General features: G+C 49.8%; 1 protein-coding gene across 1 annotated transcript; it reads left to right on the forward strand.

Moving 5' to 3' along the window:
• The first annotated feature begins 10,903 nt into the window (after nt 1-10,903).
• Nucleotides 10,904-39,837, forward strand: LOC138503011 (zinc finger protein 84-like). Its single transcript, XM_069622443.1, has 2 exons — nt 10,904-11,037; nt 37,349-39,837. The coding sequence occupies exon 2, from the start codon at nt 38,012-38,014 to the stop codon at nt 39,731-39,733; it is 1,722 nt and encodes a 573-aa protein (XP_069478544.1). The 5' UTR covers nt 10,904-11,037; nt 37,349-38,011; the 3' UTR covers nt 39,734-39,837.
• The last annotated feature ends 28,313 nt before the right edge of the window (nt 39,838-68,150 follow it).

Genomic DNA, 68,150 nt, shown 5'->3' on the forward strand with positions numbered 1-68,150 from the left:
ACAGAGATTAGAGCCAGCACAGCCTGGAGTTCCACCCCTGCATGACACAGAGGCAGTGGACACATATATCCAATATGAACAGAGATTAGAACCAGCACAGTGTGGATTTTCACCCCTGCATGACACAGAGGCAGTGGCCACATGAACCTAGATTAGAAACAGCCCAGGTTGGCTTTCAACCTCTGCATGACACAGAGACAGTGGCCACAGGTATCAAATATGAACAGAGATTAGAACCAGCACAGGCTGGCCTTCCGCCCTGCATGACACAGAGGCAGTGGCCACATGAACAGAGATTAGAGCCAGGACAGTCTGGCTATCCACCCCTGCATGACATGGAGGCAGTGGTCACATGTATCCAATATGAACATAATTAGAACCAGCACAGTGTGGATTTTCACCCCTGCATGACACAGAGACAGTGGTCACATGTACCCAATATGAACAGAGATTAGAACCAGCACAGTCTGGCTTTCCACCCCTGCATGTCACAGAGGCGGTGGCCCCATGTATCCACAAGGCCTTCTGGGACCTGGGGCCGCATTACCACCAACTCTCTCTTCCTAAATACCTTCCTTCTCGGGCTCTTCGCTCATCTGCCTCCAACTCCCTCAGGGTCAGCCGCTTCTCCAAGCAACGAGTTGGTGGTCGATCCCTCTCTTTGGCAGGGGCCTCCCTCTGGAACAGCCTTCCTGCCTCCCTGAAACTTGAGGAGAACCATCTCCGGTTCCGGAAACACCACAAAACCTTCCTCTTTGCTTCTGCTTTCTCTGCCTCTCTCCCCTGTTGACATCCCCGGCCGAATCTGCACTGGTTACCTGGACACCCTTCTGACCTTGGGGCCCGGTCCCACCCTTTGCACTCCTGCCCTGCCTCACTGGAAACCCCTGCACTTAGGGACTGTTTTCTGTATCCCTACAGTCCCCCCACCAGCACCTGTCTGCTCTACCTTGCACTTGCCTCCTTCAGGCCGCTTTGACCTATCATATTTATTCCTCTAATCCATGTACTGCACTTCCCTCTCTCCCTTCCCCCAGGCACTTTTCCCTCCTATCTGCCCTTGCACTTGCGTGATCTGAATGACACTTGGCCTTGTAGGATCGTTTGTCTGTCTTTCCACTGTTCCCCCCCTCCCTGTCGTGCTTTGAAACACTTGTGCATAGGCGCGTTATAAATACCATATCATGTATCCAATATGAACAGAGATTAGAACCAGCACAGGCTGGCCTTCCACCCCTGCATGACAAAGAGTCAGTGGCCACATGTATCCAATATGAACAGAGATTAGAACCAGTGCAGGCATGTTTTCCACCACTGCATGGCATAGAGGTAGTGGTCAGCTGTATCTAAGGCGACCAGAGACTAGAACCAGTGCAGGCATAGAGGTGGTGGTCACCTGTTTCCAAGATGACCATAGACTAGAAACAGTGCAGGCATGCCTTCCACACTGCATGGCGTAGTGGTGGTGGTCACCTGTTTCCAAGATGACCAGAGACTAGAAACAGTGCAGGCATGCCTTCCACACTGCATGGCGTAGAGGTGGTGGTCACCTGTTTCCAAGATGACCAGAGACTAGAAACAGTGCAGGCATGCCTTCCACACTGCATGGCGTAGATTTGGTGGTCACCTGTTTCCAAGATGACCATAGACTAGAAACAGTGCAGGCATACCTTCCACACTGCATGGCGTAGAGGTGGTGGTCACCTGTTATCAAGATGACCATAGACTAGAAACAGTGCAGGCATGTCTTCCAAACTACATGGCACAGACGTCATCGTCACATGTATCGACGGCACATGTAGCCCCGGCAGTGATTTCCTTCATTTCTAAAGGCCATCCAATGCCAATTTTTGGAACGCTTGGCAGCGGAGAGCTGCTACTACCACATGCTGTTGGTTTGGACAGAAATTTTGTTTATTTTTGTCTGTTTTCACCGGGTGAATGGTGATTCATGGAGAGGCCTGCTAAGCCAGTAGGACAGTCTCTAGGCACACCTGGATCAATTTTTGGGACTCCAACCCACAAGAGGGGGAAGACATTGGGTGACATCTACCCCTGGCAAAATCCCTGACTCTTCACAGGGTTAAGCTGGTGGAAGCCTGAGTTGCGGCCCTTGGTGTCTTACACAAGGGTGCTTGTGCGCTATAGGCAATGGACAGTGGTGGACCAGCAGCACCCTAACAGCAACCAGATCAAGGTCAGCCTCAAACCCCTGTTCAACCTCCAGTGCAGCCTCCTGTGGCAGCTATCCAACCTTCTGTACAGCCTCCAGTGGCACCTGTCCAACGTCCAGCCTTACCTCCTGGCGCAGCTGTTCAACCCCCAGCGCAGCCCCCCACGATGGCGGCACCACAACTACCAGGTGCAAGACCCCCAGGTGCATTACCACCAATGCCTGAGTTTGATACCTCGGGGGCACCTTTGAGGCTGGGGCCACGCTGGAAGATGTGGATGGACAGGCTGGAGATGTATTTTCGTGCCACAATGTAATGATGACAGCAAGTTGCCCACCTTGCTGTACTGTGCAGGACCAGCGTTGCATGAGGTATTCCTCTCACTTCAGCCACGTGATGTCTCTTACGCTGTGGCAAAGGACGCTCTCCATGATTACTTCTTACCCCTTACCAATGCGTACTATGAAAGATTTATCATGGGGGCAGCACGCCAAACAGACGATGAGACACTCAACACATTCTCTGGACGGCTGAGAAGGCTGGCAGTGCCATGTGCATGGGTGGACCCTGACACAATGATCAGGAATCAGATAATCCAGGACTGCACGTCTAGCAAACTAAGAAGACAAGTCCTGAGGGAGCCTGGCATCACCTTGCCACGCATCTTGGAGCTAGGGAGGTGCCAGGAGGTTTCCAATCTGCGAGCGTCACAAATGGAGGCGGTGGTACGCCCCAGCAAGACAGAAGAGATCTGTGCAGTTGGACGCGGCAGAGGAGCCAGACGTGGGGGAATGAGTCAGCGAGAGAGTGGGTCGGCCCCTGCCAACTCGTGCTCCAAGTGCGGGTATGACATTCCACACCCAGCAGAATGCCCGGCAATCAGAAAAACATGATCCAGACCACTACGCTAGGATGTGCAGGGCCACTGCCCCTATAGTGGTTTCCAGAGGCCCGGTTCAGGCTGGCTTCTTCCGGCAGCAACACCCCTCAAACGTTGCTCAGCTTGATCCCGCGGAGGACAATCCGGCTCTTGATGAGGAAGAGGAGGATGAAGAAGAAAATGTGTTCTTCGTATCCAGCGTTGGCGTATCGAAGGTGAAAAAAAGAAGGCAGCCTCGATGTCTAGTGATGGTAAATGAGTCTTCAGTCCCGGTACTGGTAGACAGGGGGGCTTCAGTCAACGTCATGGCTCGTGAACACTATGACGCCATGGTGTGCCCGCCCACCCTGACCAAGCCGAAGGCTCGCATCCACACCTTTGGAGGAGAAGACCCAATACAGCTGGACGGTGCATTCGTTGCGGATGTTGAACATGGTGGGTCAGCCATAATGGCCCGATTCTATGTGACACCGGTCAGCAGCAACAGCTTGCTGAGCTGTGTGGCGGCACAGGCGTTGGGTATCATCACGTTTGCATACTCTGTGTCCGTGGATGACATTCAAACTCTCCTGGAGAAACACACAGCTCTGTTTGATGGAATTGGACATATGGTTGGAGACCCAGTCAAACTACACATAGATGACTCGGTGCAGCCCATTGCCCTCAAGCATCGACGGGTCCCATTTCACCTAAGAGATCTGGTGGATAAGGAACTCGACAACCTAGTCAAATTGGACATCATAGAGAAGGTCGAGGGCCCGACACTGTGGGTGTCCCAACCAGACTCTGTTCGCATTTGCGTCAACATGCACCTCCCCAACAAGGCCATTAAGAGGGAGCGACACCGCACGCCTACAATTGATGATATCATCACTGAACTGCAGGTTGCCCGGTTCTTTTCGAAGCTGGACCTGCGGGCAGGGTACCATCAGGTGGTACTACACCCCGAGTCAAGGTACATTATGTTTGCCACTCACAGGGGCCTCTATAGATACAAGAGGCTCAGCTTCGGGGTGTCATCTGCAGCTAAGGTATTTCAGAATATCATTTGTGGAGCGCTGGCAGGTCTGGATGGCATCTTAAATATTAGTGATGACATCCTTGTGTTCTCCAAATCGGAGTCTGACCACCTGGTGAGGCTAGCCAAGACATTTGAGCACCTATGGTCTCTGGGCCTGACACTGCACTGAGAGAAGTGTGAATTCCTCTGAACCACCATTGAGTTCTTTGGGTTTGTGTTCCAGGCTGGGGGAGTCTCGCCCAATCCACACAAAGTGAAGGACATCATGGAGGCCAGGGCCCCCGAAAATGTCTCGGAAGTGAGGAGTTTCCTTGGAATGGTCACCTATTGTGGCCGTTTCATACGCAACATGGCAGTAAGATCCGAGCCCCTTAGGGCCCTCACAAAAAAAGACATGGGCTGGCAATGGGGTCCTCGCGAGCAGGCGGCTTTTGAGGACATTAAGGGTGCACTCACGGCTGAGGACATCATGGCTTTCTTCGACCCTGCACTGGAATCGGAGATTGTAGTGGACGCCAGCCCATTTGGCCTGGGAGCAGTACTAACGCAAATGGGTGCAAACCAGGAGGTCTGTCCCATTGCGTATGCCAGCAAAGCGCTATCGGAGACGGTGCAACGATACTCCCAGATCGAACGGGAGGCCCTTGCCGTCTTGTGGGGCTGCCGCCATTTTCGACTGTATGTTCTGGGACGACTGGTGACAGTGGTCACGGACCACAAACCTCTGCTGCCCATCCTAGCGGGGTCTTCGTCCAAGCCACCAGCCCGAATTGAAAGTTTGTTGCTGGCACTGTTAGAGTACGGTGTGTCGCTGGTATACCGCCCGGGAAGCAACAACGTGGCAGACTATCTGTCGAGACACCCGCGAGAGGGCACTGGTGGGGTGCCGTCCTCATGCGCGGTGGCGGATGAATATGTAAAGCTCGTGGTGGAGGCTGCGACACCCAACACAGTGCCCATACAGGTCCTTGTACAAGCATCTGGCGAGGATGACTGTTTAAGAATACTCAAGTCAGCCATCCAGCAGGACTCGTGGCGTATGGTAATTGACTAGCTGGCGGCCAGAACGCAGGAGGCCAAGTCCACCCTGGAACAGCTGTGGAGAGTAAGAGGTGAGTTGACATTCTCGGACAATGGAATCCTGCTGAGAGGGGACTGCATTGTCATACCTCAGAGTCAGACTCAGCAAATGATTGTGCTGGCACAGGTTTCCCGACCTGGAACGGAGGGTAGAGGAATTTGTGGCATCATGTGTATGGTGCCAAGCAGCGTCCCCTGCTCAGAGAGAGCCGGAGATTGAGACCATGCCAAGAGGGACCAAACCGTGGGAGGTCATCCATGCTGACTTCGGCTCCACGTCAAGGGGCACCCACTTCCTGGTGGTAGTCAACGAGTGGTCCCGTTACCCGGAGGTGGAGTTCATTGAGTCGGTGGCTTTCGACAAGGTGGCGGTGGCTATTGAAAAGATCTTTGCCACCCATGGACTGCCCACGGTGCTCTGCTCCGACAATGGCCCACCATTCCAAGGGGACAATTTTTACGGGTCTGATGGAGGAGTATGGCGTACATCACTGCAAGGTAACACCACTGTTGTCTAGGGCCAGTGGAGAGGCTGAGAGGATGATGCAGACGCTCAATAAGGTCTTTCGCAATGCCCAAGGGGAAGGCAAGTGCCTGGAACGGGCACTGTACAAATTCCTGAGAGGATACTGGAGTACTCCCCATACCTCCATGGGGGTGGCTCCAGCAGAGACATTGTTCCAACGGTGCCCCCGAGACCTACTACCAGAGCTCGGCAAGCAGGAGCCCGCCGTAATCAACAATGAAGAGGTGGAGCGGGAGCGCCGTAACGGATGGCAACCGAGAACATTTGGAGAGGACTGAGGCCGCAGAGGCTTGTGTCAGGAGACGAGGTACTGGTAAGGAACCAGTACCCCCAAGGAAAACTGTCGCTGATTTATGAGCCGGCACCGCTGGATGTGGTGGCGGTGAAAGGGTCAATGGTGACCGCCTCCGACAGAAGCACCTCTGTAACACGCAATGCAAGCTTCTTCAAGCGCTTGGGAGAGCTTCGGACTGAGCCAAGGACTGACCCAAACGCCCAGCGGGCTGGCAGTGGAGGTTCCGGATGAAGGGGGTGGTTTCCCATGCCTCCCTGGCTCCCCGGCTCGGGATCCGGGGGGAGAAGGAACTCTGAGCAGAGATGTTGGCAGGAGGTACCCCCAGAGGACTGGCCGAGGGAAACCTGCCCGTCTCACAGACTTTGTGTTGGAGTAAGACTGTGAGTGGGAGCCCTGAATGTCCCGGGGAACCAGGTGGCTGCTATTAAAGGGTCTCCAAGTTTTTTGTGCAGTGAATGTAGTGGTTAGAACTGTTAAGCATCCTTTGTTCATTGTTTGTTTGGATATGAAAAAGGAGGAATGTGATGCTGCCCTTTTAAGGGCTGCACGCACGCGGCGGAGTGACGTTGCACTCCGCCGCGTGCACTATAAATAAAGGGGGCGTTCCCAGCCGCGTTAGAGCGACCGGAGTGTCCGAACTGCATAGACGTGTCCTGGTGCAGTTTGTAGTGGGAGGGGGCTCACGGGCATTGGTGTGCGCACAGAGTGCACCACAACAGTCACCTGTTTGACCAGACACTAAAAACAGTGCAGGCATGCCTTCCACACTGCATGGCGTAGAGGTGGTGGTCACATGTATCTAAGGTGACCAGAGACTAGAATCAGTGCAGGCATGCCTTCCAAAATGCATGGCGTAGAGGTGGTGTCACATGTATCTAAGGTGACCAGAGAGTAGAACCAGTGCAGGCATTCCTTCCACACTGCATGGCGTAGAGGTGGTGGTCACATGTATCTAAGGTGACCATAGAGTAGAACCAGTGCAGGCATGCCTTACACACTGCAAGGCGTAGAGGTGGTGGTCACGTTTCCAAGATGACCATAGACTAGAACCATGCAGGGCAGGCATGCCTTCCACACTGCATGGCATAGAGGTGGTGGTCACATGTATCTAAGGTGACCAGAGAGTAGAACCAGTGCAGGCATGCCCTCCACACTGCATGGCATAGAGGTGTTGGTCACCTGTTTCCAAGATGACCATAGACTAGAACAAGGCAGTGCAGGCATGCCTTCCACACTGCATGGCATAGAGGTGGTGGTCACAGGTACCCAAGATGACCATAGACTAGAACCAGTGCAGGCATCCCTTCCACACTGCATGGCATAGAGGTGGTGGTCACGTGTTTCCAAAATTACTATAGACTAGAAACAGGGCAGGCATGCCTTCCACACTGCATGGCGTAGAGGTGGTGGTTACAAGTATCGACGATGACCAGAGACTAGAACCAGTGCAGGCATGCCTTCCACACTGCATGGCATAGAGGTGATGGTTACGTGTTTCCAAGATGACTATAGACTAGAAACAGTACAGGCATGCCTTCCACACTGCATGGCATAGAGGTGGTGGTCACCTGTTTCCAAGATGACCAGAAACTAGAACCAGTGCAGGCATGCCTTCCACACTGCATGGCGTAGAGGTGATGGTTACGTGTTTCCAAGATGACTATAGACTAGAAACAGTGCAGGCATGCCTTCCACACTGCATGGCGTAGAGGTGGTGGTCACATGTATCGACAATGACCAGAGACTAGAAACAGTGCAGGCATGCCTTCCACACTGCATGGCGTAGAGGTGGTGGTCACATGTATCGATGATGACCAGAGACTAGAAACAGTGCAGGCATGCCTTCCACACTGCATGGTGTAGAGGTGGTGTTCACCTGTTTCCAAGATGACCAGAGACTAGAAACAGTGCAGGCATGCCTTCCACACTGCATGGCTATGAGGTGGTGGTCACCTGTTTCCAAGATGACCAGAGACTAGAAACAGTGCAGGCATGCCTTCCACACTGCATGGCGTAGAGGTGGTGGTCACAAGTATCGACGATGACCAGAGACTAGAAACAGTGCAGGCATGCCTTCCACACTGCATGGCGTAGAGGTGGTGGTCACAAGTATCGACGATGACCAGAGACTAGAAACAGTGCAGGCATGCCTTCCACACTGCATGGCGTAGAGGTGGTGGTCACACGTATCTAAGGTGACCAGAGACTAGAATCAGTGCAGGCATGCCTTCCACACTGCATGGCGTAGAGGTGGTGTCACATGTATCTAAGGTGACCAGAGAGTAGAACCAGTGCAGGCATGCCTTCCACACTGCATGGCGTAGAGGTGGTGTCACATGTATCTAAGGTGACCAGAGAGTAGAACCAGTGCAGGCATGCCCTCCACACTGCATGGCATAGAGGTGTTGGTCACCTGTTTCCAAGATGACCATAGACTAGAACAAGGCAGTGCAGGCATGCCTTCCACACTGCATGGCATAGAGGTGGTGGTCACAGGTACCCAAGATGACCATAGACTAGAACCAGTGCAGGCATCCCTTCCACACTGCATGGCATAGAGGTGGTGGTCACGTGTTTCCAAAATTACTATAGACTAGAAACAGGGCAGGCATGCCTTCCACACTGCATGGCGTAGAGGTGGTGGTTACAAGTATCGACGATGACCAGAGACTAGAACCAGTGCAGGCATGCCTTCCACACTGCATGGCATAGAGGTGATGGTTACGTGTTTCCAAGATGACTATAGACTAGAAACAGTACAGGCATGCCTTCCACATTGCATGGCATAGAGGTGGTGGTCACCTGTTTCCAAGATGACCAGAAACTAGAACCAGTGCAGGCATGCCTTCCACACTGCATGGCATAGAGGTGATGGTTACGTGTTTCCAAGATGACTATAGACTAGAAACAGTGCAGGCATGCCTTCCACACTGCATGGCGTAGAGGTGGTGGTCACATGTATCGACGATGACCAGAGACTAGAAACAGTGCAGGCATGCCTTCCACACTGCATGGCGTAGAGGTGGTGGTCACATGTATCGACGATGACCAGAGACTAGAAACAGTGCAGGCATGCCTTCCACACTGCATGGCGTAGAGGTGGTGGTCACATGTATCGATGATGACCAGAGACTAGAAACAGTGCAGGCATGCCTTCCACACTACATGGCGTAGAGGTGGTGGTCACAAGTATCTATGATGACTATAGACTAGAAACAGTGCAGGCATGCCTTCCACACTGCATGGCGTAGAGGTGGTGGTCACCTGTTTCCAAGATGACCAGAGACTAGAAACAGTGCAGGCATGCCTTCCACACTGTATGGCGTAGAGGTGGTGGTCACCTGTTTCCAAGATGACCAGAGACGAGAAACAGTGCAGGCATGCCTTCCACACTGAATGGCGTAGAGGTGGTGGGCACCTGTTTCCAATATGCCCATAGGCTAGAAATAGCGCAGGCATGCCTTCCACACTGCATGGGGTAGAGGTGGTGGGCACCTGTTTCCAAGATGACCATAGGCTAGAAACAGCGCAGGCATGCCTTCCACACTGCATGGCGTAGAGGTGGTGTTCACCTGTTTCCAAGATGACCAGAGACTAGAAACAGTGCAGGCATGCCTTCCACACTGCATGGCGTAGAGGTGGTGGTCACACGTATCTAAGGTGACCAGAGACTAGAATCAGTGCAGGCATGCCTTCCACACTGCATGGCGTAGAGGTGGTGTCACATGTATCTAAGGTGACCAGAGAGTAGAACCAATGCAGGCATGCCTTCCACACTGCATGGCGTAGAGGTGGTGTCACATGTATCTAAGGTGACCAGAGAGTAGAACCAGTGCAGGCATGCCTTCCACACTGCATGGCGTAGAGGTGGTGGTCACAAGTATCGACGATGACCAGAGACTAGAAGCAGTGGAGGCATGCCTTCCACACTGCATGGCGTAGAGGTGGTGTTCACCTGTTTCCAAGATGACCAGAGACTAGAAACAGTGCAGGCATGCCTTCCACACTGCATGGCTATGAGGTGGTGGTCACCTGTTTCCAAGATGACCAGAGACTAGAAACAGTGCAGGCATGTCTTCCACACTGCATGGCGTAGAGGTGGTGGTCACAAGTATCGACGATGACCAGAGACTAGAAACAGTGCAGGCATGCCTTCCACACTGCATGGCGTAGAGGTGGTGGTCACAAGTATCGACGATGACCAGAGACTAGAAACAGTGCAGGCATGCCTTCCACACTGCATGGCGTAGAGGTGGTGGTCACACGTATCTAAGGTGACCAGAGACTAGAATCAGTGCAGGCATGCCTTCCACACTGCATGGCGTAGAGGTGGTGTCACACGTATCTAAGGTGACCAGAGAGTAGAACCAGTGCAGGCATGCCTTCCACACTGCATGGCGTAGAGGTGGTGTCACATGTATCTAAGGTGACCAGAGAGTAGAACCAGTGCAGGCATGCCTTCCACACTGCATGGCGTAGAGGTGGTGGTCACAAGTATCAACGATGACCAGAGACTAGAAGCAGTGGAGGCATGCTTTCCAGTTTACACCTCTGCATGGCATAGTTACGTATGGCATGCACGTGTGCGTGCGAGCCTGCGTGCGTTCGCACGTGCAAAATGCCTTGAGCACTAATGTTATCATGAACGTGGAAATGGGGGGGACACACGTGCGCAAATGATGCTGCACAGAAGGCTATTCCCATTGTTTTATTGATTGCAGGGAACCCCCACCCCTCTCCTCCTCTAATGCTGGGGGGGCGGGGGAAAGGGGGTGGAACTCAAACGTAAAGGCATGTCAACTAATGTGACGTCATTACACGTGCAAATGATTATCGCAGGTCCTGATTGGTCATTCCTGACGGACGGACGGACGGACACGCGCAGGAAAGCAGACGCATGCGCAGAGTAGGGAGACGTCCGCTCACAGGCTAGGAGCATGCGCAGTAGCAGTGTTCGGGTTCAGCTTCTGAGCATGCGCACTGGAGAGACATTGCCTCGTGTCTCGCCCTTGGCCTGCGGGGGGGTCAGAGGCCTGGATTCTCCTTCTCTGGGAGTCGGAGGTGAGAGGTTTTTTATTCCCCATTCTGGCGAGTATTCTTAGTTCTGGGCTAATATATCCCGTTCCCCGAGGTTTAGGACAGACGGGTGGTGGTGTCTGTCCCACAAGCCTCTTCCTCACATATTCACACTCCTGCCCCCCTCCAGCCACACCATCTGCTCTCCCCCAGCCATTCCTGCTCTCCCCTCCAGCCACTCCTGCTCTCCCCTCCAGCCACTCCTGCTCTCCCCTCCAGCCACTCCTGCTCTCCCCTCCAGCCACTCCTGCTCTCCCCCAGCCACTCCTGCCCCCCTTCAGCCACTCCTGCCCCCCTTCAGCCACTCCTGCCCCCCTTCAGCCACTCCTGCCCCCCCCTCCAGCCACTCCTGCCCCCCCCTCCAGCCACTCCTGCCCCCCCCCTCCAGCCACTCCTGCCCCCCCCTCCAGCCACTCCTGCCCCCTCTCCAGCCACTCCTGCTCTCCCCCAGCCACTCCTGACCCCCCCCTTCCGGCCACTCCTGCCCCCCTTCCAGCCACTCCTGCCCCCCTTCCAGCCACCCCTTTGCCCCTCTGACCCCCTTGCCACTCCTGCCCCCCTTCCAGCCACCCCTTTGCCCCTCTTGTCCCCCAGCCACGCCTGCTCTCCCCCCCCAGCCACGCCTGCTCTCCCCCCAGCCACTCCTGCTCTCCCCTCCAGCCACTCCTGCCCCACTCCAGCCACCCCTGCCCCCCCACCGGCCACTCCTGCTCTCCCCCAGCCACTCCTGCCCCCCCTTGCCACTCCTGCCCCCCTCCGGCCACTCCTGCCTCCCTTGACACTTCTGCCCCCCTCCAGCCACTCCGGCCCCACTTGCCACTCCTGCCCCCCCTCCGGCCACTCCTGCCCCCCTTCCAGCCACTCCTGCCCCTCTTCCAGCCACCCCTTTGCCCCTCTGACCCCCTTGCCACTCCTGTCCCCCAGCCACGCCTGCTCTGTCCCCCAGCCACGCCTGCTCTGTCCCCCAGCCACGCCTGCTCCCCCCCGGCCGCCCCTGCTCTCCCCCCGTCCGCCCCTGCCCCCCCTCCAGCCACTCCTGCCCCCCTTGCCACTCCTGCCCCCCTCCAGCCACTCCTGCCCATAGCTCTCAACCCACACGCTTTCGGCGGGTGTCACCCGCCTTGTAAACAGCTGACTCACCGCCAAGCCTCCTGCAAGCCCATTCGTTTCAATGGGCCACTCACCCGCCAAAATTAAAATCTGGTGTTTTCACCCGCCTTCGCGACACAAATGGTTGAGAGCTATGCTCCTGCCCCTCTGACCCCCTTGCAACTCCTGCCCCCCCAGCCACGCCTGCTCTGCCCCCAGCCTTGCCTGCTCTGCCCCCAGCCTTGCCTGCTCTCCCCCCAGCCGCTCCTGCTCTCCCCTGGCTGCTCCTGCTCTCTCCTAGGGGGGACACTCTGCTCGCACTATCCTGCCTCTAGGCGCTCATCCGTTGCCACTTCCTAGCTCCCATAGGAGCTATCTCTTGAGTCAATGGAGAACCCCAACATTTCAACGGCCTGGAACCCCTTTATTGCGCCCATAGGTGGGTGCAGCTTATTTATCATTTTCCAGCGTAACTGCTTGATTTGCCCATTATTATTATTCTTATTATTCTTATTATTATTATTACTGAGAAATATTCCCAGCTACAAATATTCACCAACTACTTGGATGTGTTCTTTCCCAATTCCCCACCTAAACTAGCAGGAGCTGATCTTTATTATGGAGCAGCATATGTATGTTATATGTATTTTCCATTCATTGCCAGCACTATAAGCAGACCACGTATTCTGCAGCCACTGTAGGCGGATCTGGGTCTAGTCCATTCGGACGAAACCCGCCGCATCACCCGGGAGCGTAAGGAGAGCCACCCCAGCTGTGGCTGAAACGCTGTGTAGCAAATGTGAACCTCGAGTCTCTGAAAGCACAGTTCTGTTTGCTAAAAATCTCAAAATCATAATGTTAGTATATTTGGATAAACCCTTTTTCAATCCAGTCTGACACTGGAGCAATACTTATTCTATTTCCTCTTGATTTAATTTAGCAATTAAAATATATGCAATAATCTTGCTGGCAATGTCCAAAAGTGCTTCCAGATGGTAGTTTGCAGGGTTGAGCCACTCTCCCTTTTCTTGTATAGGGGCTTGTATACTCTCTCGCTATCACATGGTACATTGCATGGTTCAGCCGCTCTCCCTTTTCTTGTATAGGGACTTGTATACTCTCTCGCTATCAGATGGTTGTTTGCAGGTTTGAGCCGCTCTCCCTTTTCTTGTATAGGGGCTTGTATATTCTCTCGCTATCACATGGTACATTGCATGGTTCAGCCGCTCTCCCTTTTCTTGTATAGGGACATGTATATTGTCTCACTATCAGATTGTAGTTTGCAGGGTAAAGCCGATCTCCCTTTTCTTGTAAAGGGGCTTGTATACTCTCTCGTTAATGGATGGTAGCTTGCATTCAACCACGGCCTATACTTGTAAATTAATAAGAGCAGGCAGACCGTTCCTGTCAAATAACAGCTGCACCACCCTACCCAGAGCCTTAATATTGTCCAAACTGGACTATTGCAATGCACTATACCTAGGTGCTAATAAAAATACTGTCCGAAAAATTCAGACGCTACAGAACAACGCTCTCAGAGCTGCATTAGGTATTCCAAAGAAAGAGCATATTTACAAAATAAGAAGACAAAATAACTGGCTCTCTACTAATGAAAAAATATATATATTTTTTTTTAATGATAATATATGTATATAACAGTTTAGTTTTACATATTTTGCGTCAAAACATCACATAAAATCACATTGCTAAAATCTATACATCTCTTAGGTGTACCTTTTTAAAATACATATCACAAATTCTATACGCGATTAATAATATAAAATGTCCTGAGAAAGTTCTTTTAAAATTACTAACATCATCACATAAAATTTCATTAAGTAGAACATCAGATTTACGTCATGACCTTCCATTAGCTTCACGCATATGTTATTCATATTGCACATGAACATCGAGTTATCGTATTTCATTAAAAATTGGATACGTATTGTTTGTAAACTTTCACACTCACATATAATATGGTATGCTGATTCGATAGCATTAACACCACAAAAACGGCAGAATCTAAGATTGCGCGGTATTCCCAGTCGCGCCCCAAGGATTTCTAAAACCTCACATGAATTTAAACAACAAATACCATCGAATGGTGGAGCAATTAGGGTAGGATATCTGGTATTTTGGTTTGACCATCCTCATTCTGATAGATTCTATGAAAATTCCACTGTTCGACTTAGTTGCCAGATTTACTATTTTTTGTTCTCTGTCTATTTCACAGATCAGTTTATTCAATGTATTTTTTATCTGTGCTACAGAATATAGCAACCAACAGTGAGTCTCATTTTTAATCAGTTTAAGGTAGTTTAGTCTCCATCTATCTATTGTTATGAAATCCATTTTACGATCTAGTCCCTTATATTGCTCCATCATTCGTACCATGAAGGTATCATTTGTAAGTCTTGTGAGTTTCACATACAAAATCGCTGAGGACAGTTGTATTTTGCTTCTTATACTCAGTATATCACATTCGAGTAACATGTATTCGTATGGCAATGTTTTCGGCATTCGCAGTAATATTCTTAACATCTTGGCTTCAAATTTATCAATGTTATTGCCATATTTACTGCTCCAGATTTCAGCACTATACGTCAGGCATGAAACAATTTTAGCTGAATATAGTTTCATGACTGTTGCAATCGAATAAGTACCGTGGTTACCTATAAATTTGCTCAATGCCATAATTGCAATCATACATTTCCTTTTAGTTTCTATCCAATGTGTCTTCCATGTAAGCTTGTCGTCTATGACCACTCCTAAGTATTTGTATGCGTGTACTACTTCGATCTGTTATTTATTTAATTTCCAACCTCCTTTATAGCTTTTCTTCTTAGCTGGTTGTGTTTCGAACTTCATGATTTTAGTCTTGCTAATATTCACAACAAGATTATTAATATTTGCGTATTTTTCGAGTTCGTTGAGTTTTGCTTGTAGTCCTTTGGGTGTGTAGTCGAGCAAAATCAGATCGTCAGCATAACCGAGCCATCTTAGCATGAGTTTACCTAACTTGATGTCATTCATGTTAGTGCTAATCATATTTTGGAGGAAATCGGCAAGATATAAATTAAACAGAGTGGCTGCTAGAGTACACCCTTGCTTTACGCCGCATAAAGTCTGTATATTTTCTGAAAGTTGTCCTTCCGCGTCTAGCCGTATTCTGACCGTAGTATCTTTATATAGTTGTTGGATCATATAAAGAAGGCCTCTTGGTATCATCCATTGTTCTAATTTGGCCCATAGTTTGCTACATGCTATAGTATCAAAGGCAGCAGAGAAATCTATGTATGCAACATACACAGGCAGCTTTCGATTTTTCCAAGAATATTCTACTGAGTTTACTAGGATGGCTATATTGTGAGCTGTGGAGGACCCACGTCTGAATCCAGATTGGTATTCAGGCAAGATTTTGCACCTGGTTATCCACTGGTTTAATTCTTCTAATAAGACTTTACCAAAGATTTTACCAGGAATGTCTAGCATCGCTAGCATCCTGCAATTACTAGGTTCTTTACGATCACCTTTTTTGTGTATAGTAAGTATAATGCTTTTCTTCCATGAATTGCGGATCATCCCATGTACTCCTATCCATTGATAAACAATGTATAGGACCTTTGCCCATTTTTCAGGTGATTTCTGTAGTAAAGCATTACAGGTGTTATCTGTGCCGGCTGCTCTGGATTTAGGTAATTTTTTAATTATTTTGGTTAGCGATTCGACAGTAAAGTTGCCTTTCCATTCAGTTTCTACAGATTTATAGTCAGTTTCATCTTGTGCTAGTCTACCAATTGTATTAGTGACATAAGTGAGCCACTTATTTTCAGATACACAATTAATCGGGATGCTGCTATCTTTTTTCTCATTAATGATATCCCACATCATTTTACTGTTCTTTAGGTTAGCTGCATCAGCAAGCGAGCGCCACGTCTCTTCTTTTTTTTCTTTGTAATGGAATTTCAGCCATCTTCTGTATTCAGTCTTAAGGCGACGTATCTTGTTTGTTGCTTGTTCATCTTTCTCTTCAATACATCTCCGTATGTCTTTTCGTAAGTTTTTCCTTTTTAGTTGGATTATTTTATCAAATTTCTTCTTATGGTCTAGGTTCCATCTTTCATTATTTGTCTTATATGTTCTTTTGTCACCAATGGCTGCTCTGACCGTTTCTGTTAATTGATCAAACATATTTAATATGTTTTTGTTGTTATTTTGATGTACTTCACTTGTATCAGCTATTTCAGCAAATAGGTCTAACAGGGGTTCAGCTATTTCATTACCCTTCTCAATATTTTTGGGGTTCCATTTTATTCTGTTGCCTGGTGTATTTAGGCCAATCTGCCCATTATGTTGATATTTTTCACTCGGTGGTGTTTTACTAGTTAATAAGAGGTACAATGGGAGATGGTCACTTTCTTCTCTGCATCCGACTGCCATGTCTTTAACCCATGTCCGTGCCCTTTTGTTTACTATCATGTAGTCTATAGTGCTCATACTCAATCCCGCTATTCGTGTCGCATTCATCTCCCAGTCTCCGGGCATGTTACCATTTAGTACAGTCAGTGCAAATTTGTATAACAACTTTATCCAATCTTTTGCATTTTTATCGAAGTTCTGGGTAATGGGTTCTGATATCATTTCTTCCATGTCTACCTCATTTTTATAGTTAATTTTTACATTAAGATCACCTACAATGATCCACGGTAGGGTGTTACCTACTTCAGAGAGGATTTTGGAGAGTGTAGCAATATTTTCCTTGCTATGTTTGGCGTCTGGAGGATTATAAATATTTATAAGGACAAAGGTATCAATTACAAGTGTCTTACATGATACCAATAATGCTAATACCATCTTAGTGGAATCAGGGTGCTTAACGCCTTCCCATGGTTGCTTGATAGAGATTAAGAGCCCACCTTTAGGTCTGCCTCGCATCCCTTGGGTGGCGGGGCTTACATAGTTGTTGCGGCCATCTATTTAGCATTCAGAGGTCAGCCAAGAGCATATCTACAAAATAAGAAGACAAAATAACTGGCTCTCTACTAATGAAAAAATATTCCTAAAAACTGCCTCACTCACACACAAATGTCTAAATAATGCGGCACCCGACTGCCTCATAGACAGAATCAACAGGAAATCCTCTAACCACCCTACCAGGGCCGCCAACACCAACTATCTGCTGATACCGAGGTTTAAACTGACAAAAGCTGGGGGCAGCAGTTTCCCTGTCAAATCTGCTCAGCTGTGGAACTCGCTACCTCCCTTCCTGAGGGCCTACCAACCATAACATGTGTTCAGACATAATATCATCAACTGGCTTAAAAATAATGACCATTAACACTCACACCAGCTATTGATGTCACTGGTGCGACCATTGGCCCCCAACCCGATCTTAATACATCTCCGCACTGTGATATCAACTCCATTGTATTATATCCTTGTATCATATTTATGTACTAATGTAAATTTGTAACCATAAGTTGTAAATACTCATGTACCATGTCCCTGATACCTGTGCTTCTTATCTGTGTATCCTAACTTGTACCTCTGTAAAACCCATAACCTTAAACTGAAAACTCTTGTACCCTGCGTACAAATAAACAAACATTGTTCAGCTTTCTGGTATACAGACTTGTATACTCTCTCGCTATGAGATGGTAATTTACAGAGTGCAGCTGCTCTCCCTTTTCTGGTATAGCGGCTTGTTTGCTCTCTCACTATCAGATTGTACATTGCATGGGTCAGCCGCTCTTCCTTTTCTTTTATAGGGTCTTGTAGACCCTCTCGCTATCAGATGGTAGTTTGCAGGGTTGAGCCACTCTCCCTTTTTATTGTATAGGGGCTTGTATACTTTTTTGCTATCAGATAGTACACTGCATGGGTCAGCCGCTTTCTCTTTTCATTTATACAGACATGTATACTCTCTCGCTATCAGATGGTCGTTTGTAGGTTTCAGCTGCTCTCCCTTTTCTTTTATATGGACTTGTATACTCTCTCGCTATTGTACGGTGCATTGCAGGGTTCAGCCGCTCTCACTTTTCTTGTATAGGTGCTTGTATACAAGAGTAAGGTAGACACTAGGTAGAACTGTGACTAGTAGCCTGTCCCACACTAAACTAGAACTGTGAATATTGGCCCATGCCTCACTAAGAGAGAACTGTGATTATTAGCCTGTGCCTCAGTAAGATAGAGCTGTGAATATTAGCCTGGGCCACACTAGGATAGAACTGTGAATATTAGCCTGGGCTACACTAGGATAGAGCTGTGATTATTAGCCTGTGCCACACTAGGATAGAGCTGTGAATATTAGCCTGTGCCACACTAGGATAGAGCTGTGAATATTAGCCTGTGCCACACTAGGATAGAGCTGTGAATATTAGCCTGTGCCACACTAGGATAGAGCTGTGAATATTAGCCTGTGCCACACTAGGATAGAGCTGTGAATATTAGCCTGTGCCACACTAGGATAGAGCTGTGAATATTAGCCTGTGCCACACTAGGATAGAGCTGTGAATATTAGCCTGTGCCACACTAGGATAGAGCTGTGAATATTAGCCTGTGCCACACTAGGATAGAGCTGTGAATATTAGCCTGTGCCACACTAGGATAGAGCCGTGAATAGTAGCCTGTGGCACACTAGGCTAGAGCTGTGAATAGTAGCCTGTGGCACACTAGGCTAGAGCTGTGATTATTAGCCTGTGCCTCAGTAAGATAGAGCTGTGAATATTAGCCTGGGCTACACTAGGATAGAGCTGTGATTATTAGCCTGTGCCACACTAGGATAGAACTGTGAATATTAGCCTGGGCTACACTAGGATAGAGCTGTGATTATTAGCCTGTGCCACACTAGGATAGAGCTGTGAATATTAGCCTGTGCCACACTAGGATAGAGCTGTGAATATTAGCCTGTGCCACACTAGGATAGAGCTGTGAATATTAGCCTGTGCCACACTAGGATAGAGCTGTGAATATTAGCCTGTGCCACACTAGGATAGAGCTGTGAATATTAGCCTGTGCCACACTAGGATAGAGCTGTGAATATTAGCCTGTGCCACACTAGGATAGAGCTGTGAATATTAGCCTGTGCCACACTAGGATAGAGCTGTGAATATTAGCCTGTGCCACACTAGGATAGAGCCGTGAATAGTAGCCTGTGGCACACTAGGCTAGAGCTGTGAATAGTAGCCTGTGGCACACTAGGCTAGAGCTGTGATTATTAGCCTGTGCCTCAGTAAGATAGAGCTGTGAATATTAGCCTGGGCCACACTAGGATAGAACTGTGAATATTAGCCTGGGCTACACTAGGATAGAGCTGTGATTATTAGCCTGTGCCACACTAGGATAGAACTGTGAATATTAGCCTGGGCTACACTAGGATAGAGCTGTGATTATTAGCCTGTGCCACACTAGGATAGAGCTGTGAATATTAGCCTGTGCCACACTAGGATAGAGCTGTGAATATTAGCCTGTGCCACACTAGGATAGAGCTGTGAATATTAGCCTGTGCCACACTAGGATAGAGCTGTGAATATTAGCCTGTGCCACACTAGGATAGAGCTGTGAATATTAGCCTGTGGCACACTAGGCTAGAGCTGTGAATAGTAGCCTGTGGCACACTAGGCTAGAGCTGTGAATAGTAGCCTGTGGCACACTAGGCTAGAGCTGTGAATAGTAGCCTGTGGCACACTAGGCTAGAGCTGTGATTATTAGCCTGTGGCACACTAGGATAGAGCTGTGAATATTAGCCTGGGCTACACTAGGATAGAGCTGTGATTATTAGCCTGTGCCACACTAGGATAGAGCTGTGAATATTAGCCTGTGCCACACTAGGATAGAGCTGTGAATATTAGCCTGTGCCACACTAGGATAGAGCTGTGAATATTAGCCTGTGCCACACTAGGATAGAGCTGTGAATATTAGCCTGTGCCACACTAGGATATAGCTGTGAATATTAGCCTGTGCCACACTAGGATAGAGCTGTGAATATTAGCCTGTGCCACACTAGGATAGAGCTGTGAATATTAGCCTGTGGCACACTAGGCTAGAGCTGTGAATAGTAGCCTGTGGCACACTAGGCTAGAGCTGTGATTATTAGCCTGTGGCACACTAGGATAGAGCCGTGATTATTAGCCTGGGCCACACTAGGATAGAGCTGTGATTATTAGCCTGGGCCACACTAGGATAGAGCTGTGAATATTAGCCTGTGCCACACTAGGATAGAGCTGTGAATATTAGCCTGTGCCACACTAGGATAGAGCTGTGAATATTAGCCTGTGGCACACTAGGCTAGAGCTGTGAATAGTAGCCTGTGGCACACTAGGCTAGAGCTGTGATTATTAGCCTGTGGCACACTAGGATAGAGCCGTGATTATTAGCCTGGGCCACACTAGGATAGAGCTGTGATTATTAGCCTGGGCCACACTAGGATAGAGCTGTGAATATTAGCCTGTGCCACACTAGGATAGAGCTGAGTAGCCTGTGCCACACTAGGAAAGAGCTGTGAATATTAGCCTGTGCCTCACTAGGATAGAGCCGTGATTATTAGCCTGGGCCACACTAGGAAAGAGCTGTGAATATTAGCCTGTGCCTCACTTGGATAGAACTGTGAATATTAGCCTGGGCCACACTAGGATAGAGCTGTGAATATTAGCCTGTGCCACACTAGGATAGAGCTGAGTAGCCTGTGCCACACTAGGAAAGAGCTGTGAATATTAGCCTGTGCCTCACTTGGATAGAGCTGTGAATATTAGCCCATGCCACACTAGGATAGAGCTGTGAATATTAGCCTGGGCCACACTAGGATAGAGCTGTGAATATTAGCCTGTGCCACACTAGGATAGAGCTGAGTAGCCTGTGCCACACTAAGACAGAACTGTGATTATTAGCCTGTCCCACAGTAAGATAGAACTGTGAATATTGGCCTGCCTCACATCCAGAGAAGTTTGTGAATGTTGCCTTGAGTCACACCCAGAGAGGACTGTGATTATTGACCTGTGCCACACTAAAATAGAACTGTGAATATTGGCCGCCGTCGCATCCAGATGGCGTTATGAACGGTACTGCTGCTACCATCCTCCCCATTCCCTCCCTCCCCTCTGCTCTTGGACCCCCCACCCCCACCTTCCCTCCCTCCCCTGTGCTCTTGGACCACCACCCCACCCACCCACCCACCCACCCTCCCTCCCCTCTGCTCTTGGACCACCCCCGTCCCCTCTGCTCTTGGACCACCCCCACCCTCCCCTCTGCTCTTGGACCCCAGACCCTCCCCTCTGCTCTTGGACCCCCGCCAGGCACCCACCCTCTGCTCTTGGATCCCCGCCATGCACCCACCCACCCTCCCTCTGCTCTTGGACCCCCGCCGATCCCTTTGCTCTTGGACCCCCGCCACCCACCCCCCGACCGACCCTCCCTCTGCTCTTGGACCAAGATTCATCCACCCACTCTCCCACTGCTCTTGGACCCCCAACCCACCCACCCATCCTCCCTCTGCTCTTGGACCAAGACCCAACCACCCACCCACCCTCCCTCTGCTCTTGGACCAAGACCCAACCACCCACCCACCCTCCATCCCTCTACTCTTGGACCACCACCACCCACCCACCCTCCCTCTGCTCTTGGACCCCCGCCACACAAAACCCTCTGCTCTTGGACCCCCGCCACCCAATGGTGGGGCCCTCCATCCCTCTACTCTTGGACCACCAAACAACCCACCCTCCCTCTGCACTTGGACCCCGAATACCTCTGCTCTTGGACAGATGCCCAACCAACCGGCCTCCCTCTGTTCTTGGACCCCCCACCCACCCTTCCTCTGCTCTTGGATACCCCCACCCGCCCTCCCTCTGCTCTTGGACCCCCACTCACCCCCCCCACCCTCCCTCCCTCTGCTCTTGGACCAAGACCCCCCCACCCTCCCTCCCTCTGCTCTTGGACCAAGACCCCCCCACCCTCCCTCCCTCTGCTCTTGGACCAAGACCCCCCCACCCTCCCTCCCTCTGCTCTTGGACCAAGACCCCCCCCCCACCCTCCCTCCCTCTGCTCTTGGACCAAGACCCCCCCACCCTCCCTCCCTCTGCTCTTGGACCAAGACCCCCCCCACCCTCCCTCCCTCTGCTCTTGGACCCCCACTCACCCACCCACCCTGCATCCCTCGGCTCTTGGACCCCCTCTCACCCACTCACCCTCCATCCCTCTGCTCTTGGGCCAAGACCCACCCGCCCTCCCTCCCTTTGCTCTTGGACCAAGACCCACCCACCCTCCCTCTGCTCTTGGACCCCCAACTCACCCACCCACCCTGCATCCCTCGGCTCTTGGACCCCCTCTCACCCACTCACCCTCCATCCCTCTGCTCTTGGACCAAGACCCAACCCCCCTCCCTCCCTCTGCTCTTGGACCCCCACCCACCCTCCCTCTGCTCTTGGACCAACAACCACCCACCCACCCTCCCTCTGCTCTTGGACCAACACCCACCCACCCACCCACCCACCCATCTCTATGCTCTTGGACACCCATCCCTATGCTTTTGGACCCCCGTCACTCTGCTCTTGGACCCGCATTCACCGACCCTCCCTATCTCCGCTCTTGGACATCCCACACACCAACTCTCTCCCTCTGCTCTTGGACCTTCAGTCACCCACTGCTTTTGGAGCCACCCACCCTCTGTTCTTGGGCCTCCCACCCACACACCCCCCTCTGCTCTTGGACCTTCCCCCCTCTGCTCTTGGACCCTTCCCCCCCACCCACCCTTCCTCTGCTCTTGGACCCCCAGCCACCCTCCCTCCCTCCCTCTCTGTTCTTGGACCCCCACCCTCCCTCTGTACTTGGAGCCCCACCCACCCTCCCTCTGCTCTTGGACCCCCTCCCTCCCTCTGCACTTGGAGCCCCACCCACCCTCCCTCAAGCACCCACCATCCCTCTGCTCTCCCACTCACCCTCTGGTTTTGGTCCCGAGAACCCACTCACCGTCTGGTTTTGCTCCCAACAAACCAACCCACCATCTGCTCTTGGACCTCGCCTCCCTCTACTCTTGGACCCTTCCCCCGACCCACCCTCCCTCTGCTCTTGGAGCCCCAACCACCCACCCACCCTCCCTCTACTCTTGGACCACCACCCACCTATCCCTCTGCTCTTGGACCGCCAAACCCATCCACCCACCCAGCCATCCCTCTGCACTTGGACCCCCGTCACTCTGCTTTTGGACCCCCGTCACTCTGCTCTTGGACCCGCATCCACCGACCCTCCCTACCTCTTCCGCTCTTGGACATCCCACACACAAACTCTCTCCCTCTGCTCTTGGACCTTCAGTCGCCCAGTGCTCTTACCCTCCCTCTGCTCTTGTACCCTCCACCCACCCACTGCTTTTGGAGCCACCTACCTACCCTCTTCTCTTGGACCCACCCACCCTCTGTTCTTGGACCTCCCCCCACACACTCCCCCTCTGCTCTTGGACTTTCCCTCCTCTTCTCTTGCACCCTTCCCCCCCACCCAGCCTTCCTCTGTTCTTGGACCCTCGCCCCCCAGCCTCCCTCTGCTCTTGGACCATTACCCACCCACCCTCCCTCTGTTCTTGAACCCCCAGCCACCCTCCCTCCATCCCTCTCTGCTCTTGGACCCCTTCCCTCCCTCTGCACTTGGAGCCCCACCCACCCTCCCTCTGCTCCCGGATCCCCACCCTCCCTCTGCTCTTGGACCACCACCCTCCCACCCACCCTCCCTCTGCTCTTGGACTGCCAGCCTCCCACCCACCCTCCCTCTGCTTTTGGACCCGAGAACCCACCTACTCTCTGCTCTTGGACCTTGCCCCCGACCCATCCTCCCTCTGATCTTAGAACCACCCCCCCCCACCCACCCGCCCTCCTTCTGCTCTTGGACCCCCCCAAACACCTGCCCTCCCTCTGCTCTTGGACCCCCACCCTGCATCCCTCGGCTCTTGGACCCCCACTCACCCACCCACCCTGCATCCCTCGGCTCTTGGACCCATCCCCACCCACCCACCCTCTATCCCCCTGCTCTTGGACCAAGACCCAACCATCCTCCCACCCTCCCTCTGCTCTTGGACCCCCACACACCCGCCCTCCCTCCCACCCTCCCTCTGCTCTTTGACTGCCACCCACCCACCCTCTGGTTTTGCACCCAACAAACCCACCCACCCTCTGCTCTTGGACCTTGCCCCCCTCTGCTCTTGGACCCATCCCCACCCACCCACCCTCTATCCCCCTGCTCTTGGACCAAGACCCAACCATCCTCCCACCCTCCATCTGCTCTTGGACCCTTCCCACCCGAACCACCCTCCCTCTGTTCTTGGAGACCCCAACACCCTCCCTCCCTCTGCTCTTGGAAACCCTCCGTCTGCTCTTGGACCCCCCCTCCCTTCCTCCCTCCCTCTGCTCTTGGAATCCCACCTACCCTCCCTCTACTCTTGGACCCACCCTCCCTCTGCTCTTGGGCACCCACCTGACCAACTGCTCTTGGACCCCCACCAACCAACCGACCAACCCTCCCTCTGCTCTTGGACCCCCACCCTCTGCTCTTGGACGCCCAGTCTGCCGCCCACCCTCTGCTCTTGGAACCCCAGTCAGAGACCCACCCACCTACCCTCTGCTCTTGGACCCCCAGGCCGACACCCACCCACCCTTTGGTCTTGGACCACCAGTCCGACACCCACTGTTAGGCAGAATCACATGCAGTACCCTTTGGGAACACTACATGCAATTAAGACTACAAGTGTCAGTACAATTTCACCTTTGGTACAAGCCTGTACTTCACAGTAATGTGATACTAGTGGCTGAGCAGCCAGACTTATCTCAGGAGCAAAGTGAGCAGTAGAACAAGTTACATAAAGGACCAACTAATACAGTGATTCCAATATACACTTACTCAGGGTTTCTTGGTAAAAGAATATACATTTATTTACACAGTCAGTTGGAAAACATTCCACTAGTAAGAGCAGCTCAATATCACACACTAATATACTACAATACACACCACCAATATGTTACTGAACAAGTTCAGCTCCAAGTTCAGCTCCCCTGAAGTGGGAGCAAAATGGCACTTCAGTTACTTAAAAAGGGGGTAAAAAGACAAGGTTATAATAAATGCAGTCCAAATACTTTCTTAGGCAGGGCAAAGGGTTTCAGTTTACTACAACCAGCAATTCAATTCAATAGGCCTGGGTCAAAGTCAATAGTTCATGGTCTTTGTATAGGAGAGCACAGTTCTGGTAGATAACGGTTAAGTCTTTGCCACAGATTTTTAAAGAATTTGGCTAGGTGAAAAGTTTGAGGAATGTTTAGGGAAGGACAAGCCTTCAAAGAGGGGACAGTTCCACGAACTTTCGTGATGGGCGAAAAGATACCTGGTCCGCGTTTGCACAGAACCTTTTCAATGAAGAAGAGATGTAGCTGAGGCAGTTGTTCCTGGCAGTTCGAGCAGGCCTCGCTGTTCCTCAGCTTCAGTCGTGGGGACACGAAAGAGGACCTCGGGATTCTTGCACTGCCCAGGGAAGAGGCCACAAGCTTGGCTTAAACGTCGGTTTAAGGTGTGAGTGCCTTAAAGACCACAAACTGGTATCCTTCCCACTGGCTATACGGTTTTCCACATCACTCTGCAGAAAATTTGACCAGGAGGTGACCGTTTCCAGGCGGCTTGTGAGTTGGTTGGTCCCATCAAACTCAAGGGAAGAAGTTAACCTTGAAGGGCTTCTCTGTCGATGGAGTTTTAGGCAATTTGGACCTGCAGCAGAGCTTCACCGGTCGTCCAGCAGCAGTCCTCTTCCTTCAGCTCGTCTTTGGTTCTTTCGTTCCAGTGGTCGACTCTCCTTTCCAAGTACCAGAAACCTGCTTTTAAACCGTTTTCCCCCATTCATTCCAGCCTGGCTTTTACTCACGCAGCAGGGTGGTTGTCCTTGTCGGACAGCCAGCCAGCCAGTCACACCAGAGTGCGTTCAGCTCTCCTAGGAGACTAAGCACAGGGAGTTTCGGGCACCTCCCTCACATCCTGTCCACCCCAGACACTCGGGCACCAGAGGAGGGCTTCAGCACTGAAGCCAGCCAAAGGCCAATGAACAACTGACCAAACCTGGTTTGGCGCGCAGAGACAATCAGGAGAAGGACCTTTCCTAAAAGAAACGGCAAATAAAGTCGACTGGAGTCTGTTTTTACAGATGGGTCTCGGGCGCCATTTTGAAAAACATGGCTGACCCGTTTTTTAGCTACCGTTGTTCGCGGTCAGGAAAAATCATGGTAGTTTGATCTAAACCACTGCCACCAGACATTTAAAGTAGGAAAGGGTAACATTTGACTGTTACATGAGTGTTTTGACTCAGGGGAAGCTGGGCAACCCATCCAGCAGTCTATAAGAAGATGGTGTGTGCTGGGTCTGTAAATTTAAAGAGAAAAGTAAAGTCAACCCTCACCCCCCCTCCCTCTGCTCTTGGAATCCATCTGCTCTTGAACCCTCTGTCCCACCATCGCCCTGCTCTTGGAGCCTCCATTTGCTCCTGGACCCTCCCTCTGCTCTTGGTCCCTCGCCCCCCCACTGACCCGCCCCCTCCCTCTGCTCGTGGACCCTCACACCCCCACCGTCCCTCTGCTCTTGGACCTTCCCTCCATCCCTCCCACCATCGCCCTGCTCTTGGAACCTCCATTTGCTCCTGGACCCTCCCTACTTCCCTCCCTCCCCCCACCCTCCCTCTGCTCTTGGACCCTCCCTCCCACCCTCTGCTCTTGGACCCTCCTTCCCTCCCACCATCGCCCTGCTCTTGGAACCTCCATTTGCTCCTGGACCCTCCCTACTTCCCTCCCTCCCCCCACCCACCCTCTGCTTTTGGACCCTCCCTCCACTCACCTACCCTCGCTCTGCTCTTGGACCCTCGCACCCCCACCCACTCTCCCTCTGCTCTTGGACCCTGGCACCCCCACCCACCCTCCCTCTGCTCTTGGACCCTTCCCCAACCCTCCCTCAGCTCTTGGACCCTTTCTCTGCTCTTGGACGCCCCACCCATCCTCTGCTTTTGGACCTGGACCCTTTCTCTGCTCTTGGACGCCCCACCCATCCTCTGCTTTTGGACCTGATAACCCACCCACCCTCTGCTCTTGGGACCATCCCACCCACCTACCCTCTACTCACCAAGAGCAGAGGGTGGGTGGAGCGGTCCAAGAGCAGAGGGTGGGTGTGGGGTCTAAATGCAGTGCAACATTGGGGGGGCTACAGGTCCAAAAGAAGAGGTAGGGTCCAAGAGCAGGGCGATGGAGGGAGGGAGGGAGAGAGGGAGGGTCCAAGAGCAGGGTGATGGGGGGTGGGAGAGAGGGAGGGTCGAAGAGCAGGGCGATGGTACGGTCCAAGAGCAGAGGGAGGGTGGGTGCGAGGGTCCAAGAGTAGACAGAGGGTGGGTGAGAGGGCGCTAGAGAGCCGTCCAAGATGGCGGCCTCCCTGTGAGCTCCACGGAGCTCCCTCAGAAATCCTGACGAATCGAGGCATCTGCGCTGGGCATTGTGTATGCAGCCACCCCCAGTTTGTAGCCAAAGCGATTCTGAACAAAACGAAGTACTTCTTTCGTCGTAATTCGGATGCTGGGTCCAGATTCCTCAGCGACGAGAAACCCTCCCCCTCCCCGGTCCGAGTGGAGCGCCGGCGCGGGCTAGACGCGAGGCAGTCGGAGACAGAGCGGGCCCGGAGGGGGACGGCCTGAGCGGCCGAAAGCGGTGGGACATCCGGCAGAATCTCGGAGGAGCCGTCCTGAACGAACCCCGAAGATCAGGTACGCGCGCCCCCGTGCGCCCCCGTCCATACTCCCCGGGGTGAATTTCAGCCTGTGTGAAGGCGCGGGGCGCGGGAAACCGCAAGCCGGGGTCCGCGTGAACCCCCAACGTACGGGCCAGCCGAGAACCAGCAGTAGATAGCGCTTGGACCCGGCGTCACTCCCGCTTCCACTATACCCTATCACAAAGGGAAACATCAGGAGAGAAACCCCATCCGAGATAGCGCAACGGAGGCGCGGATCAACCGGGACCCCGGACCTACCTCCGGTGCCCTGTAGGACCCCCGCTACACAAGCGCCAATGGCGGCCTCAAAGAAAATGGACAGAGCTCAAAAGAAGCTAAACTTTGAGGGCAGCTCCGTGACCAAACCAACCACCTCAAATGGCAGAGCGCTATCTCCCATCCAAGACGAGGAGGAGGCCCACGGGTTCGACATCAGGGAAATTCTCCTAGAACTGAAAGCCGGAATTGGCGGTCTTGGGAGCAAACTCGACACCCTCTCCTCTAAGGTTGATCTGCTCCAGCACCGGTTAGACAAACACGCCGATAGACTTGACACAGTCGAGCAGAGGGTGTCGGACCTCGACGACGGAGCAGCGGCCCTGACTTCCAGAGTGGCCTCCCTAGAAGGGCAAATGAAAGCGGTAAACGCAAAGAATGAAGACTTGGAGGGCCGCTCCCGACGCAACAACATCAGGATCGTTGGAGCTAGGGAACAACAACTCAACACAAAGATGGAGGACTACATTGAGAAGTTATGCGTAGACCTTTTCGGCACAGACATCCTGTCCAAACTGTTTGTTGTGGAGAGAGCCCACCGAATTCCCAACACCAGACCGATCCCGGGGGCTAATCCTCGCCCAATCATAGCGAGAGTGCTCAACTACAAAGACCGGGACGCCATCCTACGGGCGGCCAGGGAGAAAGGCGATCTTCAGTACGACGGTGATAAAATCCAATTTTTCCCGGATTTCTCCCAGGCGGTCCAAGCGCAAAGAAGATCGTACACGGCAGTAAAGCGCAGGCTTCAAGAGAACCAGATACAATACGCCATGCTCTACCCTGCCAAACTCCGAATCCAACATGAGGGGACGACCCAGTTTTTCAACTCTCCGGAAGAGACGAGCGATTATCTGGACCGCTCGGGCTGCAGACCCGCCTCCTCCAACGGAAGGCCTCAAAGGGGAGAGAGACCGAGAAGAAATCCACCATAAATTTTGCCTACAAGGTACCTAATGGGAGGGCTAGTGTCTGCATGGCTGACAAGGAGAGACCACCGCAGACCACTATTGTATCCGGGGAAGGGAGCTAGCCCTCTCTTGGAGGGCCACTTGCGCCCCGAGCACAGCAATGCAAGTTGTTTCGTTACTATGGGACTGTTTACCACGGGCCTGTTGGGGGTTGCCCGTGCATGGGAGGGAAGTTAATTCAGTAATACCGCCTCAACCCACATACCCCCGATCCACGACAGCCACGCGAGGAACTATGTACCTACAAATCGCCAAGTCTTCCTGGCTCCTTCTCCGAAAGCGACTCCAGCTAACTCCGCGGGCCCGGCCCGACAGGATTACACTGATCCGTTCAGATGGCAGCGACAACGTTGAGAATCGCCACCTGGAATATACGCGGCGGCAACCAGCCTACGAAAATGAGGAGAATCCTTCAATATCTGCGGAGACACAAAATCAACATAGCGATACTCCAGGAGACTCATCTACTACCCTCGTCGGAACAGCGCTGGGCCAGATCATGGGGATGCCACCGGTACTTCTCGTCCTACTCATCGTTCGCCAGAGGCGTGGCGATCCTGATCGATAAGAGGACCAATTTCAGCCTCATCGAGTCAAAGAAGGACACCGAAGGAAGGGCCCTACTGGTGAAAGGAATAATCGCTGGAAAGGAAGTGGTGGTGGTCAACTCTTACGCTCCAAACACAGATGGACACGATAACTTTAACTGGATAATGTCCCATCTAGCCACGACCGACGCGTCGACTGTGGTGTGGGGGGGCGACCTCAACACCGCGCTCGACCCCAGGCTCGACAGGTCCCACAACACTTCAGGAAACCCGTCCAAAGCAAGTACTCAGGTTCGAGAGATTTGTCAGGCCTTCAATCTTTCCGACATGTGGAGAAGACACAACCGAGACAGGAGAGACTATACCTTCCGATCAGCTGTGCACAACACCAGTTCTAGAATCGATTATATCCTGGCGTCCTCCCACAGCCCTTTCAGGTGGGACGCGTGCCAGATCCTACCAAGGTCCTATTCCGACCATTCGATGGTGGTATTGGAGGCCACCCTAGCGGGCACAGCAGTGCCAGGCCTCAACTGGAGGTTTAAACCCGGTTCACTCACAGACGCAGTGTTTGCAGCAGAACTGCGGCAAGAAATACTCTCCTTCATAGACACCAACCAAAACTCGGTTGACTCCGCAGGCACCATTTGGGAAACATTCAAGTGCTTTGTCAGAGGAATCTGCCTGACCAAAGAAAACGGGACACTAAAAATGATCCGAAGGGAACTGTCCAACATAGAGGACCGTTTAAAGGAATTGGAACAGAATCTCCTCAACACCCCCGATCCATGCACGCAAGCCAAGCTTAAGCAAGAACTCTTGAAATTTAAGGAGACAGCGGACCGCGAACTGAAGTTCATGGGTCGTAGACAGCAGATCAGGCAGTACGGTGAGGGGCAAAAACCAGGTGCACTGCTGGCCCGACTACTATCGATAGACAGAGTCCCACCTCATATTGAATGTGTCACAGATGCGCAAGGACAGATAGTCTACACGGAGGAGGGGATCTCCAACACCTTCCGGGAATTCTATCAAGACCTGTACAGCTCAAAAGGAACATCAGACCCCGAAGCGATACAAGAATACCTGAATGACACAGAACTGTATTGGGTAAGCCAAGACTTGCGCGAACCCCTGAACGCGCCCATCTCACTGGAAGAAATCCGGATGGCAATCAAATCCCTACCTAATATCAAAGCACCCGGCCCCGATGGGCTCAACGGCGAGTTCTACAAGGCGCACATGGACATAGTGGCCCCCCTCCTCTTGCAGGTCTACGAAGAGGCGGTGGGTCGAGGAGCACTTCCCCCCACGACGCGTGAAGCCAACGTGATGATGCTGCATAAACCCGGAAAACCTACAGAGAGCTGCGCCTCGTATAGACCGATCTCTCTGATCAACCTGGACAACAAAATCCTGGCCAAAATCCTGGCGGCCAGACTGCTCCCTCTGATGCCAGCACTAGTGCTGGGTGACCAGGCCGGGTTCATCCCGGGGCGTAGCACAACGTTCGGCATAAGGAGGCTGTTTGGCGTCATCGAGGCCCTAGACTCGACACAGCAGGCGATAGCAGTACTGCTGGACGCCGAGAAGGCGTTTGACTCTGTAGAGTGGCCTTTCATGTTCGCGACACTGAAGCAGATGGGTCTGGGCAACTTCTTCCTGAAGCTAGTAGCTCTGCTTTACAATAATCCACGCTCGTACATCACACTCGGGAACACTAAATCATCGGGGATCACATTGGAACGCGGGACGAGACAGGGTTGCCCTCTTTCGGCCCTTATCTTCGCCCTGGTGATGGAACCCCTAGCCTCGAGGCTACGGGCCGAGCAGTTAGAGCGAGGGTTAAAACTGGGTCCTCACAGGCTAATCGTCTCCCTATACGCGGACGATGTCATGCTGTTCATTAGCGACCCCCAAGTCAACCTCAACCCCGTAATGCGAGAGGTGATAAAATTCGGGTTAATGTCAGGGCTCAAAACCAACCACTCCAAATCGATAGTATTCCCCCTGACTCCGTGCACCTCAGAGTTCGCCGACGACCATGGGTTCCAATGGGAAACCTCGAAAGTGCGCTACTTGGGGATCAAGATGTCACGTAACCATCACGAGATATTTAGAGATAATTACGGAACCGCACTGCAGCTATTACTTGAACGTATTCAGAGATGGAAATCACTCCCATTGACGCTGTGGGGCAGGACCTCACTGACGAAAATGGTTATTCTCCCCAAACTCTTATATCTCTTCACAAATATCCCGCTACTTCTCCCCAAGTCCTTTCTGTCAAAGATCAAGAGCACGATCCTAGAGTTAATATGGGCGGGGAAACCGGCTCGGGTGGCTTACGACACACTCACTTTACCTATAGCGAAGGGAGGTCTGGCGCTCCCAGATATAGAGAAATATTACTGGGCGGCTCAGGCTCAATTCCTGAGCCACTGGTACTCAATCCACTATGTAAGACCACATGTGCAAGTGGAAAGAGCCCTGGCCTCCCCCGATTTACTATCCGCAGTCATAATCAGCCACATCCCTGTGCCGCATAAGACACTGAACACGGTCCTGTCTACATATGCGATATGGAAGAAGATCGCCAGTGCGTGTGGAGTGGCTGTACGATTCTCCCCCATACTACCTATAAAATTTATCCCCGGTATCCCTCTCACGAACGAAAAGGTATTCCTGCTATGGGTAGACAAAATAGGAGTAAAAACGCTAGGAGACCTCTTCCCAGAGGGCACCTTTCTGACCACCCAAATGGCCAAGGACAAGGGAGGGAACACATCCTTGGACGTCTTTCTCTATTTCAGACTCCGTCACGCCCTGCAGGAGCTATTCCCCTCATTCCCTAAACAACCCCCCACGTGGGAGCTGCTACATAACACAATATTAGCACAGGGAGAGGGCAGACTGGTGTCAACTCTGTACAAAACCCTGGTGAGTGACACGAGGAAGCTCCTACCTAAAGTGCAACACAGGTGGGAATCGGTTTTGCAGGAACCAATCAGTGAGGAAGACTGGGCCTACATTCTGCGACAAACTCAAAAAGTGGCGCTAAATTCTCGCTACAAACTGATCCATTTCAATTTTGTACACCAAACATATTACACACCCGCCAAAAAACACAGGCACCACCCAGAGGCGTCGGCCCAGTGTGAGAGATGCGTTTGTCCCAACGCCGACTTTCTTCATCTGGCATGGGTCTGCCCCGGTATCCAGCAATTCTGGTCCACCGTTATACAAACAACATCCGAGATTATAGGAGAGCAGATGACCCCCCTGCCGCTGGGCCCGCTTCTTGGCCTCACAAGACATCTGCAGCCATCGTCACGCAAGCTGGCGGCACTCCTCATGGTGCTAGCACGAAGGAGAATAGCCATGTCGTGGGGCAGGGGCCCACTCCCTAGGGTAGCTGACTGGGAAAAGGATATAACTTATTGCCAAGATATGGACACTGAATTTATTCGTACACTACCTTTACACGCACGCCCTCCTGATATCTGGGGACCATATATCACCTACCTGATGAACAAATCTGTTACTTCGGACCCTGATAATCCAAACACCCAGAACTCAGGTCCGTAAGAGGGAGGAGCGGGAAGACAAGGAGAGAAAACGTCCATGCGACTAAGGCAATGAGTAGAAACTCTCAAAGATACTGTGGATACGGGGGATGGGGGGCGGTGGGGTGGGGGAATTGTTGTGGGATATTGCATTCAGCAGCTCCCTGTTGGAGCCATGCCTACCGGTTATTGTAAAATATAAATAAAGTTTGGAAAAAAAAAAAAAAGACAGAGGGTGGGTGGGAGGGAGGGTCCAAGAGCAGAGGGTGGGTGGTGGGGCGAGGGTCCAAGAGCAGAGGGAGGGTCAGTGGGGGGTGAGGATCCAAGAGCAGAGGGAGGGAGGGTGGGTGGCGAGGAGGGTCCAAAAGCAGAGGGCGGTGTGTGGGGGGAGGTCCAAGAGCACAGAGCGGGTATGTGGGGGGGAGGTCCAAGAGCAGAGGGAGGATCCAAGAGCAGAGGGAGGGCAGGTGGGTGGGGGGTCCAAGAGCAGAGGGTGGGTGTGTGGGGGGAGGTCCAAGAGCAGAGAGCTGGTGTGCCGGGGGAGGTCCAAGAGCAGAGGGAGGGTGTGTGGTGGGGCGAGGGTCCAAGAGCAGAGGGAGGGTCAGTGGGGGGTGAGGGTCCAAGAGCAGAGGGAGGGAGGGTGGGTGGCGAGGAGGGTCCAAAAGCAGAGGGCGGTGTGTGGGGGGAGGTCCAAGAGCACAGAGCGGGTATGTGGGGGGGAGGTCCAAGAGCAGAGGGAGGATCCAAGAGCAGAGGGAGGGCAGGTGGGTGGGGGGTCCAAGAGCAGAGGGTGGGTGTGTGGGGGGAGGTCCAAGATCAGAGAGCTGGTGTGCCGGGGGAGGTCCAAGAGCAGAGGGAGGGTGTGTGCGGGGGTCCAAGAGCAGAGGGTAGTTCGGTTCTTGGGTTCAAAAGCAGAGGGTAGGTGGGTGGCTCCAAAAGCAGAGGGTAGGTGGGTGGCTCCAAAAGCAGAGGATGGGTGGGGGGGAGGGTCCAAGAGCTGAGGGAGGGTGGGGGGACCAAAAGCAGCGGGAGGAAGGGTGGGTGGGTTCCAAGAGCAGAGATGAGGGGGTTCCAAAAGCAGTTGGTGGGTCCAAGAACAGGTGGTGTGTGGGGGGGTTCAAGAGTGTTAGGGAGAATTCTCAAAATGTGCATATTTCCCTTACCTTGTGAGACCCCCAGCAACTTTGCTGGATTTCTAGGATTTTATTTTTTATTACCTGGGAAGAGTGTAAGCCTTTTTTCCCACTCTTCCATGTATTTTGATATGTGTTTTACTTTTGTGTTCTTTGGTTATGGAGTTCTAAAACAACTCCATAGCCATCATCTTTTTCTGTGTGTCACACAGCACCTTCAGTGCAGTGGCACCGGGGTGTCTTTCAGACTCCCCAAGGTTTAAAACCCTTCTTTGGGACTGACTACTGTCTCCCAGAGCAAATAAAGTTAAATTAACTTTACTAGTCTCTTTTAAATTTACAGACCAAGGACACACTATCTTCCAATAGAGTGCTGGAGGGGTTGCCTAGATTCAAAACACTCATATAACAGTCAAATGTTACCCTTTCCTACTTTAAATGGCTGGTGGCAGTGGTTTAGATCAAACTACCATAATTGTTCCCAACCGCGAACAACGGTAGCTAAAAATTGGGTCAGCCATGTTTTTCAAAATGGCACCCAAGACCTATCTGTAAAAACAGACTCCGGTCGACTTTATTCGCTGTTTCTTTTAGGAAAGGTCCTTCTCCTGTTTGTCTCTGCGTGCCAAACCAGGTTTGGTCCCTTTGTTCGTTGGCCTTTGGCGGGCTTCAGTGCTGATGCCCTCCTCTGGCGCCTGAGTGTCTGGGGTGGAAAGGTGCCTGAAACTCCTTTTGCTTAGTTTCCTAGGAGACCTGAATGCACTCTGGTGTGGCTGGCTGGCTGGCTGGCTGTCCAGCAAGGACAGCCACCCTGCTGTGTGAGTAACAGCCATGGTTGGTATGAATGGGGGAAAACTGTTTAAAGCAGGTTGCAGCCATCCAATCACATCAGAGTGCATTCAAGTCCTGCTCTTTGAAATCCACCCACCCACCCACCACCGGCTCTTGGACCCGTGGCCCACCCACCATCCCTATGCTCTTCGAACCCCCACCCACCCACCCTCCATCTGCTCTTGGACCCTACCTAATGCCCTCCCTTCCTCTGCTCTTGGACCCTACCTCCCACATTCCCTCTGCTCTTGGGCCCTTCCCCATCTCACCAACACCCTGTTCTTCGAACCCCCCCACCCACCATCACCCTGCTCTTTGGACCAACCCCCCCCACCACCATTGCCCTGCTCTTTGAACCCCCTCCACTGGCTCTTGGACCTTCGCCCGCCCTCCCTCCCTCTGCTCTTGGACCCTGCTCATACCCACCCTCTGCTGATCTTGGAACCCCCGCCCTACGTGAGTAACAGAGGAGGGGAATACAGGGCCTGGGGTTGCTGTGGGTGCTATGGGACCACTAGATGTTGTAGGTGTGGGAATGTGGTGTGAAACTGATGGGAGAGTGACAATCCCCCAAACCCACCCTCTGCTGCTCTTGGGAACCCCCACCCACCCTCTGCTGCTCTTGGGGACCCCCACTCACCCACTGCTCTTGGACCCCCACCCACCCACTTCTCATGGACCCCCAACACCCCACTCACCCACCCTCTGCTTTTGGACCCCCCTTCTTTGCTTTCCCAAGGATATTCAAACAGACCAGGGAAAGAACTTTGAGCCAACTGACCATAGAGATAAAAGAATTACTTATTGCCACTCTGAGAACCTCAGTTTACCACCCCCAGACATACGGGTAAGTGGGGAGATTTAATAAAACCATTAAGACAATTCTAAGGAAGTAATGGGAAAGACTGGATCGCAGGATACCCTGGGCCCTATTCGCAGTAAGAAAAGCCTCCTCAGACATCTACTGGATTCTCTCCGTTTGAATTACTCGACTGTAGGGAGCCCCAGGATGTATTAGACATGCTCATAGAAACCTGGGAAGAAAGAACAGAAGCACCAACTCCTCTGTCCCAGGCTTCCACCTGACTAAGAGATCATATGACCCTAGAAAATACCCATAGGTTTCTAAGCGCCGACCCGGGGATCGAACCTGCGTTGCTCTGTGTCGTCTTTCCTCCGAGGCGAGCATGTTGCCCCTAAGCTATCCTCCCAAGACATAAAGCTATTCTAAGCTATCCTCCTGAGCAAAAAGTAGTCTAAGTGGCACGGGCCCTAAGAGATGCACAGGTACATGTTGCCCAACCAGACAAAAGACCCACCTCTATGATATATAAACTGTGAAAAGAATGGAAGGAAAATCCAATGGCCTCCACATCCTCCATTCTAGTGTGTTTGGTACCAGAGGTAGTTGATAACACAGACCTTATTCCACAGAATCTCCCAAAGGAGAAACATAGAGACTGGGTGATCTTGTTAGTTCTTTCCCATATGTATTTTGCAAAAAGCTTGTAGGGCACGTACCATTATATCAGAACCCCAAAGGGAAAGGTAGTCCATATAAAACCCTATCCACTCCCAGAATCTAGGAAAAAGATAGTTTCCACGAAACAATCTAACCCTTCCCGATCCCTTTGGTAACAAAACCCAACCACTCATGGTGGTTTCGTATTGACTTCCTACAGGTTAACACCATTTCTCCTTTTGACGCCTACCCCATGCCATGGATCGATGATGTAATCAATAAACTGGGTAGTGCAGAGTGCCTCTCTACCTTAGACTTGACAAAACCCGCCATGACTGACTGACAGGTTGGCCATTTCTTAGACTATAGCGACCACACACCACCACATTGTATTATTCCTGGCTGTGGGCTAGTGGTTCACCCCTTTATTAATTTATGTGCTATGTGATGTGGGAATGTATGTGTTAATCCTTTCCATGATATTAAGGGCACCTTACTCTATTCATTTAGGTCAGTGTCCATAAGACATTTCAGAAGAAGTTCGGGATTTCATACTCTGAAAAGTGCTTTTTTTGCTTTTTCACATTTTCTTTTTAAAACAAGAAATATGTATTTATCACATATGGAACACTAATCCTGTTTTTCCGTTTCTTTCAAACAGGGCAACAAAGCAGGAAGCATGGAAAACAGTGAAATGGTTTTAAAAGTTTGTGTTTATTAAAAATAGTTTCCCCTGATAGCTGGGTCTTGGAAACGTTTCTTGCTCATGACAAGCACTACCACCCTCGAGTCTCTTCCTGTGGGAAAAATATTTCACAGACTTAAGACATTTGACAACATAAAAAGGTGCAATTATTGATTTTGGAGGAAACATTTAGTTCCTATTTCCAGTCAGTACTGTCTGTGTCCACTACACTGATGAGAGGCTAATAAGAATGGCTGCCACTTTAAAGTAGAGGCTGGGCATTTTAGTGCATTGAACCACATGCAGTAAGAAAAGGTGCTCAACACCAGCTTTGGATTTGATGCTTCAGAATCAATGGCGCCCCTGCTGTGGTGCTGATGTTCCAGTGGCAGCTGCTAAGGATTAAAGCCCCAAACCACGAAAACCACAAGTCTAGAAACTGCGCTGGACAGGGAAAGGTTGCAAGCACAAGCTTTTTATTTTCAGACTTGGCTGTTCTGGCCGAGGATTGAGGTTCTTTATTGACATTCATGTGTACAAAAATGCACCTGACTTGCTGAGGCCACCCGAGAGATTAAGACGTTATGTAGATAGTTTGAATTGGACAGAAATCGCTTTTTAAAAAATAACACCCTCACAATGGAGTTACCCTTTGAATTTTCTGAATGTAAAACAACTTTCAGTGAAACTGGTTATTTATGGGAACATCAGAGATTTCTCACCGACGAGAAAGAACATAAACATTTTGCGTGTTACAAGGCTTCTACAGAAACAAATAATCTATTGATGAATCAGAGAATACACACTGAAGGGAAACCATATGCATGTTCTGAATGTGATAAGTCTTTCACGGTGAAGAGTAGATTTTTGAAACACCAGAGAATTCACACTGGGGGGAAACCATATACATGTTCTCAATGTGATGAGTCTTTCACGGACAAGCATACTCTTTTGACACGACAGAGAAATCATACTGGGGTGAAACCATATACATGTTCTGAATGTGATGAGACTTTCAAGCCAAATGGTCACTGTGTGAGTCATCAGAGAAGTCACACCGGGGGGAAACCATATGCATGTCCTGAATGTGATAAGGCTTTCAAGCAAAGGGGTAATCTATTGATTCATCAGAGAATACACACAGGGGAGAAACCATATACATGTTCTGAATGTGATAAGGCTTTCAAGCAAAGGGGTCATCTATTGATTCATCAGAGAAATCACACTGGGGAGAAACCATATGCATGTTCTGAATGTGATCAGTCTTTCACGGTGAAGAGTAAACTTTTGATACACCAGAGAATTCATACTGGGGAGAAACCATATGCATGTTCTGAATGTGATGAGGCTTTCAAGCAAAGGGGTAATCTATTGATTCATCAGAGAATACACACTGGAGTGAAACCATATGCATGTTCTGAATGTGATGAGGCGTTCAATCGAAATTATCAACTTGTACTGCATTTGATGAATCACACTGGGGTGAAACCATATGCATGTTCTGAATGTGATAAGTCTTTCAAGACAAAGAGTGAACGATTGAGTCATCAGAGAATTCACATTGGGAGGAAACCATATACATGTTCTCAATGTGATGAGTCTTTCAAGCAAAACAGTGAACTATTGAGTCATCAGAGAATTCATACTGGGGTGAAACCATATGCATGTTCCGAATGTGATATGTCTTTCAAGCAAAAGAGTGAACTATTGAGTCATCGGAGAAATCACACTGGGGTGAAACCATATGCATGTTCTGAATGTGATAAGGCTTTCAAGCGAAATTATCAACTTGTGCTGCATTTAATGAATCACACTGGGGTGAAACCATATGCATGTTCTGAATGTGATAAGGCTTTCAAGCAAAGGGGTCATCTATTGTGTCATCAGAGACGTCACACTGGCGAGAAACCATATGCATGTTCTGAATGTGATAAGGCTTTCAAGACAAAGAGTGAACTATTAAGTCATCAGAGAAGTCACACTGGGGTGAAACCATATGCATGTTCTGAATGTGATAAGGCTTTCAAGCAAAGGGGTAATCTTTTGAGTCATCAGAGAAGTCACACTGGGGTGAAACCATATGAATGTTCTGAATGTGATAAGGCTTTCAAGCAAAGGGGTCATCTATTGAGTCATCAAAGAATTCACACTGGGGAGAAACCATATGCATGTTCTGAATGTGATAAGGCTTTCAAGCAAAGGGGTAATCTAGTGATTCATCAGAGAATTCACACTGGGGAGAAACCATATGCATGTTCTGAATGTGATGAGACTTTCAAGCGAAATAATCAACTTGTGCTACATTTGAGAAGTCACACTGATGAGAAACCAGAATGCAATGTCTTTCAAGCAATAAGGTGAACTAGGGCTGCACCATAGACATGTTCTCAATGACGACTTTAAAGGAATTCCGTGAACTGTGGCGACATTGGAAATTCATAAAATAAAATAATTGATAACCTGCATTGAAGTGATTTCTCAAAATGTGTTTTAAGCAGAGCATATTATCTCACTGTAAGATCAAACTGCCAGTTATTACAAACATTTGTGAGTGATGAAAGACTAAAACAGAAGCAAGCCTACATGTGCATAGGTTTCACACTTCAGGTATATGCTCGGGGTAGGGCGGAATATATTACATTGTGCATTATACTATTAAATACTTTTCAACCTGTCACTCGCAACAGGGTAATTAATGTAATCATTCAAATCGGCGCACATCAAGCAACTACTCAATCATGTAATCATTCAAATCGGCACACATCAAGCAACTACTCAAGGATACGGGAGGAGACGTGGAAGACCTCCCCAACTAAAGACCGATTTCGAACATTTCCTACCCAGCAAAATAACTAGAAACCTACATCTACAAACTAACAGAAGAACATGTGGAAAAACACCTGCTGCTGGACCAGGTGCAAGTCGGCTTTAGACCCACGAGGGGAACAAAACACTGCCCTAATTCTACTCGACCTCTCTGCATCTTTGGACACATTCAACCATGACATCCTCATCAAGAGAATAGAAGAAATAGAAATAACAGACTTAGCCCTACTCTGGATAAAATCATTCATAACAAATAGAACAGAAACTGTCTGGATAAAAAACCCTTCAAATCTGCTCCATCGGACACCGACTTTGGAGTACCACAAGGATCATCCCTATCCCCACTGTTCTCCTACATCTAGCTCGCTCCGTTAATCAAGATAAAAAAAACACAACCTTACGTGCTACAACTACGCAGACGACACACATCTATAAAAAATAGAAGATACAAAAGAAGAGAACACAGCGCTGGGAGAATGACTCAAAGAACTGACTGGATTAACACAAACAGCCTAAAACGCAACCCAGGCAAGACAGAAATCATGATTGTATCCAAAAAACTTGGAAACTAACACATATGTCCCATGGCTCACAGAATTAGGAACGGCACCCACACCATCGCAAATACTCTAAAACCTGGGAATCCTAATGGATAATGTGCTAACATTAGAAACACAAGTACATGCAATGATCAAGAAATGTTTTTTCCTTCTACACTCGGTAAAAAGAATCCTACCATTCCTGTCTTTCACCCATAAGACATTGAGAATCATCGCCCACATCATATCAGTAATTGACTACGCCAACAGCCTCTACCTCGGAATTACAGAACACCTACTGAAGAAAGTGCATTATATCCAAAACGCAGCGGCCAGACTCCTCCTCAAACTATCACGGAGAGACCACATCATCCCAGCACTAAAAATGTTACACTGGCTTTCAGTCAAACAACGAATCACATTCAAAACAATGTGCATAACGTACAGAGCAAAGAACAGCCAAGGAGCAGAATTCCTACAAAATAAAATAATTTACCAACCAACCAGAACACTCATCATGCAATGATATCCGCCGTCAACCAAAACCTTACACAAAGAAAAAGTTAGGGGGGTCGTCCTTCTCTCACTTGGCAACAAAAACCTGTTACAACCTCCTGAAAGAATTCCAAAATGCAAAGGACCACCTAAAATTCAGGAAACTACTCAAAACTTGGCTCTTTGGCACAGAAACAAAATTAATCTGGTACCTCCAAATCCAAGCCCCCTCACCAGGCTAAACCCAAGGGACGGGACCACTGCTAGAGACGAAGAAGTATGACATACTAACACTCGACAGGAAAAGGATTACTTAGAAGTCATAGGGATGGGACCACCCTCTAGGAACAAAGGGAGACAAGGCAAATGACATTGACCAACTGCAATTCAAAAGGAGTGATCTACATGATCACATTCCCCTGTGATCTTAGGTACATTGGTATGACAACCAGGACAGTCCGTATATGCATGATCGAACATCGGTCATGCATACGCGCTAACAAACTCACGGCCCCCTTAGTCCAACATTTTGCAGCTGAAGGACACACTGCAGACTCTTTCAAATGGACCATAATAGAAAGGGTCACGCCACCTGCGAGAGGGGGCAGCTTTAACAACATTCTGTTTAGAAGGGAACATCAGTGGATCTTCAAACTTAACACGTGCTCCAAAGGCCTAAACGAAAATATCCAGTGGCACGACCTAGCAGTGCTACCCTAGGCCCCCCGGATGCCAGTCCTTGTCTCCTGCAATTTTTGAGCCATGACCTTGACTCCATTGGGCTCCCACTATTGGGTCCTTGCCCCTTGCCCTCTTCTGCACTGCTCTGCTGTACCCCTGGGCCAGGCATGCACTCCCCTTTCTTTCATTCCACCCCTCTCTCTTTCCTTTGCCCCCCTCCTCTTGCATTCCAGGGACATGTTGCTGCCCCATTGCCTTTTGGACACAGGTCGGGCCATTCGCCTGCTACCTTAGCTCATCATTGCACAGCACAGCTCCCGTGTTCAACAGCTGTTTTTCACGTGTTTTCCTCGTCTCTTTAGAGGCGATCGGGCACGTTGCGCCTGTGCGGGCCCATACTGCTCTTCGCAGACGTTGCCTAGACGCCCGCCTACGTCATCCCGACGCTAGGCGGGCGTGCTGCACTTTTGTTTTTATAGGCGATAGGCCTTGTTTGTTGATCGCGCTCATTTCGAGCGGTTCCTTCCAACAGAGCAGACGCTTTGCTCGGAGACGCTGACCAGATACTGATACTGCTTTCACTGCCCTACCATGTAGCACGCCCCATTTTTAAGGCCAGATTGACTTTAACCCTTGTTTTTCTCCAGCGCTGCCTGTCACCTTTGGGACAGACCTCCTTCAGCACACGTCCTGTGTACAGAGGTACCCACGGGTCTGTTTCTTTGAATACCTCTGAGCCACCCAGCATGTTTCCACGAGGGATTGGGGTCCTCACTTCCCAATCACCCCCCCTTTTACTCCATCCCTCACTCCCCCCACTTATGATGAACCATGGACACCGGTGTTCAGGCACCAGTACTTCCCGGCAATTTAATATTACCACTATATTGGGTAAATCATTTCACTTTTCCTCATACTCTTGTGGTAAGGTTAAGAACACTCTGCCCCCCTCTTTTTAAGGCCAGATTTGCTCAGCCCTTGCCCTCCATTTAGCATTCATTGTTTCCCCCTTGTTTCCCCTCCCCCTCCTTCTTTATCCCTGCAGGAGGTGCTTGACCCTGTTCAGACATTCTGAACTTTTTTGGATTTACCTCCACATGGAATCACGGTCCTGATGAAGATGGCCCAATCTTTGAATGCCATTGAAACCAGTCGACCCCATAGGCCATGTGAGCTCTCATGACCTACATCAAATATCTCTACTGAAAAGAAAAAGATATAGTGAGACAACAACTGTTCCTGCGCACACCCAGATGGAAAGAGTGTGCAACTTTTAGAAGAACTGCCCCTTACCCCATGGCCCCACAGCCTTTTTAGACTGTGCTTTTCCATTTTTTCGAACTCCAAGTATCTCCAACTTTCTGTGACCTACGGGAATGATTAAAGATTCACACATGAAACGGAATACGAACAGTTGACCTAGCCCAGGTCTTTCCAATCACAACAAGACAGCTACAGAATCTAATCCCCAGTTCTGGATAGCTTTGTATCAACAAAAATGGATCTGCCAACCTCCCTCCACCCCTTGCACTCGAGCTTGAGGAACTGTATTTCCAGTTCTTTGCTTCATTAATTCTGATGAACCAAATACATTTTCCTATAAAACCATTGATTTTGTGTTACCACGCCTTATCCTATTAACGGTTCAAAGGAGACCAACGGCTTGCCCGTGCCCCCCCTTTTTTCTACAACAGCTATACCCTGTTCGTTGTTATAACAACTAATATGGATACACAAACTCAACCACCTCCAGTAGAAGCCGCCTAGAATACAGAACACACCCCGCCAAATAATACAATCTACAGAACAAACATTGTAAGAGAAAAATCCTTACACCGTACCTCGCAACAACCGCAGGACCGCGATACTTTAATGGCACCATCATCTCCAGACAGACAAAGAATTCCCCCGAACAACCGAAAAAAAGATGGGATGACCCAAGAAGAGAATGGGATGATACCAATCCCCTTACTCCATATATCACAAGAACAGAAGGGCATTACCGATATCTACATAAAACCACAGGAGACGAGGCAGTAGAAGTCAACAACCCAACTATCAATCTAATTGACCAATTCAATGATGAAGCAGCCTCCACGGAACCTCAACCAACCGGCGCCAACACAGAAGCACCCCAATTGAACACCCACAAATCACAACGGGGAACAAATGAACCAAACCTCACCAAAAAGATCCACGGCAGTCTTATCAATGCAAGGTCAATGTCCAAACATGCACTGAAATCTACGACCTCCTACGTGAAGGAGGTATCAACATCATATTCGTAACTGAAACATGGCTAGATGACCACTACAAGATCACTCTCCACAACTGCCTGCCTGATAACTTCAAGTGTGTCAAAGGAAAACCAAAAGAGGTGGCGGACTGGCAATAATCCACAAGCAACACCTGGAAATTAAACTGGAAGACCCGTTAAACATCAATTGAATGCTAATCTCTAATCCTCCGCCTATCAACAAACCCCAGAACAAACCTGAAATTCATACTGGTATACATACCACCAATTTATGATGCAACCTTACCAACTGAAAGAATGATGAACTAGAATTATACCAATGAAGAATCACAGAGAGATCAGGATGGAAGGGTAAGGATGATATATCAATACCACCTTGGCCTACAAAGTAAACACAAGCAGCAATGGACCATCGACAGGAAATAGATAGGAAGGGAGCAGGTGATTGTAAAAGTACAGCACCGATACCAGAGTGGAGGACAATGCAAGCACCAACCTGGTACACAAAGGTCAAAAATAAAACAGCTCTGAACTTGCCACACCGTCACTCCTAACAATTCGATGGACAGGAAAGAAAAAGAGAAAGAATATGCCTGTTCCATGGGACAACCAGATAAATCGAACAAGAATTATAGGGACTAAGAGACATATAACCCACTAACCCAAATGCTCTTATTTCTGCATACATAATTCACACAAAAATCCACACAACCACCTTCTCGCACAGCAAACCTCATGCACTTCACCACACTGGAACAACAAACACAAGTTGCACGAACAGCACACGAGGACTCACATCGATCCGATATTCACACCCAAGCTCAGTGCATGGAGAAAACTGAACTGAAGTTGCCAACAGGACAACCACCTTTTCTCGCTTTCCTACTCTCTTCACTCGAATAATTCCCCCCCCCCCCCACCTTCTTGTTCGCATATCCGCCTGGGGACCAATTCCGTTGATGACGGTGCATAAAATTGAGCCGGATTGTGCCAGATAAACTTACTGTACCAGACACCCTGATTGTGCAAGTTAGCACCATTTTGCATTTAGCCAGATTGTGCCAGATAGCAGCATTTCACAGTTAGCCAGATTATACCAGATAGCCTGATTGTGCCAGATAGCAGGATTTCACATCGAGCTGGATTGTGCCAGATAGCCTGACTGTGCCAGACAGCAGCATTTCACATTTTGGGCCATATAGACTGATTATGCCAGATATCTCACATTCCTCTCTCACATCATTTGGCCCTCTTCCTGCTGCCACCTGTGAGGCTAAGAACCTCTGGGTCATCTTTGACTCCACACTGTCCTTCTCTCCTCACATCTCTGACGTCTCCAAGAAGTCAAACTACCACCTGCCCCTCCTCAGATGTATTCTTCCTTTCCTCTCCTTCCCCCAGAAACTCTCAGTCTACATATCTCTAGTTCTCCCTAGGCTTGACTACTGCAACAGCCTCTTTTTAAATCTGTCTGCCTCTACTCTCCGCCCTCTGCAACTAATCCAAAACAGGACTGCAAGACTTGTCCTTGGCCTCAAGCCCAGGGCTCGGATCTCTCCAGCCCTGAAATCCCTCCATTGGCTCCCAGTGGCTGGAAGTATCAAGTTCAAGACCCTCTGCAATGTCCACAAGGCCTTCTGTGTAGTTTGGGTTGCACTTGTGACATCTCTGTGACACATATGCGGAGTTGGCTGCAGAGTTGCAGTCTGTGGCAGTCTACTCCTGTTCTAGTGGGTGGACCCATAAAAGCTCCTTCTAGCCGTGGAGCGGCCGCAGAGTTGGCTGCAGAGTTGCAGTCTGTGGCAGTCTGTGCATGGTTGCAATGGCGTCAACGCCAGAGTATTCGCCCACTATGGAGCATGAGCACGAACTCCTGGAAGCAGAGGAGAGCCGCCTGCTCAGAAGTGCGTGCCCACGCTTTGCTGCAAAAACCCTCCAACAACGTGGTGCTCAAATCCTAAATCTGCTGGGTCTGTCACACAAACAACCAAAGACCTCAACAGCCTCAACAGCTATTGCCCGCCAAAGGAGAGCGGACATCATCAACCTTTCGGTTGGCAAAAGCGCCAAAACATCAAACACCTCGAGGCGAAAAAGCCTCACAGAAGATGAGGACACACGGCAAAACGCACCTGCTCCACCGTTTCCAGCATCCGAGTTAGAGCCTCCCTGTCTCTCGTCAGTGCTTCCGCGACCGCGGGTCCCACCTTCACAGCTCCGGGACTCGGTGGGCCATTTTGGGGGAGGAACCAAGTCTCGTCCCCCCGCCTTCGGTTGAGGCCGCCCCGTGTATTATGCAGAGAGAGGCACTGCAGTCGCGGGTCATTCCGGGGGAGGAGTCTGGATCCATCCCTCCTACCTCGGCAGTTACTGACCTGCACACAGAGGGGCCTGTCACGCACAAGGCCACGCTCTCCTTCGAGGAGGCCATACATCGGCCGATCCCACAGACAAAAGCGGATTTAGAGCCCCCCAGAGATGAGAGGGGGGCTCCAGCCGTAAACAACATACCAAATCCTATGATCATTTCTGGAAATAAGCACACGATTCAAACAGCAGCTCAAGTACACTTTAACCCGCTACTCCCAACTCCTTCAATTCCAGAGGTGTCTCCTCGTCGACCAGCTGACGACTGCAGAGGGCTAGCCACGACAGGGAAATGAAGCCCTGGTTCCCTGCCTGGCAAAGTCCCCAACCCCCTCGCTTGTTCCCCTGGTGGGAGTACCAAACAACAAAAAACGCAGCAGGAAGGAGGTGGAGTCTCCAGACATTAGAAATTCCAGAACCTCCAGAAAGAAAGTGCCCCTAAAAACGTTTAACAAAAAACAAAAACGCACAGTTTGCAAGTTTCCAAAATCAAAACAAGTGGCCAATCAGCCAAGAAACCATGGAACCCAGAATCAATCAAGCCTTCGGTCGCCAGCCTCGTAACTGACTTTTTCCACACCTTTGCCCCTGACCCTCAATCTAGGCAAGTCGACCTTACTGACGAGGAAATCTTGGAAGCGATTAAAATCTGTCAACCTCCAGAAAAAGCAAGAAAAATAGGCTTGCCATCAGATCAGTGTGCCCTATCCCAAAACTCTGCTAAAGCCCAACAAGCCTCACCTTCGCCAGAACGGCCTTTGCAGGAGAAAGCAACAAAGAAATCAGATCCGGCCCCCCACCCTGGTCCGGCACACCTGACTGAACTAGAAAAGGAGAAATACATAAACCAAACAGATACAGGCCCCCAACTTGGTTGGGGGTCTCCAATTGTATCAGAAAAGGGCCCAGACACTTTACCAACCCACAAGTCCAACTGTGAGACGGCAAAAGAGGCCCCTCCAGGAATCCCAGCACCTGTCAAACCAAAAGCTATGCAAATACACATTGAAGACTCTCTGATTTCAACTGTGATGACAAACAAAGATCTCCCCACAATCCCAGGCCAGGCGGGGCACAGACCCCCCAGGCACCAGCCCTTGGAATCCAGAGGGGAGCTGTGTTGCCAAATGGACAGAAGCCTGAAACTCGAACACATGACTTAGTCCCTCCCTGGTTAAACAAGGGACTGCCAGCCGGACCACGGCCGGAAGGCGCGCAAACCGACCACCACCCTAAACCACGGCCCCCGGGGTGGGCCAGCCATGGCCCAGTAGACCTGCCATCTACGCCTGTCGCGAGACGGCTTCTAAATGAGAGCCACTTACCTTCTCCTGCTCCTAAACAGCACCCCTTCCACAGGGTTCCCCAATGGACTCTCCAGCACATCACAAGAAAGAGCTCTTATCAATAATGTCAGCAGTTACAATCGCCTTGAATCCATTTACCAAACTTTACGAAGGCATCAATGAAAACCTCAAAGATCACACCACGATCCAAGCATCAATGCTTTGAAAATTAACTTTCCTTGAAGGATACATCACAGCCTTAGACGATAAATTCAAAGCCCTAAGGCTGGATGTAGAACGAGGGTGCAAAGATTACGCGCACAACCCCTCAACTTCTTCAATGGAGGTTAAATCAGGAGGTTTAATCCTGTCAGTACAAACTCAAGCCTCTCCTCCAGTGACGCCGTCCTACCACCACCGGGTCTTGGCCTGGGGAATCCAGCAATCCACGAGGTCATCGACATCACAGATGACATCCCGAAAGACCCTTCAACCCAGAAACCATCAGCGAGGGGGGAAGACAGTTCCTATCCCCTGTTCACAGGTCAGAGATCCGAAAAGCCTGCACAAGGGGGTGAATCCAAAGTTCAGAAACCCAAATTAGGTAAGCCACAAACCACATGCTTATCTAAAAGAAAAGAGAAAGCGGGAATCCTAGTCCTAAGCCCAGCCTCCAACCTAGCAATGCAAAAGGGAACAAACGCTTCTCCCCGAACACCTGAAGATTTTCTGGTGGATGAGGTTCTGATGAATATTTCCCAACATCTTGAAGACATCCATGACTCACTGCTGGACAAAGGTGGAAAAAAGCACCCAGTATCAAATTCACTGGTCCCTCCGGTTGATCGCGGTAATCGAGCCGAGCAAGAAACCATCAATGACTCGTCTGAAGAGGACCAGGACAAAAATTCAGTACTCTGGAGGAGCTCAGGAACACTCTCCATTGTCGGAAACCCAGCATCACTCGTAGCCCTCACAGTTCTCGAGTGGTGTCGTTTGTATCTCCAAGAGCCTGCGACCGGCCAAACAATAAAAGGTCGTCCCCCAGCGCCCAACATATCCACCAACAGTCCGAGAGGCGAAAGCAGGATCGCTCCCCAAAGTCCAGAGGAGGCCTAACTTCAGAGCCAAAGCAAACCGACAAAGGGCGTTGCATCTGCCGTCCCACTTCACTTCAAGAACAGAGCAATATCGTAAAGTAATCCATACCACAAGTGAGTCCCCCATCAAGCTGGAACAGCACCCAGAAAATGAAGATGACATAATTCTGAATAGAAGAGGCATCCTCATGCTATTCAGCTTGATTCAAGTCCTACGAGAAATAAAGTCCTCGGATTTAAAGATAGTGGACCCATATCACTCTAACAACAGAGCCAAAGCCTATATTCATGTAGCTTCAAAGAGCACCAAAAAGGTAATCACTCGAGCAGCTAGAGACCTGTTGGCGCTAGGATATATTGTGCAAAACCACTCCTACAAAATCCATTGTCAGGAGTCGGGCCGCGCAGAGAAGAAATCGGGCTTAAGGACATTATTCCAGAAAAAGAGAAGGGGGCCGAACACAGAAGAATCACCGAACTCTCCCAAACTATGGACAACTCGAAGCCACAAGCGACCCCTAGCACAAAACTACAGGATAAATCCAGGCGGCCTAAGCTGACAAAAACTTTTGAATGTAAGACCCCAAAGTCCCAGTGCTCAATCCCAGAATCGCCCAACTTGGACACGACCGCGCCCAATGTGCAGTGAACCAGGGAATCCACTCGAGCAATCAAAGGGAGCGCTCATACGTCTACAAAACCAGCTATCAAACTACAGGGCTTGTGGGCATGGCTCACGAAGGCTCTGTCTCAAGTGAAAAAATAACAACCCACAGGTCGGCTTGCTGGGTCCACAGACCGTCAGAAGGTCGACCACTCTTCATCTGCGCTATACCTTTGTTCGTGGAATACTAGAGGCCACATATACCTCAAAACGACCGGTGATGCAAACTTAGCTTGAATCGACATTATCTGCCTCCAAGAGACTTGGCTGCGACAAACTCCGGCTATGGACGGCTACGACATCATCTTGGCCCCAGCTAACAAAGGGGTACTGGGTCGCCCAACATCTGGTCTTCTCTTGGGCTGCCGACAGGGAATTGGTTTGACACTTAAGACCACTCTTCAATCAAACCTTTCTATCCTGGCAGTACTACTCGACTGGGTCGAAAAACCCTTTTCCAGTCCAGTGCAAATAGCGCTAATCAACACCTACTGGAACCCAGCAGCCATTAACCATCAGACCTATCTATCTATGATGGAAAACCTGGTGGACGAAATCCATGCAACGCACCAAGTCTTCTTAATCATAATCTGTGGGGACTTGAATGCCAAATGCTCCAACGAACTTCTAAAGCCGGAGGAAACCTCAACCACGACACCAGCCGTGAAAAGAGGGCACCTTTGGTCCTCCTTAATGTCTTCGAGAAAGTTGGAAAATCTGAACTTTGTCTTCCCAAATGTCCAGCGATTGCCAACTTGGGAACAAGGATCTCTACATGCGAACAAAGTCTACATCTACGCATCTCGTCCCCTTCTGGGCAAGGTAAAAGACTTTGAAGTCCGTAAAACCACAGCCAGCGATCACAACCAGCTTACGATGTCCCTGACAAACCACTTTGAAGTGTCAGCACCGTACGTCATGGAAGTGGTACCAAACTCTCGTGGTAACCGCCTAAACTTGACAACCCGAGCGGTTACTGCTCTGCTGGCAAAATACAATGGCGACAGGAGTGTGGAGGGAAACACTTCCTTGGACTATGTACCTCTTCTGGTCAAAACGGCCAGCCTCCACTTTCACTCCTCCTAAACACACCTTCGAAACCACACTGGTGGCAAAAAGACGTGAATTCCGCAGACTCAAGAGACAGTTGGGAACCTGGCCGCAAAACAAAGAAAAATTAAAGTCGGCAATTTCAACCTACAAAAATTGGGTGAAAGATCATCGACACCGACTTTACCAACAAGACGCGGAAAACCATGTTCAAAGCAATCTACGGAAATAAAGTTAAAGAGTTTTGGTCCTTGTTGAAATCCTCGATGTCCTCGTACAAAAACTCGACTATCAATGCTATGCCTGAGCACAAATGGAAAACCCAGTTTACCTCTGTTTTCCAAGCCCCTGCATCAAATGTTCAACCCGGAATGCCATCTCCGAAGGTAGACTGGTTAAAACTGGAGGACCAGCAAGAAATTAGTGACCCCATCAAAAAATTAAAGATTTCCAGAGCAGCGGGCCCGGATGGGATCTCCAATATAGACCTGAAAGCAAACCCACCAGAATGTGCTTCACTGATAGCATCTATCTTTAAGAAATGCTCAGAGAAGAAATCTCTGCTGCCTTCATGGACAAAATCCATCATTGTCCCCATCTACAAAAAGGGAGACGTCACCGACCCCCTAAACTATCGTCCCATAGCCCTTTTGGACTGTATCGGCAAAGTTTTCGGGAGTCTGCTTCTGAATCGTTTCCAATCCTGGGCAGAGTCGACCCCGTGTAACGATAAGTTTCAATCGGGTTTAAAAAAAAACATGGGCACAGCGGCAAACATTTTAACCATCAGCACCCTGAAAAGCAAGGTCTGGGAGGGAAAATCTTGTATTTTCATTGCTTTCATTGAGCTCTCCCAGGCTTTCAACCTAGTTGATAGGTCCCACTTGTGGCAAAAACTAGAGGGGTGGTGTTGCCCACAGGAGATTCTGCAACCAGTCAAAGCCCTACATTCGGACACGACCTTTAGGGTCCGTCTATCACAAAGAGGCACTCTATCAGAAGAAATCCAGACTGGGCGGGGGGTAAAACAGGGATGGCCCCTAGCTCCAGTCTTGTTCCTGGCATACATCGGCGACTGTGGGGCCTCAGAAGATCTGGAGCGCACTTTTCCACCGTCAGTCGCGTCCGTGAAAATATGCCACCTGCTATATGCTGATGACCTAATCTTACTGGATCAGACTCAGAACGGCCTACAAAGACAGTTATCCAACCTATTGACCTACACTACAGAAAACAACCTAAAAATAAATAAAGAGAAAACCAAAACCATGATACTGGAAGCCGGCCAGAAGAAGAATAAAAGTACAGAAAAATTCAAATGGTATCTGGGGAAAAACGTGATCGAGAGGGTCACCGACTATAAATACTTGGGCGTTCCGATAGACACCTCGAAAAATGAGTCCTCCATGCAGAACACACTTCAAACCAAACTCAAGAAACTAGCCTCCCAGGGAAAGGCAATCGACGTAAAATTTGGAAAATTCTCATGTATTCCCGTAATTGAATTTTACAGAAAAAAAGTCGTCCCCCCGATCACCTACGGAGCTGAGGCCATCCAACGATTCCAGCAAAAATCTGGCAAAAATTAGAAAGTACATTTTGGAAGTCAGTTCTTTGCCTCCCGAAATCTACATCCATAGCTGCAATCCGTCGGGAACTAAGTTTAGTGTCATTAACGGCAACCGTCAACATCAACGCCCTCAGGCTATTCAGAAAATGTATCACGGATGACAGTGACCAAATCTATGGTCTGCTAAATAAAGAACTCCAATCTGGCAAGGTGAAAATGTTAACAACTTGGAAAGAAAAAAACCTGGCCTTACTCGAGGCAGTTTCGTGCTCGGAAGTCGATCTCAGCCTAAATCTGTCGAGAGTCTACAAGAAAATTAAAGACTTAGACTGGATCAAAACACAAGATTTAGCAAACGATAACAAACTTCTTCTTCATCTGCCCCCATCGTTCTGTAAACTCAACGAGGCGATGAAGTACCTCCAAAAATGTCCAAGCAGGGGGGCACGTAACCTTATGCTAAGGATAAGGCTGAACTTGCTCGAAACTAACGAAATCCGCAACATTAGAGGCTTATCAGACTCTAGCACGTGCCGCTTGTGCAAAGCCAAGTGTCATGATCTCTGCTTCCAAAAGGTCAGGGTTTTCCCAACTCCCTTGGAAGCAGATCCATAACCCAGGTTCCGAGTGCCAACCAGTCCCAATTGGGACCTTTTGGACCCAGTCCTGGCGCCAGTGGCACCAGGCTCATAAATATGCCCAGTCCCAGCACTGGAAGCGCCGGGCTCATAATGCTTGGGTGGACTTACCTGCAGCAGACCATGCTGCTTACTTGCCTGCCAGTTGAGCCTCTGATCCTCTTCTGTTTGGAACTACTTCCTGTTGGGTGGGGCAGGAGCCACTCCCTAGGTTCAGAACACTGGAACTCTTCTGGAAAGCAGGAACTCTTTTCTTACCTAGGCGTGGCTGTGGAAGGAGACACCTAAGCACTACAGGAGGCTATTTAAACCACACCCGATGGATGAATCTTGCTTTGCGTTATTCTGCATCCTCTGCAGCAGAACGCTCATCGTGTCTTCTGCATCTGATCCTGGGCCTAAGGAAAAAGGCTTACCATCCTGAATCCAGTCTTCAGCAACACCTATAAAGACAAGAAAGAACAGGTTAGCACTACGGTCTTCAGTGACAGCGCATCTCTTACCTGGTCCATCGGCTGTCACCAACGCCTTGCGCTGCATTCCGGCATCTGAAAGACAAAGGCTTACCTACTCTTCGTGCGCTCCGGAGGCCTTCGGCGCTGCATCCCGCATCTGAAAGACAAAACAAGGTGCGGTTAAAGACATTGGGGAACTTTAATACTCACGTGCCATTACTCCTTTCCACATCTAACCCAGTGGGTATTCCGGCACCCTGCAGCCGCTCCGAACTTGTACCTGCAAAATAAAAAGACAGTTAGAGTGCATCGTGAAGCAGGCAACAAGCTTACGTGCTTCCAGGCGCTTCTATTCATCACACGGGCTCCATCTTCAACTCACTTCAGCCCGACATCCGCCATCGCTGGAACCCTGCAAAACAAGAGACATCATTACTAAAGACTTTTAAAGACATTAGAATTACTCGAAACTTACCGTTCGTGTAGTAAACGACGGACAGCAGTCCTCTGAAGTCAAGAGGCCTGCTCCCCTTATCCAGTGAAGAAACTGGTTACAGCACCCTGCCCCGAAGCAGATGGAGAGCACGGCATTCACTTACCTAAGGTGAGCGCGTTAACCTTTGGGGTTCTACAGGAGAAGAGAAAGGGAAGAAGAGAGAGACATTCAATAACCCAGTTCATTAATCCCATATTTTCTATCTGCAGACACCTTACCCTTCGAGCAAGAAATACAGTGCACAGAGGTCCAGCCCAAAGAGCCAGCCGTGTGTTACACATCACCTTTGAAGATACGGTATACGCCCAGTCAAGACCGGCGCCTCTACGGGAATCAGGTGAGCGTTACAGAACGCAAAGCCTACCGCAAAACTCCCGTCCAGGCGCTATGGAAACTTCGGATACCGACCAGCTAGCCCAGTTACTTGGGGAACTAAGGGCAGAAGTGCATGCAGCCCGTCAGGAAACGAACGCTCTAAGAAGGGAACTGATTATTTCCAAGGAGCGAACAGATGATCTCGCTAGACAATTGCTACAGTCACAAGCCGGACAGACCCCGTTACCCGCATCTGGGGGAAATCTTCCTTCTACATCCTCTATGAATCCAGTGCAGATCAACCTACCTGGGAATGTACCTCTGGCTCCGCCCGAACGATTTTCTGGTGACCCAAAGAGGTTTGCAGTATTTATCAATCAGTGCCGGTTGCATTTCTTATGCCGGCCAGCAGCCTTTCCAACTGATCAAGCTAAAGTAGCTTTCGTGCTTTCGTACCTTAGTGGCAATGCGGCAGACTGGTCGATCCCTCTAGTAAATCAAGATGATCCGGTCCTCCATGATTTTCAAGCTTTTCAGCTCAGTATGGAAAAACTGTTCGCAAGACATTCACAGGGGCAGGCCTTGGACAATGAGCTTCTTTCGTTGCGACAAGGTAATCAAGACCTTTTGGCTTATATTGCGTCTTTCAACAGACTGATAGTGGAAACTCAATGGCCTGAGGACAAAAGGATTACGCTGTTTTATAGAGGTCTACGTGGAGAGCTCAAAGATGTGTTAGCCCAAGTAGTGAATCCCCCACAAGATTGTTCGGACTATATAGACTTAGTCGTTCAAATAGATCACAGACTGCAGAACAGGAAGGCCGATCGTTCCAAGTTTGATGCTCGAGTATTTTCCAAACCGCCAACTCCTTCCAAAGGAGTAGACTCCGGGGAACCCATGCAAATAGGGGGCCTGAAAGGTCCTCTAACACACAAGGAGCGGGAAAGGAGAAAACAGTTGCAATTATGCCTCTATTGCGGAAACTCAGGGCACTTTCTTCGAGACTGTCCGGTGAAAACTGCCAAGAAGGCAGTAGGAGCTGCAGTTACCAAAGTTACAAACTCTGAGCAGGGAAACGACCTCGCCCGACAAGAATAGAGGTCCTCTTGCCGAGCGTGAAAACCAGTTCCGTGACCTCGCATTTCGTGATACCTATGGTCCTCATTAGCCCTGATAATCCGGATCGATTACATGCAATTGAAGCTTACGTCGACAGCGGTGCCATCGGCAATTATGTGGATCATGAAATGGTTTTGAGGATGAATCTAACTCTTTGTCCCAAGGCTGTAAAGGACGTCATTACTACGGTGGATGGGACAGAGATAGCCTCCGGACCAGTAACGCATACCACTCAAGAAGTGACGCTAGTTATCCTCTGTGTCAGATAGGGAGGTACTTGATCGTGAAGACACTTATGTGTAAGGTCCAAGGTTTTGAAGACCACCCTTTCCTTGATGGGAAGCCAGTGAACCTGCCTTCTGATCCCGGAGATGTGTTCCTTTGCGAGAGGTGCCAGTAGCAGCTCTTAAGGCATTATTTTGGGCAATCTGGAGTTTGGCGAGGTTTTTTTGGGAGGTTCCAATGAACAGAGCATTGCAGTAATCCAGTCTGCAGCCAGTGATGGCTCTGGCAATTGAGATGCAGTTTTGCCATAATAGGAAGGGCCTGATGGCGTTGATGTGTTTGGAGTGATATGCTGCGGATGAGGCGATGGCATTTACCTCTCTGTCCATAGTGAGGCTGGGCTCGAGGTACACACCCACTGTTTTGATTGAGAAACTCTGATGGGAATATTGTCCACGATGAAGGATTGGTATTTAGTATCAAGTTTGCCCAAAGTGGATGGGGAGCCGACAAGCAGGAGTTCAGTCTTATCGCTGTTTAGACAGAGCCAATTCTCAGCCATCCATGATTGAATGGTGGCGTAGATTCTGTTGAGTGTGTCCAAGTCCTTGGTGTAGTCACCTGACAGGGGGATGAGAGCATGTGTATCATCTGCATAGTTTGTATATGAGATGCCCAGGTAGTCAAGTATCCTAAAGAGAGGTCTCGTGAAGAGGTTGTAGAGTGTGGGTGCTATGCGGGAGCCCTGTGGGACTCCGCATTTGATGGGGCTTGGTGTTGCGTTGGCGGTGTCTGAGAAGACCTTCATTACCCTCTCCTGAAGCAACGAGGAGATCCAGTCACACGCTTTGGTTGAGAAGTGGGATGAGGTTGTGAGATGGTGGAATAGCGTTTTATGCTCGACCAAGTCGAAGGCCGCAGAGAGGTCTAGATGCAGGAGGAGAGCTGGTTTGCCCAAGTCTCTTAGGTCATCTATTTGATTTTTTAGGTCAAGTAGTGCCGTCTCGGTACCTTGTCGAGGGAGGAAGCCAGACTGGCGAAGCCCAAGGAGGTGGTTGTCCTCAATACATTTTTTAACCTGCAGGTAGCCTGCTTTGTCCAGAATCTTTAACAGAAAGGGGACGGTTGTGATGGGGCAGTAGTTCCCTGGGATAGATGGGTCGAGAGATGTTTTTTTTAGGAGACGTTTAACCCAGGCTTCTTTTAGGGATGTTGGTACATGTGACGATTGAAATGATGAGTTGATGAAGGCTGTAATAATGGGAGCCAAGGCAGGAGCACAGTCTCTGATAATGTGGGAGGGTCAGGTATCTCCCTTGCAATTGGATGGCTTAATGGATTTCATGAGTGCAATGACCTCAGATTCAGTTATGTTAAAGAATGCAAATTTCGGTATATGACTGGGAGCGTTTGGCGGTTGGGCTGGAGGACCGATGTGTGCTCAAGAAGAAGATCGGATAGTGCTTTTTGGTGAGCTAGAATTTTAGAATGTAGGGTATCTAGTTTGTGTAGCATGGCTGCCTGAATTTGGTTGCACCAGGTCTCATTCTTGGTAATGGTGGATGGTGGGATGGACGGTGACTCAAGTTCCCTGAATATGGCAAAAATTTCCTTAGATTTTAGAATCTGAGTTTGCGTTGCTGATCCTGCCGTTGTAGGAGTTTGCCTTAGTCTGTGTAGTGGCTATTTTGTAGTCTCTCGATATAGATTTGAAAGCAGTTTTGTTTGACTTGGAAGGGTCCTTTTTCCATGTGGCCAATAGCACTCTCTTCTTAGTGCGGAAATCAGCAAGTTCTTGTGAGAACCATGCGTTGGAATGCTTAGTTTTTTTTGCTTTTTTTGCGGTGAGGGGTGCGATGGCATCTACCGCTGTGGTAATTGCTTGGCTGAGAGTGTTAGCTAGGAAGGTAGGATCATTAGGGAAAGGGGGTAGAAGTGCTGGGATGAGCAAATGTGTGAAGAGCAAGTCCTTTGTCCATTTTTCAGAGCTCCTTGAGAGCCCTGCAGGAAGAAGGATGGAGGGTCTTGCGGGTCCTGGTGAGGTGTCGATGTGAAAGTTGATGGAGAAATGGTCAGACCAGGGGATGGGAGATATGGCGTGGAGGAGAATGGGGCAGCTATGTTGTGTCACCCAATCTAAGGTGCGTCCTTTGATGTGTGTACGCTTGGTGATAGCTTGGTCAAAGCCTAGGTTAGCTAACGCCTTTTGTAGGGATTGGGCGTTGAGGTCCTTGGTGTCGTTGAGCCCTAAGTTCATGTCGCCCAGCAGTATTACCTTTGAAGTTTGTTTCAAATTGTCTGAGATCGACTGGATGAGAGCATCCTGGAAGTCGTTTGAGGGACATGGGGGGGCGATACACTAGATGGAATGCAATAGTAGTATTGTGGGAGATTTTGAGTTTGATAGGTAGGTAGTCTGAGTTGAGGCCTATTTCTACCTGAGTTCTTCTAATGTCAAAAGAGTCTTTGGCTATGATGGCCACGCCTCTGCCCCTCTGTCCTGTCCTATTCTGTCTGTAGATGGTATAAATGTCAGGGATAGCCAGTGAGAGGGCAGGTCCAGAGGTGTCTTGTAGCCATGTCTTGCAGATAAAGAGCAGGTCCAGCTTGTCCCTAGTGATAAGGTCATGTACATCGAGCGTGTGTGCAGGGATGGAGCGTGCATTGACTAGGGTGCAGTTCAAGCTGGTCAAGGGGAGGCTGGTGGGCTGTGTGTTAGACCTGGCAGCCGGGTCTACCCTATTGTCATCAGCAACATCCATAGGCATTGCAGTTGGGGCAGCAAGGGCAGCAGGGCCCATCATCATATCAGCAGCAACATCCATAGGCATTGCAGTTGGGGCAAATAGGGCAGCAGGGCCCATCATAGTCTTAGCATCAGCAATGGGAAGCACGCGACTTTGAGTACATTTGCGTGAAAGGGCAGCGGTCTGTGGCGGCATGCTGGATATATGAGCCGGCGCGTGTTGATGGAGGCGGCGCAAGTGCACAAATCTTATGCCAATATGCGCATTCCGTGTGGCGAGGCTGGGCGGGTAGCAGTGGGAGGAGTGGAATTTATGGATATTGCTACGGTACCCGAGCAGTGCATTATGGCGGGTTACACTGTGAGTAAATGCATTGGGTGGGAAGTGGGTATGGGAGGCAGTGGGTGCCTTACCTTCCATCTTGTGGCTGTTTCCAGTGGATGGCAGCTCCGAGCAGCGGAGAGCTACAGAGAGGGAGCACAGCCTTTGCAGACTGCCTTCATATCAATGCACCCTCATATTTCTTTACAAACAAAGTGGGGTTCAAATGAAATGGGTGTAAACCATTAAAAAACACAACTTCTTTTTCTGGGCTTAAGTCGAAGGTCAGACTATTAGGTTCACCTTGGATTCATATGTGTAGTTTGGGTTGCACTCGTGACATCTCTGTTACACATGTGCTGCTTTCCTGAAAGAGCTGATACACATGTGTATCCATTTTATGTGTATTCCTGTGCAGTCTTTTAACCTTTGGAGATATACATCAATGCAGCTTGTTCTAAAGCCAATGAATAGAGTATTTCTTGCATTTAGTGCATTTGTCAATTTTGCAATTTAAATTCAGCAAACAAGTAATACATTTTTGAGGCTCCAAGGGGAACAAACTCAAAATGTTACCCGACACCGAGTTCCATGGCATCGGACCAAAAAAGCCCTTCGACACAAAAAGTTGATTTTTTTTTCCTATGCACATTTGTAGATATACATTAAATGCAGCGTGTTCTAATTCCCCTGAATACAGTCTTTTTTGTGGACAGGTTAACAGTTGCGTTGGGAGCACCAGGGACCATGGGTTGCCGCGCCCTCCATCTCTGTTAGCGGTGCACTAGCAGCCAGTCGGTGGAAACTTGTAGAAAGGCCCGTGCTTGTGGTGCCTATTGTGTGTATCAAGCGAGACAGCACCCCCACGGGCACCATTGTCCGCATGACGTAGACTGCCAAGCAGCAACCCACCTTCAACACTGTATCTATCAGCGCAGCCATTGGGCACAAGCTATTGTCAACCATATACACCTTTCCCTCATCCTTACGTACTTACCTCTGAGAACTACTTAACTGGGCGGACCTAAGCCCTCACCAACCCAACTACCCAGTAATTAACTGACTTGCCTGCACCAAGCAGGACCCAAGACAATCTCTCCTCATTACCTACCAGGTGAGACCCTAGCCAGCTGACTCAACCAACCTATTACCAACACTACACATTATTTCCAATTAAGCTCACGAAAATCTTTTCTTTTCTCTCCCCCCTATGTATGAAATACTGTTCACTGAATCCTGTATTGAATAATTTGTTTCAAAATGTATGGACCAATCTGATATGATATGATATTTTATTTCTATCACGCTCGTACACAGGTGTTTCAGAGATTGACAAGGCAAGGGAGGGGAAACAGGAGAACAAAACAGCTATCTTACTAGGCCCAGTGACATTTAGAACGCGCAAGTGCATGGGAGAGGGGGAGGGGAAAGGTGCATGGAAGGGGGAGGAGTGGAAAGTGCGAAGCAGAGAAGAAACAGATAAATAACAATAAATAAATAATCGAGGCAACAAACAGTCGTAGTGCAGCCAGCAATTTGCAAGTGCTAGGTTTAAGGCAGCAGACAGGGTAGGTCTTATAAGTACAGGAAGAAAAAGAGGGGGGCTGTATGGGTACAGATACAGACCCCAGTGCAAGGGGTGGCCCGGGGGCAGTGCGGGAGGGTGGCAGGGTGAGCAGGTACCTGGGCCCGAAGGACAGAGGGTGGCCAGGTGCACGGTGCCAAGATAAATATGAAACTGTGTATATATCATCTTCACTGGGAATTGACTCACCACCACGTAATGAGTCCGAATGCAAATGTCACATAATGTCAACATAATCACGAATGGTGAATGCACGATCTGGGGACCACATACTCACCAAATTTGTATCCAACCTCTATGTATTAAAAACTATAAAATGGTAGCCTAGAAAAAGACCTGTTAGGTCGAAACACGTGTCAGCACCACTTGCTATACCATCAATTGATGAATTCAAGAGAATAAAAGGTTGGAAGAAATGAAAACCACTAACTTTGTGGAACTGCATTTGTCATGCGCCGAATGAGCAATGGAGTAAATCCCAGCATACCAAACAGCACACGCGCCGAATGAGTGGAAACCATAACAATTCTTGCAGTCTTTTTTGTGCATTTCTCGTAAACATTTTGAACATTCCCGCACTTTGCCTCATTGTGACACAGAGATAAAAATGTGTTTTTCTTGGTGAAGGAAACACTTGGAGTGCTGAACGTTAATCTGTGAGTTCACCAGTGCAGGGCAGGGGAAGCCAGACACCACACTACATATACACAGACAGGGCGGGGGAAGCCAGCCACCACACTTCAGACACACAGACACTGAAGGGGAAGCTATGCACCACACTACACACACAAACAAGGCAGGGGACACCAGCCATCACACTACAGACACAGAGGAGAGGGGAAGCCAGCCATTACACTACAGACACACAGACAGGGCAGGGGAAGCCAGACACCACACTACAGACACACAGGAGAGGGCAAGACAGCCATTACACTACAGACACACAGACAGGGCAGGGGAAGCCAGACACCACACTACAGACACACAGACCGGGCAGAGGAAGCTGGACACCACACCACAGACACACAGACTGCACTGGAAGCCAGACGCCACATTACAGACACACATACACTGCAGGAGAAGCCAGACGCCACACTACAGGCACACAGACAGGACAGGGAAAGCCAGACATCACACTACAGACACACAGACAGGGCAGGGGAAGCCATACACCACACTACAGACACACACACAGGACAGGGGAAGCCATACACCACACTACACACACACAGACACTGCAGGGGAAGCCATAAACCACACTACAGACACACAGACAGGAGAGGGGAAGCCAGTCACCACATTACAGACACACAGACAGGGCAGGGGAAGCCAGAAACCACAATACAGACTGGGCAGGGGAAGCAAGGCACAACACCACAGACACAAAGACTGCAGGGGAAGCCAGAGACCACACTACAGACACACAGCCAGGGCAGGCGAAGCCAGTCACCACACTACAGACACACAGATAGGGCAGGGGAAGCCAGAAACCACAATACAGACTGGGCAGGGGAAGCAAGACACAACACCACAGACACAAATACTGCAGGGGAAGCCAGACACCAGACTACAGACACACAGACAGGGCAGGCGGAAGCCAGACACCACACTAAAGACACACAGACAGGGCAAGGGAACCCAGACACCATCATACAGTCCGATTGTGAATGGCTGAAACTTGTACACATGAGAACATTGGACATTTCTTCTTGTTCATAACTACATCACAAAGAAACTTCGGATTTAAAGTGTGAGCAAGTTTTGAGCAGTAATTTCTGGTTCCCTATAAATGGATAAAGGGGAATATCAGAGGTTTTTTGGTTGTGCTTAGAGTCTGAAGGCAGAGGTTAGTTTTCGCACCTCAGCGGGCTGGACCTTCATCCTTGAGTAAAGGAGTTTTGGGCCTTTGTCCTGCTTTTCTAATTATTTTTACTCTCTCCATAATTTGTATTGTGTCTGTAGGTTGCCAAACGTGCATTCACCAATAGCCATTGGCTAGTAACAATTGACACTTGGTGAGTAAGAAATGATGTGCCGAGTATATGTATAGAATCGAGGTGGCAAGTGACTTTTTGTGGCTGGCTAGTAGCTTGCAACTTGACATTTGCATCTGTGTTTTTGTGTGTGTGTTTGTCTCATTACAGCCTGATATTCTGAAATGACACATTTCGAGTTGAACACTGAATTTGTGACCCCAAAATATTATTTTAATTGAAGTGAGAAAAAATGACAAAACATGACAATTTTTTGACTATTCACAAAAAAGATTTATTAAGAAAGTGATTTATTTAATTTCATCTATAATTAACTGAAAGGAAAACGTTGGATTCTGTTGGAGGCCCTTACGAAACAGCTCTGGGACTTCCCTAAAAAGAAATAAGACAAAACAAGTTAGAACATCTGGTGGAAGAACCTCTGGCAGAAGCCAGTTTTTCATGTTAGAAACATTCCACCAGTAGACCTTGGTTTGGTAAATGCATAAAGAGTCATTTTTTATTTACAAGGATAGGAAATGGTTCTCCTTCAAGTGAGAGCTTATTCCTAACATACATTCCCCCCTTCGCCACCTCCCCGATGCCGGAGGCCTCAAGGGGTTCTTACCAGGTTGCATGGGGGATGGAGTAGTGGATCTTGGATGGAAGAAACCCATTGAAGGGAGAGGTGTAGGCTCCCATGTTGTCAAAGATTATCCAGTCGCCTACTTTCTGTTCCGGCAGCTCTACGCCATCCGAAATCTTATCCACACAATCACAGGTAGGCCCCCAGAGGCTGCTGACATGTACTGGCTGACTAGTGGAGGGCTTCTGCAGAGGAGACATGATGTGTCTGGGTCAGGTAGATGAACAAGGAACAGGAGCCAGACTGACCCAGGTAAGTACCAAATAAACAGGCTGCTTTATTCCTCCTAGTTACAGCATAGCAGGTTAGAGGTGGGAGAGAAGGTTACATGCATTCACTCTAGCAGGTTAGAGGTGGGAGAGAAGGTTACATGCATCCACCCTAGCAGGTTTGAGGTGGGAGAGAAGGTTGCATGCATCCACTCTGGCAGGTTTGAGTTGGGAGAGAAGGTTGCAGGCATCCACTTTGGCAGGATAGAGGTGGGAGAGAAGTGTACATGCATCAACTCTAGCAGGTTAGAGTTGGGAGAGAAGGTTACATGCATCCCCGCTGGCAGATTAGAGGTGGGAGAGAAGGTTACATGCATTCACTCTGGCACGTTTGAGGTGGGAGAGAAGGTTGCATGCATCCACTCTAGCAGGTTAGAGGTGGGAGAGAAGGTTACATGCATCTGCATCCACTCTAGCAGGTTATGTGTAGGAGAGAAGGTTACATGCATCCATTCTAGTAGTTTTGAGGTGGGAGAGAAGGTTGCATGCATCCACTCTGGCAGGTTTGAGTTGGAAGAGAAGGTTTTCCGGCATCCACTCTGGCAGGTTAGATGTGGGAGAGAAGGTTACATGCATCCACTCTAGCAGGTTAGAGGTGGGAGAGAAGGTTACATGCATCCACTCTGGCAGGTTAGAGGTGGGAGAGAAGATTACATGCATTCACTCTGGCACGTTTGAGGTTGGAGAGAAGGTTGCATGCATCCACTCTAGCAGGTTAGAGGTGGGAGAGAAGGTTGCATACATCCACTCAAGCAGGATAGAGGTGGGAGAGAAGGTTACATGCATCCACGCTGGCAGGTTAGAGGTGGGAGGGAAGGTTACATGCATCCACTGTAGCAGGTTAGATGTGGGAGAGAAGGTTGCATGCATCCACTCTAGCAGGTTAGAGGTGGGAGAGAAGGTGACATGCATCCACTCAAGCAGGATAGAGTTGGGAGAGAAGGTTACATGCATCCACCCTAGCAGGTTAGAGGTGGGAGAGAAGGTTACATGCATCCAACTGGCAGGTTAGAGGTGGGAGAGAAGGTTACATTCATCCACTGTAGCAGGTTAGAGGTGGGAGAGATGGTTATATGCATCCACTCTAGCAGGTTAGATGTGGGAGAAGGTTACTTGCATCCACTCTAATAGGTTAGATGTGGGAGAGAAGGTTACAGGCATCCATTCTAGCAGGTTAGAGGTGGGAGAGAAGGTTACGTGCATCCATTCTGGCAGGTTAGAGGTGGGAGAGACGGTTACATGCATCCAGTCTAGCAGGTTAGATGTGGGAGAAGGTTACCTGCATCCACTCTATCAAGTTAGATGTGGGATAGAAGGTTACATGCATCCACTCTAGTAGGATAGATGTGGGAGGGAAGGTTACATGCATCCACTCTAGCAGGTTAGAGGTGGGAGAGAAGGTTATGTGCATTCACTCTGGCAGGTTAGAGGTGGGAGAGAAGGCTACATTCATCCACTCTAGCAGGTTAGAGGTGGGAGAGACGGTTACATGTATCCACTCGAGCGCGCCCTCCATCTCTGTTAGCGGTACACTAGCAGCCAGTCGGTGGAAACTTGTAAAAAGGCCCGTGCTTGTGGTGCCTATTGTGTGTATCAAGCGAGACAGCACCCCCACGGGCACCATTGTCCGCATGACGTAGACTGCCAAGCAGCAACCCACCTTCAACAATGTATCTATCAGCGCAGCCATTGGGCACAAGCTATTGTCAACCATATACACCTTTCCCTCATCCTTACGTACTTATCTCTGAGAACTATTTAACTGGGCGGACCTAAGCCCTCACCAACCCAACTACCCAGTAATTAACTGACTTGCCTGCACCAAGCAGGACCCAAGACAATCTCTCCTCATTACCTACCAGGTGAGACCCTAGCCAGCTGACTCAACCAACCTATTACCAATACTACACATTATTTCCAATTAAGCTCACGGAAATCTTTTCTTTTCTCTCCCCCCTATGTATGAAATACTGTTCACTGAATCCTGTATTGAATAATTTGTTTCAAAATGTATGGACCAATCTGATATGATATGATATTTTATTTCTATCACGCTCGTACACAAGTGTTTCAGAGATTGACAAGGCAAGGGAGGGGAAACAGGAGAACAAAACAGCTATCTTACTAGGCCCAGTGACATTGAGAACGCGCAAGTGCATGGGAGAGGGGGAGGGGAAAGGTGCATGGAAGGGGGGAGGAGTGGAAAGTGCAAAGCAGAGAAGAAACAGATAAATAACAATAAATAAATAATAGAGGCAACAAACGGTGGTAGTGCAGCCAGCAATTTGCAAGTGCTAGGTTTAAGGCAGCAGACAGGGTAAGTCTTATAAGTACAGGAAGAAAAAGAGGGGGGCTGTATGGGTACAGATACAGACCCCAGTGCAAGGGGTGGCCCGGGGGCAGTGCGGGAGGGTGTTAGGGTGAGCAGGTACCTGGGCCCGAAGGACAGAGGGTGGCCAGGTGCACGGTGCCAAGATAAATAGGAAACTGTGTATATATCACCTTCACTGGGAATTGACTCACCACCACGTAATGAGTCCGAATGCAAATGTCACATAATGTCAACATAATCTGTCACGCACGGTGGTCGCTGGCAGTTGTGGAGACGCTGGCGCTGGAGCGGCCATTGAGTGAAGACGTTACGCCACTGTGCGTTCTCCAGCAGCGGTCTAGCTTTCCACCTTCTGACCAGTGGCGTCATTACGAGCGCCAACACGGAAGCCCGCGCGTTGCAACCTATTCGCGTTAGGCTTCCGGGTTGGTACGCTCCAGTCCTTTCTTCCGTGTCCTGCCTCTCTCTTCCTTCTCCAGTGGTTTTTTTGTCCGTCCCGTCTTCTCGGCTTCTCTCGCTCCTCTCAGGCTTCCCTCTCCCTTTTCAGTCCTCCTGTTATCGCTACCATTAGGCTCTCGCATTTTACCTTTCTTTTCCTTTCAGTTTGCTACTCGCCACTCTCACCCAACTCCCCCAGTGGAGGCTCTTTTTTCTGCTGGATTCTTCTATTCCAATTATTCCTGCCTGGTATCCTGTCACCATACCCAACAAGGAAGGGGTTTTTTGTGCATGTTGGCTTTTTCCCCTTCATCGGTCTGCCCCGGTTCGGGGGCCCCCCTAGGCCCCGAGTTAGAGGGGCAGGGTGGCTTCCTCCCGAGGTAGACCTCATCTGCATTCCAGAGAAGAGGCCTTGAGGATAAGGAGATTTGGACTCCAAGCAGAAGAGGAGACTGCAGGTGAGCAGGAGGGCTTAAGGGACACTTGTGAAAGTGGTGTGAAGTCGACTGAACCAAGGAGTGATTGTGACAGTATCATGAATGGTGAATGCCCGCTCTGGGGACCACATACTCACCAAATTTGTATCCAACCTCTATGCATTAAAAACTATAAAATGGTAGCCTAGAAAAAGACCTGTTAGGTCGAAACACGTGTCAGCACCACTTGCTATACCATCAATTGATGAATTCAAGAGAATAAAAGATTGGAAGAAATGAAAACCACTAACTTTGTGGAACTGCATTTGTCATGCGCCGAATGAGCAATGGAGTAAATCCCAGCATACCAAACAGCACACGTGCCGAATGAGTGGAAACCATAACAATTCTTGCAGTCTTTTTTGTGCATTTCTCGTAAACATTTTGAACATTCCCGCACTTTGCCTCATTGTGACACAGAGATAAAAATGTGTTTTTCTTGGTGAAGGAAACACTTGGAGTGCTGAAAGTTAATCTGTGAGTTCACCAGTGCAGGGCAGGGGAAGCCAGACACCACACTACATACACACAGACAGGGCGGGGGAAGCCAGCCACCACACTACAGACACACAGGAGAGGGGAAGCCAGCCATTACACTACAGACACACAGACAGGGCAGGGGAAGCCAGACACCACACTACAGACACACAGGAGAGGGCAAGACAGCCATTACACTGCAGACACACAGACAGGGCAGGGGAAGCCAGACACCACACTACAGACACACAGGAGAGGGCAAGACAGCCATTACACTACAGACACACAGACAGGGCAGGGGAAGCCAGACACCACACTACAGACACACAGACCGGGCAGAGGAAGCTGGACACCACACCACAGACACACAGACTGCACTGGAAGCCAGACGCCACATTACAGACACACATACACTGCAGGGGAAGCCAGACGCCACACGACAGACACACAGACAGGACAGGGAAAGCCAGCCATCACACTACAGACACACAGACAGGGCAGGGGAAGCCATACACCACACTACAGAAACACACGCAGGACAGGGGAAGCCATACACCACACTACAGACACACAGACAGGGCAGGGAAAGCAAGACACCACACTACAAACACACAGACACTGCAGGGGAAGCCAGAAACCACACTACAGACACACAGACAGGAGAGGGGAAGCCAGTCACCACACTACAGACACACAGACAGGGCAGGGGAAGCCAGAAACCACAATACAGACAGGACAGGGGAAGCAAGACACAACACCACAGACACAAAGACTGCAGGGGAATCCAGAGACCACACTACAGACACACAGCCAGGGCAGGCGAAGCCAGTCACCACACTACAGACACACAGATAGGGCAGGAGAAGCCAGAAACCACAATACAGACTGGGCAGGGGAAGCAAGACACAACACCACAGACACAAATACTGCAGGGGAAGCCAGACACCAGACTACAGACACACAGACAGGGCAGGTGGAAGCCAGACACCACACTACAGACACACAGACAGGGCAGGGGAACCCAGACACCACAATACAGTCCTATTGTGAATGGCTGAAACTTGTACACATGAGAACATTGGACGTTTCCTCTTGTTCATAACTACATCACAGAGAAACTTCGGCTTTAAAGTGTGAGCAAGTTTTGAGCAGTAATTTCTGGTTCCCTATAAATGGATAAAGGGGAATATCAGAGGTTTTTTGGTTGTGCTCAGAGTCTGAAGGCAGAGGTTAGTTTTCGCACCTCAGCGGGTTGGACCTTCATCCTTGAGTATAGGAGTTTTGGGCCTTTGTCCTGCTTTTCTAATTATTTTTACTCTCTCCATAATTTGTGTTGTGTGTGTAGGTTGCCAAACGTGCATTCACCAATAGCCATTGGCTAGTAACAATTGACACTTGGTGAGTAAGAAATGATGTGCCGAGTATATG

The sequence above is a fragment of the Ambystoma mexicanum genome, chromosome 11 (assembly GCF_040938575.1).
Source record: "Ambystoma mexicanum isolate Mex_15411 chromosome 11, UKY_AmexF1_1, whole genome shotgun sequence".
Taxonomy (NCBI): Eukaryota; Metazoa; Chordata; class Amphibia; order Caudata; family Ambystomatidae; genus Ambystoma; species Ambystoma mexicanum.

Excerpts from the sequence above, each read along its gene's own strand:
- LOC138503011 (XM_069622443.1), top strand. The coding sequence starts at position 38,012 with ATGGAGTTACCCTTTGAATTTTCTGAATGTAAAACAACTTTCAGTGAA.